This window comes from Helianthus annuus, chromosome 3 (genome assembly GCF_002127325.2).
Source record: "Helianthus annuus cultivar XRQ/B chromosome 3, HanXRQr2.0-SUNRISE, whole genome shotgun sequence".
Classification (NCBI taxonomy): Eukaryota; Viridiplantae; Streptophyta; class Magnoliopsida; order Asterales; family Asteraceae; genus Helianthus; species Helianthus annuus.
Genome location: NC_035435.2, coordinates 157972314 through 158044402, shown reverse-complemented (window position 1 = coordinate 158044402; position 72089 = coordinate 157972314). Strand labels below are relative to the sequence as shown.

General features: G+C 36.2%; 2 protein-coding genes and 1 pseudogene across 3 annotated transcripts; 1 reads left to right on the top strand and 2 right to left on the bottom strand.

The window, feature by feature from the left end:
• Nucleotides 1-23936: 23936 nt before the first annotated feature.
• Nucleotides 23937-58981, bottom strand: LOC110932307 (annotated as a pseudogene).
• A 1658-nt stretch (nt 58982-60639) lies between these two features.
• LOC110928138 (soluble inorganic pyrophosphatase 1) lies at nt 60640-61986 on the top strand. The gene is made up of 7 exons (XM_022171319.2): nt 60640-60854; nt 60938-60966; nt 61056-61121; nt 61217-61390; nt 61464-61584; nt 61664-61745; nt 61810-61986. The coding sequence occupies exons 1-7, from the start codon at nt 60758-60760 to the stop codon at nt 61850-61852; spliced, it is 612 nt and encodes a 203-aa protein (XP_022027011.1). The 5' UTR covers nt 60640-60757; the 3' UTR covers nt 61853-61986.
• A 1559-nt stretch (nt 61987-63545) lies between these two features.
• On the bottom strand, nt 63546-66365 carry LOC110930220 (protein NTM1-like 9). 2 transcript variants are annotated; one of them, XM_035987646.1, is made up of 5 exons: nt 66124-66365; nt 65556-65842; nt 65212-65475; nt 64113-64505; nt 63546-64029 (listed from the first exon to the last, which is right to left on the bottom strand). In XM_035987646.1, the coding sequence occupies exons 1-5, from the start codon at nt 66272-66274 to the stop codon at nt 63766-63768; spliced, it is 1359 nt and encodes a 452-aa protein (XP_035843539.1). In that variant the 5' UTR covers nt 66275-66365; the 3' UTR covers nt 63546-63765. The 2 variants fall into 2 exon arrangements, with proteins under 2 accessions (XP_035843539.1, XP_022029162.1); XM_022173470.2 differs by having other exon boundaries at nt 64113-64583; nt 66124-66364.
• Between the last annotated feature and the right edge of the window lie 5724 nt (nt 66366-72089).

Below are 72089 nucleotides of genomic sequence, written 5' to 3'. Positions count from 1 at the left end.
CACTTCCAGTGGTTATGATACTATTTGGGTCATAGTTGATCGCTTGACGAAGTCCGCTCATTTTATTCCCATTCGAGAAGATTATAGGAACGAGAAATTAGCTCGGATTTATATTGATGAAATAGTGAGTCGTCATGGTATACCTTTGAGTATTATATCAGATCGTGATGGACGTTTCACTTCACGTACATGGCAAGCTGTACAGATCGCTCTGGGCACTCAACTCGATCTCAGTACTGCTTATCATCCGCAGACTGATGGTCAGTCTGAGCGCACTATTCAGACGCTTGAAGACATGCTCCGTTCTTGCGTTATTGACTTCAAAGGGAACTGGGATGTTCACCTGCCATTAATCGAGTTCTCTTATAATAACAGTTATCATTCTAGTATCAACATGGCCCCGTTTGAGGCATTATACGGACGGAAGTGTCGATCTCCTGTGTGTTGGCACGAAGTCGGTGAAGCTCAGATTACAGGGCCTGAGTTGATTCAAGAAACCACTGATAAAATTCTTCAAATTCGCAATAATCTGTTAGCAGCTCGAAGTCGTCAGAAGAGTTATGCTGACAAGCGATGTAAACCACTCGAGTTTAGTGTGGGTGATCAAGTACTTCTAAAGGTTTCTCCCTGGAAGGGCGTTGTTAGATTTGGGAAGAAAGGGAAACTAGCACCTCGCTACGTTGATCCTTTTAAGGTTCTCAAGAGGATCGGAACGGTAGCTTACAAGCTTGAGCTACCTGAAGAACTCAGTAGAATCCATCCTGTCTTTCATGTGTCTAACCTGAAGAAATGCCTCGCTGACGAAAACCTGCACGTTCCACTTGAAGACATTCAAATCGACGAGTCTATGCATTTTGTTGAAAGACCCGTCGAGATCATGGATTGTGAAGAGAAAAGATTAAAGCGAAGTCGTATTCCGATAGTCAAAGTTCGTTGGGAATCTAAACGTGGACCAGAATTTACCTGGGAGCGTGAAGATCGAATGAAAGATAAATACCCGCACTTGTTTTCAAGTGATCCTTCTTCTAAGTAATTTCGGGACGAAATTTTCTAAAATAGGGGAGACTGTAACATCCGTCGAAAACGGATGCCCGAAACCCAATTTGTATCGGATTTCTTGCATATTAAATAAAAGTGGAAATTTCACTATTGTTTATTTCCAATTAGTAATTTGGTTACAACAGATTAAATCATAATTTTTTTTATGATAGGAATTTGATTATATAATTTATAATTAAAGTGGGTTATAATAATAATAATAATAATAATAATAATAATAATAATAATAATAATAATAATAATATACATAAGTTTGTTCCATTCTAAAGAACAACCACCTCCACGCCCAACTTCTCTTTTTATGTTGTGGTTGATGCCAGCTATCCTTATAACCCCTTTCTTTTTTTATTTATTTTATTTCAAATTCCAATCTTACCCAATATGCAAACCGTCAAGATTAAAAGGAAACGAAATAATATAATTAATGAGCAAAATAATGGCCTCGTGATTATCGTAATTATGCGGAATGAGTTTCATATCATCTTATTCAATATTATTATTATCTAATCAATCCATTTAAGGCAGATAAAAATCATAATATACCACCATAAATAGCATACATTTCACCACTATACAAAAGAAAGCTTTTGGCATCCTCTACCATTTCACACTCCTATCAAATGTTAATCATTGTGCTAATCCGTGATCAAGCAAGCATATCTCATTAGAGCCTTGGAACATCTTTTCTTGTTATCTCATTCATTTCTTTATCAAATCAGGTATTTCAAGAGTGCTTTCTCGTTAATTTTTCGTGCTCTACATAACCCTGGCATCCATTTTTTTTTGCCTAGGGAGATTTATGAAATCCGAATTTGATTCATGACGATTTCAGAATTCTTAGAATATAGATTTTGGGGCTTTTAATCTTAGGATGTGTTTTGATGAAAATAAAAGTAGATTATAATTAGTACCATGCTAGAATAGGTTGTGTAATTTTTTGAAAATTGTGGATTTATTGATATGATATATTTTCTTAGAAACTTATATAAAATAAGAGAATTTTTAAAACTCTTAAATATGTTTCTGAATGTTTCTAGAGAACATATACACATATCATGGGATTTTTTTTATTGATCGAATTAGTGTCTTTGACAAGTTAACTTATAATAAAAGATATATTAAGAAATAAAATGTCTTCTAACGAATTCAAAGATTTCAATGAAATAATAAATTACTATTAGATGAATTTCATCAACTTATCTAATAACATGACATACAAAAGGGGTAATAGTCATGTTCATAATTAACTGTTTTACTATCGTATTTATTGGCGGTTTCTACATTAAAGACACCGCCCCTCCAAAATCCCAGAAAATTCTGGCGAATGCCTTATATGGCGAAATTGTCAAGAGGTTTGAAGAGAAGTTTGTTTTATCCCCTCGACAAAGAGCTGTGTTTGAATGTCTACGTGCCCCACATGCTCAGGATTTTCTGTCTGTCGTACCTATTGAAGGCTTGGGGCAACACATGTCGGCTGTGGAATACCGTGCAATCCTTAGATACCGACTGATGATTCCTTTGTTCCCAGTTGACGAGCCATGTCCGGTATGCCGCAAAGCGTGTTTGGATTCTTTCGGCGAGCACGCGATCCACTGTAAAGAGCTACCGGGTTTTAAATATCGGCATGATTGGGTGAGAGATGTGTTATGTGATGTTCTTAAGCGGGCCGGGATCTCTGCCAAAAAGGAGGCTCCAGTTAATTTCCTGACTGACCCCTTAGAGGGGAGGTCAACTTTACGCCCGGCGGACATCCTTGTGTTCGGATGGGAAGGGGGGAAACACGCTTGTGTAGATTTAACTGGAGTCTCCCCCCTTGTCGGGCTCAAGGACAAGGGCTTTGTCGTAGGGCAAGCGGTACTCAAGGCAGAGACGAGCAAAGTGGCAAAACATGAGAAAGCCTGCCTGGAGAATCAACATGTGTTTGTCCCGTTTGCGTTTGATACGTTTGGTGGTCTCGCTCCTAACGCTGTGCGACTTTTGAATCGGGTTCAAAAAGTCGTTAATAGTAATTCTTCGTCGCCAAAGGTTTCAAACTTTGTATTTAGTAGAATTGGTTTTTCTATTCAAAAGGGGGTGGCGGCGCAACTTGTTGCCCGACTACCTGCCATTGCTTTGTAATTGCCCTTTTTCGTGTGGAATGATATTGTCTTTTTATGAGTAAAAAAAAAAAAAAAATTTATTTATTTATTTACTTTTATACTATCTTATTTATTCATTTACCTATTTATTATTATTTTTTTATTATTATTTTTATTTTAGAATTTTTAGTAGAGTTAACAGTGAAAATCTATACAAACATAGACAATAATGATCTAAACACTTTCTTCGTAATTATACAAAATTAAATATTTATATATACTTTCGCTATACACTACTTAACTAGTTTTAGATAAAAGCCCCCCCCCCCCCCCCAAAAAAAAAAAAGAGGGTTTGTTTCTTTTATAAATGGACGATATTTTAGTATTGCTTATTTAGTGTTTTTTTACGATTAGTCTTTTTATATATTAAATATATATTGCTAGGATAATATCCTTTCGTGGAGTTTTCCTCAAAGTTCATACGGTTAGTACAAGGAAATAAACGGAGCGCAACCCGTGAGTAATTTCTTCCCTTTCCCCATTTTTTTACACTTTTACAAACTTTAGGGTGCATCATGTTATACATTTTTAAATTATTCAGCATGCTAATTCTAGAGTTATTGTGTGGATGCCTATATACGTTTCCAATGTTCTATATGCTACAAGTTGTCAAGTCTATTGCATGCTATTGTGTCATGTGGATCCACGGCTGACTAGGTTCCTCACGGCCATGGGTTGTAGCCTAGTATCGCCAACGGTATTAGTCTCGCTCCTCGGGACTTGAGACTAATACACGCTATTGTCATGAGTCTATTATTCTATCTAGTTACATGTTGTTGAATGTTTGTGTGTGCTGGTTTGGTGTTATGTGATTTTTGCCTAAGTTGCATTATGAGACAATCCCTATTTTAAACCTTGAATTGTATGTTAAAAAAATTATATATTTTAAAAATTTAATTTATAAAAATGTTTTTGAAATAAAATGAGGAAATTACCCACCAACATGTTTGTTGACCCAAAATATATTTTCCTAACGTGATGCAGGTAATCAAGGTTGATGATCGAGTGGAGATGTCACGTAGCATGGGCCTTAGGAAAAATAAATGGGAAAACCTATGTTATCTTTTGATTTGAACTTTGTATAAACATTTATGATTTTTATATGTTATGTGACATTTTAATTTGGTTGTGCTTTAAATATTGTAACTTCAATTAGTGTCATGAGCTATGGGCAATCGGTCCGCTTCGTACCTATCCGCTGCGGGTCGGGGTGTGACAGAGAGTATAGCTATGGATTTCATTACCAAACTTCCACCCACGCCATCAGGTCACGACAGCATTTGGGTTATAGTAGATCGTCTGACCAAATCAACGCACTTTTTACCAATACGGGAAGACTACAAGGTAGAACGACTAGCCCGAATCTACACCGACGAGATTATTTGTAATCATGGTACGCCTCGTGACATCATTTCAAACCGTGAAGCTCGGTTTACTTCGCGATTGTGGGAAACGTTTCAAGCGGCCCTTGGTACGTCGCTTAACCTGAGTACTGCATTCCATCCTCAAACCGACGGACAGACTGAAAGGACGATCCGTACACTTGAAGACATGCTCCGTGCGTGTGTCATAGACTTCGGTGGTAGTTGGAACAAATACCTACCGCTAGTCGAATTTTTGTACAACAACAGCTATCATGCCAGCATAAAAATGGCACCATCGAGGCTTTATACGGAAGAAGATGTCGATCGCCTATTGTATGGCACGAGATCGGTCATTCGCAATTAACCGGTCCCGATTTACTACAAGAAACGACTGACAAAATCCTCCAGATTCGCGACAACTTGGCAAAGGCCAGGGATAGACAGAAAAGTTACGCCGATAGAAGATGCAAGCCCCTTGAATTTGACGTTGGCGACTACGTATTCCTAAAGGTATCACCTTGGAAGGGTGTAGTCAGATTCGGCAAGAAAGGGAAACTAGCACCTCGATATGTTGGACCTTTTAAGATTTTGGAAAGGATCGGAAAAGTCGCCTACAAACTCAAACTACCGGAGGAACTCAGTAACGTCCACCCGACTTTCCATGTGTCGAACCTCCGAAAATGCCTAGCTGACCATGATTTGATTGTACCTCTCGACGATCTTCAGGTCAACGAAACGCTACACTTCATGGAAAAGCCTGTCGAAATCATGGATCGCCAAACCAAGCAACTCAGACGCTCACGCATTCCTATCGTGAAAGTCCGATGGGAAGGCAAACGAGGCGCGGAGTTCACTTGGGAACTCGAAAGCGACATGAAGGCCAAGTACCCTCAGTTATTCAAATGAAGATCTGAAGCGTCAAATTGGTAATTCACGGTGCTGTGCAGCTTCGAGCCTAATTTCGGGACGAAATTCCCTAAACAAGGGGAGGCTGTAACACCCCGTGTTATCAAATGTCAAAGTCAAAGTCAAAGTCCAAGTCAACTTTGACTTTCTTTGACTGTAATAGTCTATTTTATATTTTATTTGTATTATGTGGAGTAAGTGTTGTAATCAGAAGGAATCGAAGCAATCGAATGTTTGATCGACGCGAACCGATTTACGACTGTGAATAGTAGGAAGTAACAATGCGATAAAGTTAACTAATCAGTAATCAAACCTATCTAACTATCATCGAACTTGAATCTCGAACTACGCGAACTTTGGTTGTTGTTATACGTGTGTGTGTGCCTTATGTGTTACCTGTGCGTGTTTACTTTACGTTTTGTGTGGTAACCAATCGAAACTCGAAACTCGAATCAAATGCAATCGAAATCGAACCACGACAAATGGTAACGTTAGGATAGGGTAAATTATAGATGATTGTATGTTAGATATAGTAGTTGGGACTGAAAGTAATTTGAATAAGAAACTCTATCGTACTCGTATCGTCTTCAATCGAAATCGAAATATCAAAATCGTCGCACCGAACACTTGAACCAGGTTGTTAATCGATCAGGCTGTCAGCCGATCGAACAGCCCAGCCGATCGAATAGACTGTTCGATCGAGCAGGCTGTCCGATCCGGATGCCAGCCGATCGACCAGCCCTTTCCTCTTTTGGAGCCTATAAATAGGGCTGTCATTGTCACTCTTTACCACTTTTGGAAAGCTCTGACCGACCAGCCCGTGCTCCTCTTCTTTTCTCAGATTTCTTCCGATTCCGGTAAGTTTCCATCCTAATCTTGTACTTTCTTGATCAAAACATGCTCCTACACCTTTCTATCTTTCAATTTTTGATTTCTAACCGTGAAATCACCAAGATCTAGGCATTCTTGGGTGATGTCATCATGGTGTTCTTCAACAACACCATGTTTGGGCTTCAATCCACCATAAATAGCTCGGATCTAACCGATTTCCACATAAACAAGCTAAGATCTACCGAAGATCTAAACATTTACACGATGTGAAGGATTGAAAGAAGGATTTCCAACTTTCTTTCAACTCTTTTACACTCAATGGCTTTAAACCGGTAGAGACGGAGCTTGAGCCAACTCACTAATCATTCCAATGGTTGTGTGATTCAAGATCCGGATTCTATCTACGAGGTTCACCGACTTCAAGTTTAACGTCAAACCGCCAGTTCCGAACCATTCACCGGGCGGACTTGGGTGATTCCTGTCCGAGCAGGAGAAACAAGTAAGAACGAAGGTTCCCTGGTTGAGCTCGTTGTCAAACTACCTTGATATAGCGTCGAATAATCAGAACAGTCAAATGTTAGACGGACAGGCCGACCAGGTCAGGATGCTGGCCGAAAGGTTAGGCTCTTCGAACGAACAGCCCAACCGATCGGACATGCCAGCCGATCGACCGGTCCAGCCGATCGACTAGCATATGGCCCCACAACTTAACAATTTCATGAGGTATGGTATCGAACGAAGTAATGTCCGATCGAACGACTGATTGGTAAACATTACTCTTCGGATCATGAGATACTATGCTTCAACACTTAATCGATTTCCAACTCGTTCGACGTATTGGAGTGCCACCCGATTGAACATGCTATCAGAACGAACAGGCTGTTCAATCGAATATGCTGTCCGATCGAGTGACATCCTGATGAGGACTATTACTGAAGTTCCTAACCGATCGGATATGCCGGCCGATCGAACGGATCGTTCAATCGATCGACCTGAAAGGTAAGAACACTTCAGTGTTCTCAAATACTACAACGAAAACTTCAAAAGTTCAAATCCTCACATACAAACACATCCATCACAAAGGAAGAAACAATCCACTCGAACAGTCCAGCCGATCGAGCCTACCGGCCGATCGAACAGGCTGTCCGAACGAATTGTCCAGCCGAACGAACAACCCACTCGATCGAACCAACTGTTCGATCGACCAGGCTGTTCGAACCACTTACATTGTTTCCATTCTATGTGTTCTTCATCGTTGTGCTATCGAACTGTTCAGGCTAACCCTACTCTCAAGCGCTCCCTTCAATCCATCAATCAATCGCTGTGAGTATACTCGATCCCTTTTTGCTTTCAGCACTTTTGGGTGTTACATACGTTACTTATATCAAAACACAAACGATCACACTACTCAAGCTATTTGAACGCTAACCGAACTGCATGTATTACGTGACTAAATGAATGCTTGTTGATTGTGTTTACACGTGGAATACTGTCTACCTGCCTTAACGACATAGTACTATAGTTTGGACTCAGCACCCGCTCACACGGGGGTTGTTAAGGACAATTACTTGCATGGATTACGGTGGTAATCATGTATTGCGAACTGTCTTGGACAGTCAACCCGCAGTCACTGGTATCGATAGGTCCATGTCGATAATTTAACATGCTTCGTTTTCCCCTGTGTACGTGCTGGTTATGCGTAAACTATTTCGAACTCTATATGCTATTACCAAACTTGTATGCTCACCTTTACATTATATGTATTGACTTTATTTTAACGTATGTGGCAGGCAATTAGGATGCTTACCTGCTAGGAAGGCGAGCTAGGAGTAAGCGTCTAGAGCATAGTTGTCTGTAGATCTTGCAGATCGAGTCTCTAGAAGCATTTTGAACAATATTTCTATTTTATTTAAAAATCTGAGTTGTCGAAACAGAATACTTGACTAGATGCTTGTCTGTACTAACTTGTTTATTGTTTGGGATACGGTATCGAACGTATCATTTAAACTGAATAGTAATGAAGGTTGTTATGGAAACTTCTGGACAATCTGTTTCGCTCAGTGCCATGCCCCGATGATTCAGCCATCGATTGGGGTGTGACACTTTTACACTCAATGTCTTCAAAATCGGTAGAAACAGAGCTTGTGCCAACTTGCTACTCATTCCGGTGGTTGCGTGGCCTAAGATCCGGATTCTATCCACGAGGTTCACCGATTTCGGGTTAAACATGAAACACCATTCCGAAACGTTCGCTAGACGGATTTGGGTGATTCCTATCCGAACAGGAGGACCAAGTAGTGACGAGGTTCAGTTGTTTGGCGCGTTCTCAAAATATCTCGCTAAAACGACAAATCAAAACAACCAAGCGTTAGACGAACAGGCCGACCAGGACAAGGTGCTGTCCGATCGGACTGCTGTCCGAACGGACAGCCAGCCGAACGGACAGACAAGCCGAACGACTGGCCAGCCGATCGGCTAGCACTTGGGTCCCACACTTAATCAACCTCATTGAAGTGAGTATTGAACAAACTGTTGTCCTATCGGACTGCCATCCGATCGGATTACTCTTCGGATCATGAGATACTTGACTTTAAATACTTAATCAATTTTTCAACATGTTCGATGCACGGAAATGCCACCCGATCGAACTACTATTCGATCGAGTGACCTCTTGCTGAGGACATGTTCTTCACTGAAGTACCAGCCGATCGGGTTGCCGACCTATCAAACGATCGTCCGATCGACCGACCTGAAAGGCAAAGATACTTCAAGGTTTTCAAATACTACAACGAAAACTTCAAAAGTCAACCATCATACGCAAACACATCTTACTCAAAGGAAGAAACAATCCACTCGAACAGGCATCCGATCGGACTCCCGTCCGACCGGACAACTGTCCGAACGGACTGCCAACCGAACGGTCAGCCGTCCGATCGGATTACCGTCCGATCGACCAGCTATCTGATCCATCGACACTTGTTTCCATTTTACGCATTACTTATCGTTATACTATCGAACTGTTCAGGCTAACCTTACTCTCAAGCGCTCCCTTCAATCCATCAACCGCTGTGAGTATACTCGATCCCTTTTTGCTTTATGCACTTTTGGGTGTTACATACGTTACATATACGAAATCACATCGAACACACTACGCAATACTTTTAAACGCTAACCGTTACCGCATGTTATACGTGACTTAATGAATGCTTGTTTGTTATGTTTACACATGGAATGTTGTCTACCTGCCTTGACGACGATAGTACTATAGTTTGTACTCAGCACCCGCTCATGCGGGGGTTGTTAAGGACAATTATTTGCATGGATTACAGTGGTGATCATGTATTACGAACTGCCTCGAGCAGTCAACCCGCAGTCATTGGTATTGATAGATCCGTGTCGATAATTAACATGCTTCGTTTTCCGCTGTGTACGTGTTGGTTATGCGTAAACTATTTCGAACTCTATATGCTATTATCAAACTTGTATACTAGCCTTTACACTATGTGTATTGACTTTTACTTTAACGTATGTGACAGGTGTTTAGGATGCTTATCTGCTAGGAAAGCGAGGCTAGAATAAAGCTCTAGAGTCCAACAAATAGTTGTCTGTAGTAATTGAATCAAGGGTCTCTAGAAGCAGATAAACAATTGCTATATTTGAATCTGAGTTGTCGGAACAGAATTATTTGCCTAGATTTTGTCTGTAATAATTTGTTTACTGTTTAAGGCATGGTATGGGACATGTTACTTTAAATTGAATAGTAATAATAATTGTTATGGAAACTTCTGAACAATCTGTTTCGCTCAGTGCCGCGCCCCGATTATTCCGCCATCGGTTGGGGTGTGACATAAAGCATCGTACGTCGCAATATGGTTCAGCTCCAACCTCCACGCAAAAATATTACACTTCAAGGGAACCCATCTACACTACTCGAAAACAAACCTCTCCGGATTGATATTGCCACGGTTCAACATATCTCTCACCGATCTCACAGAGAAAGAACCCGTGGAGTCGCCGAGCCACTTCCACCTATCTCTACCAACCCAATGACGACCGAAGAAACCATACTCGAGAGGGAAACCAGCTCCTGAGCCTCGTCAGCCAAATCCGGATCATGTTTCCACAGCCACGTAATGCCACCTTCCAGCCGATCTCTAACCGAACAATTCTTAATGACCTCCAACCGAAAAAGACAAGGGAAGATCTCTTTTAATGGAGTCTCTGCTATCCAAGGATCCAACCAGAATAGGATTTCTCCACCCCTCTAATAGATTAGGATAAAGATCAGTTATGTATGAATGTTAATGAAGCCACTTTGGTATGCTTAGTTATCATAAATGTAAGCAAAATCATATCTTTGGAACATATACATTTTTATTACCCCCCTCAATCTTTTTAAAATTACAAGCTTTGACTTGCAAATAGTTTAAGAGCATTCATGAAAAAAAAATATATATGAATTCTTAAAATTTTTGACTTTCAAAGTACAAATATTTGTTATTACCCCTTCATCAATAAGATCAATGTATAACTAATTTTTATCTTAACTTATTATAAACATTTGGTTTAAATTTGTCTAATAACGAGTTGACGTCAACCCGCGCGTTGCGGCGGGATTTTGATTATGAATGGGAGTGAGAACATTACGAAATCGAAACTTCAAATGGAAAAACGAAGACATACGTTGCCAAATGAGGGACGAACGAAATTCATATGGTGATCAGAAACAAAGGAAAATCACGGCTAGAGAAGAAATAAGAAAATGTCAGAATGCGGTGGTGAAAATGGCATTGGTAACTGTGTTGTAGTTTATATTGTGTTATGTTAGAATATGGGTGTGTCGTAAATGTAGAAACTTTTAAACTAAAAAATTCTAGATGGTTTAACTATTAACATAATAAGTTATTCTTTTAAAAAGGTTATTCTCTTAAAAGTGGCCCATTAGTTTAAAATGCATGTTTTTTAACATTTTTTAATATCAAAATTTCGTTAATAATATAATCACGGTTCATGTTTATCCGTTAATTTTAGCATGAAATGAAAAGTATGGATGTGTATTTTGTTTAATACTATTGATGTGAATTAAATTTAAAAACTACTTATATATGTAACCTTAAAAATACAAATAAACATGTATATTTGATTTTAGTTTAAAACTGACGTCCAATTATATCTTTAACATAATATAGAATTATATACACCTTAAAACTTATATAAGAAAAGGTATGTGATATGCAATAATAGGTTATTAATTATTAGGGTAAATTACTTTTTGAGTTCTTGTGTTTTAGTAGTTTTAACTAGTTGAGTCCAAAAGCAAAAAATTTAACGACCTGAGTCCCTATAAGCATTTTCTTTAACCATTTGAGTCCTTTTGAGTCCAAATTTTAACATTTTGAGTCCAAAATCGTTATAAAATGAACAAAATTGGACTCAAAACGTTATAAAATAAATGGCTAGGGACTCAGGGCGTTAAACTTTTTTTATTTTGGACTCAAGTGGTTAAAACCACTAAAACACAGTGACTCAAAAAGTAATTTACTCTAATTATTATCATTAATCTATATTTTATATAAATATTTGTATAATTTATGACGTAATTCGGGTCTTAAATCCGGTCGAACCGGTTCGACCTTTGACCCCGTAAGGCGACCGGGTCGACCTACGGGTCCGGCTCTGAAAACATTGGGCAAAATGACCCAAACCATAGAAACTAAAATAAGATTTAACACTTTTAAAAAAGTGTCCGTGGGCTAGACAAGAAAGGAAATAGTTGGTGTGTAGTCGGGATTGATAAAAAAAATGCCACGGCTTATCCGTTTACCTGAAAGATAGTAATAATTCATTCTACTAACAAATGTGCTTGGAAGCTAATGGGGTGATGATCCATTGACGAAGGCAGAAAAGACAGAGAGATTAAAAAAATTTGCCGTTCAAAAAAAAAAAAAAACCAAATGTGCTTGGAAATCCAAACAGATATACTTGATGCCGTCAGTATGGCGATACACGTTCATACTTCACTTCACGAGTAATTACCAAAAGATACCCGGCATGCATTGAGCAGGGTGTTGAATTCGGTTATACAATTGGGTATACGATTAGGATTACCAATACGACAATACTTGCATAAACTTGACTCATTGCAATCCTTAGGCTCTCTTAAAAGAAAAAGAAGTATAGCAAAAGAAACTTACTTTCATATACTTTGAAACTTTAAATTGAGTAAACTGCCATTTTGGTCCCTGTGGTTTGGTCAATTTTGTCACTTTAGTTCAAAACTCAAACTTTTTGCATCTGGGTCCCTGTGGTTTCAGTTTTATTGCCATTTTGGTCCAAAAATGAAATCAGGTCATATTTGTCTTATAAAATCCTGTTATTTTGTCATTTTCCGCAGGGGCAAAATGATCATTTCTTTTTAATAAATAAATACCATATTTTATAAGACAAATATGACCTGAGTTGCCCCTAGGAAAAATGACAAAATTGCAGGATTTTATAAGACAAGTATGACCTGATTTCATTTTTGGACCAAAATGGCAATAAAACTGAAACCACAGGGACCCAGATGCAAAAGGTTTGAGTTTTGGACTAAAATGGCAAAAGTAACCAAACCTCAGGGACCAAAATGGCAGTTTACTCCTTTAAATTATATTTATTCCCATTTTAAATCTAAACTTCTTGGCGCCAATTTAAACTGTTAATCAAAATACATCTTGGAAAAAAAATTTCAAGAGCATGAGTTCAGGTGTCATTTTCAAATGCCATAACTTTTAAAGACGGACCATGACCAAGTGAAGCAAAAGGCTTAAAAAATGACCATAACTTTTGCAAACAGTGGTAAGGCCCTGTGACCAAGTCAACGAAAAGTCTTGAAGAATGCGAATACGAGGCCAAAGTGGCATGTTTTAATTTGAAATTGCACAAATCATATTTGTTTTTTAGGTATATGACATGTTATTTGGAATGGACAATGACATATTAGGTTTTGAACAATACATGAATCCTAACAATCGGTTATTGAAACAAAAACAAGTCGAAGAAGAACACGAATGTGTTGCATAATCTGGCATTCATATTGGAACTTAAAGTGTTTTGCCACATTTACACCAAAACACACACACCAATAACAAGTGAAAATAACTTCAAAAGGCTAATTTGAAGTGAAAAACAACACTAATCTAAAGAAAGAGGAGGAGAGCTCTTCTTTTCAACCCTCTCTTCACTACTTTCACCCTCCATTCTTACACACCTTTAAAAACATTAAACAACCCAAAAATCACAACTAAAAACACCACACCCCAAGAAAAATTTACTTCAGTTGCACTCGTTTGTTGATCGCGTTCTTGATCTTGACTTATGCCAATGTGTAATTTGAGACTGAAACTTCTGCAGGTGAAGCGGTATGGATGTACACAAACGCAATGCTTTTGCCAGCTTCCAATGAACTAACCCATGTTGGGAACCCGTATGAGCCGCTTGGGCTCTTGGTTAGACCCCATAGAGTATCGTAGAGTTTGGAGACTGATAAGTTAAGGTTCTTGATTGTCTTTCCTGAGTTGTTGGTCACTATAGCCGAGTATGGGTAGTATGTTTTCCCGTTTGCTACCCATGAAGTTGTTGTCTTTTGTTCAATTGCAATGGGAGCTAAACAAAGTAGCAATGTTTAAAGATTAGAATTTATCTTATTTCATTATAATCAAAACTAAATAAAATTAGATTCTTGATGGGTTCACATCTACAAGGTTCAGCAGTACCTAATAACTTTTGGAATTAATCAACACAACCACAAAAGAAACCGGTTTGAGTTACCGATGATCGGTTTTTAAGACATGACCGACCGAACCGAATCAAACCAAATCAAACCATTGGAGCTGACAGCAAATTATGGAGGTTAAAACACTATTTTAAAGAATGTTCTAAAACTTATATTATTATTATTATTATTATTATTATTATTATTATTATTATTATTATTATTATTATTATTATTATTATTATTATTATTATTATTTATTTGTTACTAACATAGGTCATGGGTTCAATTCTCATAAGGGGATTTTTCTAATATTTATTTGGTTTTCTTTTGAATTGGTCTAGTAGAGATGTATATAATCGGGTGATTCTGCTAATAATAACACGATGATACTCTGCTGATCCGTTGATCCAAAGTTTACGTTAAAAAAAAGTAACATGTTAGACCGTCTCCAATGCTAAGTGTGTCCTTAGTCGCCTTTAGCTACCACGTCAACTGCCACATAATATCCTTACAAATCCTTAAAAGTCTCACTTTCATCTCCAACCCTACAAATATCTTTACCCTTCTTAATTTTCACCTCATCACCTACCCATTACACACAATATTAAAATAAAACTTTTCTTTTTTTATTTTGGACCCACCATATCGCATGAACCGATGGAATTGACAATGTATTAAAAATGATTACAAATATAAATATCTTGTAAATATTACCTTCAATAGTTGATAAAAGGAAAATAACGTATTAAATAAAATATATAGCACCCCACTTCATTTTTAAATTTAAAGATGACGGTTAATATGTCTTTTTGGGAACAGGGTGGTTACGTATCGGAACTGAAGAATTGTAACACCACTTTTTTCTTTTAATTTAAAGATGGCGGTTAAGATGCATTTTTTGGTATGGGGCGGTTACATATCAGAACGAAGAATTGTAAAGGATTTGAGGACATTCACATCCTTTTGATAAAAGGGTGTAATGGTTCGGATGGGTGTACGGTAACCTATATATACATAGCCCATCATTTCATGAAATGATGTCTTATGAGAAGCGGAGACAAATTAGAGCACTTGCACTCTACACACCAGATAAATCCTACGCGTCTTAAAATGGAGAGTAAATTACATTGTATTCTCACCAATTCTTATAATTCTTATATGTATATGCATAATAGTAAACTCGGTGTCTATTTTCGGAATGAAAATTGATATAATAAAATGATTATTGTAGCTTGGTTCGGAAAGAAGAAATCACATTAGTCTAATGCGTTCATAAATATTCTATATGCGTATTAGTATATGTGTTTGAAAAATAAATAAAAAAGTAAATGTTAAATAGATAAATTGGAAGCATTTGTTAGATTGCATTATTGCAGTATATATCCAATTTATTTTTGTAACATATGTCTATTTATATTATTACTTCTTAATATACATTTCCTGGATGAACGCGGGTAAGAAATTGGATTAATTAAATAATATAATCACACCAATTGATGAAGGGACATGACCAGCAATGTATGGATTAAATAAAATCAAACCACTTCATTTTTTGAAGGCGACACTTATAGATATGCAACAAAGTATGGTAATTGTTTCTAACCGATGCGATTTTCAATCGAATGGGTATAAGCAAGGGGTTGTGAATTTTTGTAAAGAGTGTAATATATTTAAAAATAGTTTAAGGGTTGTAACTTTTTAAAGGAGTGAGATATATTTAAAAGTTATGACTTTCTATAGGGGTGTGACATATTTAAAAATAGTTTGAAGGGTCATGACTTTTTCTATACATAGGAAGGGTTGTGACTTTGGTAAGGGTGTGATATATTTAAAAGTAGTTTGAAGGGTTGCAACATTTTGAAATGATGTGATATATTCAAAAGTTGTGACTTTTTGTAAGGGGTGTTATATATTTAAAAATAGTGTGATAACCATTCATCCAAACCATTGTGTCTCAAATTAATTTTTGTAGGGTTATATAATGGGTTTCGATATACATGTGTTAGAGTATTCACATCCTTTACCAACAAATTTTCTGACCGTGTTATTTATATTATAAAAAGTGATTGTAATTGATTGTGAGTGAAGGAGAGAAAAAATGTTTTGTTTATCTATATATTTGAGAGAACACTATTCACCTTTTATAATTTTTTTAATATATTTTGAAAATTGTTGTGAGTGTAGGAGAGAGAAAATGTAATGATAAAGGTATAAAAAAGTATTGTTTCATTGATAAAATGTAGTAATTTTTAATGTAATTATATAATAGAAATGATGGAAGGAATCTGAATGCTCTTATATGTAGGTATGTTATGACTGGAGCAAGGGTGCTGAAAAGTTTGACTTTGCATATTGAATAACACAAATCTATCTCTATACTAAATAATAAATAAAAACGGCGAGTATTTTGCGTGATACATCAAAGAAAGCTCTGGTATTTATCTTCTTCTAACAATCACTCTATTTTATATTAATTTTGGAATATATGTACAGCAAACTATCATAATATAAAAAATACAAATTTTTATGTCCATAATACTATACGTTGTTAGTTTGAATTTTAGGGTCAAATATGTTATTCATTCATTTTTCATTAATATAAGGTGCTACTTTTTTGGCATTTACTCATGTTACTTTTTATTTATTTCAGTTATTTTCTTATGCATTTGTCAAAAAAATGTTTCTTAAAGGTGGAACAAGGAATTGGTTGTTAATGAAGTCTACTCGAAACAAGTGAAGATGACTAAAGCTGGGAAACATTATGCAGTTACGGTCTTGGAGATGGATGGAAGCAAATAGTAGATTGGATTCCAGTAAATTTTGCCTATCTTATCTGCCTATTGAACATTTTGAATTGTAATATTTTTCGCATTTAATAAAATATGTAAATGTATCTGTCTTTGTATTAACTCATTTATGTTAATTTGGTTTTTAAAGGTTTCCATCTTTGCTTTGCATTTATAAAAAAAAAAAAATTTAACACTTTATTATAAATATATTGATATTGTGGTTATCAACGCCTAAAATAGAATAGGCTTATTCTCCAAGTTTCTTTACCCTATATATATTCCACTAGGCTATCACCCGGGAACATCCCGGGTTAGGAAAAAATAGTTTTCAATAATAAAATGTACATAAACAACATTTTGAAACTCGTTAGTATCTTCTTTCCCTTCCCACAATAATTTATTTGTTCCGTTTCATCAGTATCCTAACTTTGTCTCCATGTGTATTCATAGTTTTCGTGTAAAGCTTATTACCTTTTAATTTTTAATGAGATCTCAGTTAAAAAATGTTTCGTAAACCGATACAAAAAGTTATATTGTTTGTTTTTAAATTATATTATATTATGCTTTTACCTGAATTTTCAACTAATAAAATTCATAAACAGATTATAAACAACGTGATGAAATCCTTACACGACAAATGCTAAGTTGATTAAGTTAAAAAGAAAAAAATATTGGTTAAAAAAGGATAGATTTATTCATATATATAAAAAAGCATATAAAGATCAAACAACCACGTCAAACAAACTGAAATATTAAAAAAAACAATGTTTAAAACTTAAAAATCATAAAAACTGCTTTGAATTCATAGAGATAGGAGCTAAGTCTCTTTCTTGCTAACTTTCTCTGAATCCTTGAGGAGTTGGAAGAGTTGTAGACGTCAATCTAGACTGTGTAAATTTGCTAAAAAGTTTAGTGAATGCCTTCTTCTCCATTATATAAAATGAGAGTAGCAATCACCTAATGCCGAATTTGAAAAAATGGTTTTATGATTACTTGGATGGCTTATAAACTCCGAACCCAAGGAGAAAGATTGGTTGGGGTATAGGAAATTCTAAGGGTTTGATATTAGGTGATGCCCGGCAGATTACTCGAAAATGATCTCATATCTCTTTACCGGTATCAAGAATCAAGATATTAATATACTATATAATCTAAAAGTATATCATAAGTAATATATTAAATTTCTTAGGAACTTTATATTGTTAGAATTGTAATTAAGCATATAACATTTCAAGTCAATTTGGGTTAAATTTAAGATTAGGTTTCAGGCAATAAGAATCCAAACATGTAACTTTTAAACCATAGAAGTTCTTAAACAAATATCCCTTATATCCAAGTTAGTGAAGAAGAGTTTAGTAATCTATAACATCAAACTGTTTCTCAAAACCCATTTCTTCGACAAAATTATCATAATAGGTGCTCAAAAAAAGTTTCCAAACTTTAAAGTTTTTGTTGGTCTTTTTTTTTCAAAAAAAAAAAAAAAAAAAAAACACCAGTTTGACCCGAACTTATTTTGTTCCAAACCCACATTGACCCGAACTTAATTAATAATTATTTAATTGAACTGAACTCATTTTGCTCCGAACCTGTCTTAACCCGAAATCAGTTTAATCCTAACACGTAGTTAAGATATATTTTAAATACAACACAAATATTATATAGAACAATCTAATATTAGTTTATACTTTAAATCTTTTAGCCTAAATAGGGGTATTCCCGCACGCGTTGCGCCTCGCTTCATGGTTTTTGTCAATGAATCTGGTACTTTAATATGATTGCCAACATGATTTAACAATAGAATTTGCTTGTTGCGGACCATGTCTTTGACCTTTGTCAGCGGGAAATTCTCAAATCACAGGATCTCATAGCCAAGGCTAGACGAAGAGCGTAAAGAAACGCATCAAAAGCTAAGAAGGTGCTCAATTGGTCTCCCAACGTTTTACTCTTTTATTTTCATATAAAAAAGGTACTACCAAACTGGCATGCCCAATACATCTAATCATTGATCACCATCATATCATCAAGTATCCATCACAAGTTAAACAAAATTTGAGGTAATAACAGATCTGTGAATCCCTATTAGAATATTGCCAAATCATTTTAAATTATATAAATCTAAAGTGCATAAAAAAATTAAAATACAAAGTCATATTAATGAATGAAATGGGTTGTGCTTTATATCAAACGGGCACACATAAAACCTTAGATGAGTTGAAAGCGGCCCTCCATTCTTGTAGAATACTTCATCGCTACAACATCAACCGGAGGACGGATGCAAACTGCAAAAATATAAATAAATAAATAAATAATAATAAAAATAATAACCCATAATCTAGATAACAAATGCGTAAGAACATTGTAAGTGAACCCGAGATTCATAGAATTGTCTACATTGTAAATTTACTTATGGATAAATTAAGAAATTCAATAAATTAAGGAATAACTTTAATTATGTGAAAATATGTTAAACAAATTAAGTGCTGCACATAATTGTAAACCATATTGTACATTCATCTCATTCATGTATTCACCGCAAGACAAATTTTTTTTGCTCAAAAGCCCAAGTTGCTTAACCTATGTTACACCTAACCCATTTTAACCCACCTTGTTGCTCAAAAGCCCAAGTCGCTTACCTTTTTTAAATGGGGTTCACGGTTCACCATTTTGCAATACTATCTTTTATCCCAAATTATCATAGATATTTGACCCGTTAACTAACTCACCAAAATGAAAAGCTTTAGGAAAGATAATAAAAGAAAAACCTAATGGAATAAGTTAGCTACATCCCTCTCCTTTGCCCAGTCGAATGCAAAATTGTAGATCTCCTTAAATTTATGTGGTATCACCATATTGAACGGATCTTGAGAACGACTGTAGTTAAGTAAGAAATGGTGAAAATATTCAGATGTGATACATACGAACATCTTTTTAGCTAAGAAAGTATAGATGGAATTCGTTCATGGAATTTCTCTATATTAAGCATGAGTCTGTCTTTAGCGAATCTATCACCTTTATTAATAAAAAGAAATTGTGTTCTTCAAAGAAGATTTTTTTTTTCAAATAATTGGTTTTGTCATATATAAAGTGCAAAAGTGATAAGTATTACCTCAAAAGCCAAATGGAAACTTGTTTCACAATTGTAGGGGTAGCATGTAGCATAACTAACCTTTGTGTAGAAGTCTGCTCATGAGAATGTATCAACTTGAGTCTGGCTAATTCTACATGCAACCCATACAAAATGTTATATTGTTTGTTTTTAAATTATATTATAATATGCTTTTACTTGAATTTTCAACTAACAAAATTCATAAACATATTATAAACAACGTATTTTAGGAAATTATATGTATTTTATTTTGTTTTTTCTTTTATTAAGACTCACCGATTAATGTTAAACATACCCTTCAGGGCTATAACTCCAGTAATCAGGCTTATCAGTATCAGTAAGACTTAAATTAAGCAGGGCCTATGTTAAACAAACATGACAATCATCCTACTTGAAGAAAAGAAAAACCCGTTTTTTACCTCAAATTCTGGTACTTGAAGCCGATATGTGTTGTTACATACTTTACAACTTACTAAGCTTAGGCGCGAGGGTTTTTGTTATTGGTCCACCATGAACACCAAATTCGTTAAACCTACATTCGATACACGGTCAAAATAGGGAAGTAATAAACTACCTAGAAGCAAAGAGCATCAGCTCTTGACATCAACTGCTGAATCAAGAATCACTCTTTATTATAAAACATGACACAAAAAACGCACACACTGTACAACACATATTTGTAAAATGTGGGTACGAAAAATACATAAAACTTCATTAACACAAATGATGATGTTCGAGGGTATTTATACTCTTTAGAATTATATTTATCCATCTATGAAACGGCGGGTGCCAAATGCTAAAAGTCGTGTTAACGCGTTTCTTTTCAAGCTATTTCTATAACCTATAACACACTTTTATGGTCCTGTGATTGCTCAAAATGTAAACATTAGTGCAGTGATGAGTTAGCAAAAAAATAATAAATGGTGACTTGGCAAGATACACAATTAGACAGGCCTGGCAACATACCTTAAACCACCAGCACCACAAGGTGTAGCTCCTCGAATTGAGTCCATTCTGAACATGCTACCTCAAATATGTACCTGGTTGAAACAAATAGCATAACATGATGAGCTAACTGTGTGATTGTTGTCCACACCTGGTTGAAAAACACAAAGTTCCAATTTCATTGTAACAATAAAAGTATACACCAATCATGCCTAAGTCTATGAGTTTTTATTTAGTATTAATGGTCTACAATCACATTCCTATGCCAAAAACTTGATTTTCGAAACTAACATATACTATCACCTTTGTGTATTTTCTCACGGACAAAAGCTACCAGCTTAAAAAGTTCCACTTTCCCAGCATCAAATGTTTCCTGAATTAAATAAGAATCTATAAGTTGAAGAATAGATACATGAAACATTCAAACAAAGACACACTACACAAACTTACAATGATATTTCTAAACATCACTCTTCATTTTAAATGAGGTTAATCTAGCCATTACTACACCAGCAGTCTCTTGATCAATACCATGTATCAAGTCATGTCAAAAACAAACTTATAATGATATTTCTAAAAAAATATTCTTAATGAACCAATAAACCGTATTCTTATTCTAATTACTTAAATAGACTATCCAGAATTTTTCCAAAAATAAAAACTCAACCCATGCCCAAATATATGTGTGTTGACCCGTTGAAAAGAAAAGTTAATGAAGGTGTCTAAATGAACCTGATTGGTAACTAATTATAGGACACTCAATTTATATCAATTCATGTGTAGGATATGCTTTCATTCTCATCTTCATTGGCCTCTTTCCTGTGATAAGATGATACCATACAAAGTTAAAGATTCCAACACATTAGTAATAATATACACCAACTGAGAAGCAAAGAACAAACTATTTTACTGATCCAGAAACACTTTCCACAAAAATCAAAGAATAAGCATTAAAGAACATAATAAAGTCATTTAGATAGCTTGGTGAAACATGTCAAGCCGGATGACTATATTGGGAAAAACTATAAACTCCAACAAAATAAACACTCTTCCATACCTCTCTAGCAACATCAGCCTTCAACCATGGCTGCTTTCAAGGCCTTTTCTTGTGCTATGACTTCTGGTTGTGTAGCCTGTTAATAAGCATATCATGGATAACTATAAGTATATCTTTCATTTCGCATATATACAAACTTATGACCATATGAGAAAACATCATATCAAGACCAGTATCACTAACTTCATATATTTAAGATTTGTAAGCAACCACGACAACAAACATAAAGGGAATCCAATCGATTTCTTCCAATAGAATCGCCAACGAATGCTAAGCTGAAGTTTCTTAATCTTTCTAACATGGTTTTTGCATCAAATCTGCATTCCCTCGTCACCATTAATTTACTCCCATCAACTACATAGAATGACTACATAAAATGTAAACTTTTAAGAAAGATTCTTGAATTATACTTTTTAAGTTTTGAATCTTACATAATTTGCTTCAAAAACAGAAAAAACCGAAAAACCGAACCGAACCGTTACTAAAACCGAAATACCCAAAACCGAACGGTTTTTAAAAACCAAAAACCGAACTTTCGGTTACGGTTTTGGTTTTACCAAAAAACCGAACCGAACCTTACACACCCCTAATTTTTAGAACATTTATATAGTAGGGTCAAAAATCTGGGTATGGATCAACACATAGTACTAATGTACTTTTTTAATCATGGGATTTAAGAGGTTGTATGGATTTAAAATATACTTTGGGCTATTTTAGACCCATTTAACTTGTTTAAAATGTTCTATTTTTATAATATGACCCGTTTGAGATGCAATATAAGCCCAAATAGTCACATTTATAAACACTTACTACATAAATCCATGCTATGAACTGCACCAATCCAATTGCCTTCAACTGTATACAAGAAAAACAAAGGAATTAAAAACCGTCCATTTACATAGCCGATAGGGTTTATAAGTTTATAACATTGGTTGCATGAGGAAACTGAGAAAAGGATGACGGTTGAGAAATATGCATGTAATATTGTAATGATTGGAGAAAACAAAAGCCTGCAAGTTACTACCGCGATCAAAGCATTGTCAAGGGGTCAAACAGGTCATTTACTTATGAACGGGTCTATTTATAAAGATTCTGGACAAAAAGTGTTTGGGATCAAACCTAACCCGACCGATTAACAATTCTGCCCGACTTGACCAGCTAATGCTGATAATTGACAGCTCCAACCAACAGATATGAATATATGGTAAGCACTAAATATGGTGAGAGACTCACTCTCAGTAACAAGATGTCCATTAGTTGTTCTCTGAAATTTTATTGTCGTTCCCTGAAGGTTGCTAACATAAATAATCATTCTGATAAAGCCATGAAGAAATATGTAGCAAATAATATACAAAAACAATTTATTACCGCTCATATTGGAATATCCTCTGAGAAAAGAGAACCGAAACTTCTTAAGCAGTCATAACCAGTGTCCAGGTTCATCTGTAGCACAGAGAAAGGCCTGTTGGATATAACCATACATCTAAAAAGCAATCAAACTGAAAATCACGAATTATGTTTCACCTTAATCAATCGGGCTCGAAATGATTTCTCAAAAGCACTGCAAGAAAAAAATTATAAAAAATCAATATGGTAAATTTACAAGTATAAAAAATTATTTTGGGTAACCATGAGAACCCATTAACGAAAAACTCATAAGACCCTAGTAATACCCTGCTAACAAATGTGATCGAGTAATACGCAACTTGCACGGGGCAGGTGGCTTTCAAGGGAATTAATGTGATTCCCTTAAATTAAAACGGGAATTAACGATACTACAACTGAAAAAGTTACAAAATATCTGATGAATAAAAGTATTTTTGTAGCCGATTTAATGTGAAACTGTACCTTCTTAACGACTGAAAAAGTTACAAAATCTCTGATGAATAAAAGTAATTTGTAGCTGTTTTAATGTAAAACTGTACCTTATTTTGCTCGCAAACTAATGGATCTGTAAACCAGGTTTCATCCACCATAACACCAGACTATAGAAGTCTTTTACCCGACACAACTGCAGCCATGGAAGAAGTCAGGACTACTTTCTTGAGAGATTGAACTTTTGCGGCTGATTTGAGAACATTAAGTGTTCCCTTAACTGCAGGATCTATCAGTTGTGCCTAATTGAAAATAATCAAATAACTCATCTTTTTGAAAATAATTCAAGTTTTACCACTTTTGGATAATTAAGAGTAAAAGAATGTAAAGTTGACTTGTGGGTCATCAACTGAAATTATAACAGGAGATGCTGTATGAAAGACACAAACACAACCATTAACTGCATCATTAAAAGATCCTTATGCAGTCAAGTTAGCTTCAAACAAAGAGGCTGCTTCCAGTGAGACCTATAGGAATTATGTCTGAATCAGAACTACCAGAAAGCATCATTCCTGCAAGTTTTCACCCAATTAGTCCAAACCTAGAGTCTGTTGGTGGATTATGGAGAATTACACACGAATGAACAATGATGCTGTAAACTTACAGTATCACCTCTGATAATATGATTAGCTACATTGAGTATACAATAATTACTCGTAGCACAAGCTGTGGAAATGGAATAATTTGGTCCCATCCAACCCTACATATCACCAAAAAAACATCAGCATAAGTCCACAACTTTCATAAAATAATTTGCAACAAAGTAACTAATTACCAAATCCATTGCAAGAATTGAAGAAGTTATCTGTTTGTGGTTGCAAATGGGACACAAAACGGATTCATCTTCTTGTACGAAACCCTCAATGCCTCAATCGCATCTTGAAATATCTGGATAAAAAACTATCTTCAAACACCACTAAAAATTATTCGAAATATTCTTATTGTATTAGAAAGGTAAAACTAACCTTCATGCCATCAAGTGCAGATTCAATTATGACACCACATTTTGTTATGTCTAATTCTTTCATGACCTCATATGTAACACCACCATTTTCTAGTGCCTTCTTGCCAGCAGTTAGCAAGTAAAGCATAAACTTGTCTACCCGTTTTGAAAGCTTCGGTGCTATCCATCCATTAGCTGAGAACGACTTAATTTCCCCTGCAATTTTATGAAAGCAACTCCAATTAGACCAATAATGTTCGAAAATAATCATTAGAACTGCTTATTGTAATTGGATAGCCAACGTATTAAAAAAAACTTATAAATAATCAATTATTAAATCCCAAACAGCATATTCTTGTATCCAACTGGGGATACCACACCCAGCCCAATCACCACTCTTCGTTTAATCGTCACCGCTTTCTTCTTCGTTGTCGGTTCTTTAGCAGGTTGCACAGCAATTGCCATAGCTTTGCCTAAACAATAATCCAATGGGCATATTAAAAATCAAATCTTTTTAAACCCCAAATCGAAAAACATCCAAAATTGAAATAAATTAATAATACCTATTTGTTTAACCCTACGATTTTCATAACGAAAAATAGACAAAGAAGAAGACAAGGGTTTGGATTTATAATATTCCTCACAGGGCTCCAACAGATTCATAATACACGACCCGTATATCGACGACATCAACCTACCGGCATCGGAGAAACGATTGCATTTCGTCATCGCCTGTAGTTATCTTCTGGCGATAAATCAATCTCTGAGCACACTTGGATGATAAATCAAACTGACTTTACCATGAAGAAAATCAAGAGGTAGAAGATCAAAAGCTTGATTGCATACCTTTGTTTCGCAAATCCAAAAAGATAACTGATTTGAAAATAAAAAAACATTAGGGTTTCAATTGCGACCTCGAATCTACAGAATCGATGGTTAAAAGGTAACTTTGGAATCACCATTGCCAATTTGCTGAAGAAGATTCGTGGATTTGTTGAAGAAGATGCATATGCGCCGCTAGGGTTAATGAAATCGAAAGAGATGGTGGTTGATTAGCTTGTCGGCGATGAACAAAATTAGGGTTTTGTAAGCTTGAATGAAAGCCTGAATGAGAAGAATGATGTGTTTGAGAGACTTAGGCTAATTAGATAGTTTTTATACCCGGGTCCAAAAAACGGGTATGGATATATCACACGCGGATCCCGTGTAAAAACATAAGGATTCTCACATTTTTCCCGCCAAAAATCCATTTTAGTTGCACCATCACTTGACACGTGTCCCACATCTTATTCATATATTATATATATAGATTGTATTTATTGGATGAATACACCATCTATAATAAACATCTCTTTCTCTCCCATTATCTTTTCTCATCTTCTTGCTATTAGGCTTGTTCATAACACGTTATCAGCACGAAGTACTCCAACTAAAACCTTAATCCACTTTATGGTTCGTAAGAGGATGCACATCTTATATACCAGAAGTTGCTGGATCATCTCAATATATGTGGCTATTTTGTAAGTACCAATAAAAGGTAATTATTATGCATCATCTTAAATGTTTTTTTTTTTTTTTTTTTTTTTTTTTTGTAAATTGATGTTTTGCGTTAGAAATCATAACAATAAATAAATAAATGATATAAACTAGATATAAGTTGATTTACATTGAACACGATAATATATAAGGGATGACCGAGCATATTAGATTATTTAGTATATATTTTTAGGTTGCTCAGAGTTACACTCTTATCACCTTGTAATTTATTGTTATTGATCTTACAATATTTTGGATTTATTTATTGTTAATAAGATAAAAGAAGACATATTTTGGATTACTTTTATTGAGTTATTTTATTTTAATTTAATTCTCTTTTCTTATCAAAAGAACTAGGTTATGTTGTTATTGGTGGATTCTTTGATTGGATTAGTGGAAATCATATCATTCTTAGTTAATCTTTTGGGTTTATAAAATATGAATTCAAATCATTCTGTTGTTATTAATTGATTATCATCTTTTATCATATTGAGAAAATAGTTTATTTGGAATTGGAGAACATTTGATTGTTGGTTTTTCTTGTCTATATGTGCAAACACATTAGCCATACGTAAATTAAAGTATGTTCAATTGGTGTCATAAAAAAGAATATTTACCTAAAATATATATACCTCATCGATATACATATCTAAATTATAGATGCTTTAAATATCAATATTGGATTTTTTCGTTACAAAATTATAAAAATCGTTTTGATTTACTTGAAGTTTTCTTTAATATAATTAAATTATTAATTTATCATAATCATTTATTTTGAAATCCATCACTAAAACTATTTTGGATTTTGCAAAACTTATGTATCACTAGATGAGATTTTTAAATCTTTACCTGTAAAAGTTATGCATCTTGATTCCCGTGTGGCTCAAATTTAATTATTATTATGGTACCTTTATTTGTGTTGTTTAAGTTTTCACTAGATAAATAGATTGAATTATGTTACTAATGTATGAAAATGGATTATAACATGCTACTTTATGAAATTTGGCCACTGCATGAAAATTGATTCTAATATGCTACTTTATGCAATTTTACTACTACATGAAAATTGTTTTTAATCTGTTTGTACTTCATTACGCTTAAAATGATATGAATTATTAAACTAACAAAACATATTCTATACCAATATGTGTTTTGTTAAACCAAAGTGAATTATTTAAAATTGTTGATTCATGAACCCAACACTATTGTAACATGTGTGTTAAGTGTACTACGTAATATAGCAATGTCTTGTAAGATATGCATGTGATTGGTTATACCATGATAGATCATGAAATATCCATTTTTTTTACTTACAAGCAAATATATATAATGTCATGTATTAGATAATCTGAGTGTATGGTATGTAATGTATTTTATATGCTATCATTCATGTATATATAGCATTCAATGAAATCATTAAACGAGGGTTATGGTTTAACAAAACTATGATGAAAGAGTATAAATATGCTCAGACATGACACATGTCATACTTTCTAAATCTCATTATCAAGTTATAAAAGGTCGTAAGATGTTGACCAATAAAGTTTATACGACTCAGTAATGTAACTTTTTCTCAAATTATATAATGAAAAAAAAGTTATTTTTTAAGGAAAAACTAGATAAAGTTTTCCATTTATCACATTTGAAGATATGCTCCTGAAGTAGTAATATCACATGAAAAGTTCAAAATGTGATTATATAATGATCATTGAAAATGTCATTATCATGGACATAATTGAGAAAATTGTAATGATGGTCATACTATTAATGAGGTCAACCATCAAAAAAATACAATGATTATGTTAATAATGAGACTAACCACCACAAGTGGCAGATAAACAAAGTGATTATATAAGAATAATATGTGGAAAGGATGGATATATATATATATATATATATATATATATATATATATATATATATATATATATGTCTTATGTCTTGTGCATAAGTGTAAGTAATACATTACAATCATAAACTAGAAGTTTATGGATTATGATATTTGATTGGCATGACCGGTTAGACCATACCGAGTCAACGATGATGTGAAATGTGTTGAAGAACTAGAAGATTCTTCATTGATAATTACCATTTAGTGTTTGCTCTCATTGGATGTTGTTAATTGCCAACTAAGGTAGGATGTAAATTCCTATATATTATGGAATTGGAATAAGGATATAAGTATCCTCTCATGATACCATTTAGTTTGTCTTTAAATTGATGCATTGCCTAAATGGTTATTAAATTCACAACTTGAAGTTTGTGTGATTTATGGTTTAGCTAATGATATAACAAGTAGATTATTCCATACTGGCATATTCATTTTGGTTATAACGGTGAATATAATTCACAAGTTATTAATAATCATTGAAGTCGTTTTTGTTGAGACAATAGCTGAATGTCTACAAATGTTTGCAAAGTCAATGATCATGAGAGCAAAATTTTATGTTTATATTTTGATACATGTGATTTTACATATAGTAACACTAGTTCACATCAAGCCAACAAGTTATAATACGTCATCCCCATTATAGTTGGTTTTTGGTCAGGAACCAAAGATGTTCCTTCTAAGATTTTGGTTGTGCGGTATATGTATTGATCCACCACTGCGCACAAAGATGGGACTTTAAAAGGTTGTTGGGAATATATGATAACGAATAGAGTCATCCATGAGATATTTATTTACGGCTCAATTAATTGATCTCCATCTTAATGGATTAACATTCCCAACATCAGGGGGAGATAAAAAGCAGTTGGAAATAGAAATGAGTTAGAATGAATTATCATTGATCCTCATACTAAACAATGTGAACCAGAAGTTCCAAGGACAACTCATTCACAAAGATTAGGAAAAATAATTACCAGACGCATTCACTGACCTGAAAAAATGACTATTAAGTAATATATGCCAACTGCTAATGCTCCAATTAAGATAATTGTCTCAGAAGGACAATATATTGGTAATGAGTCTATGGCACACCTGAAGCATGGTAGACTAATCGATTCCCATAATAAAATTCCTCGAAAATTGGAGCAAGTAATTAAGATAGTCAAGTCGAGGTTATAGAAATAAGATCTCCTGAAGAGACAGTAGACATGATGGTTCAAGATGAACCTCAGGTACCTTAAGCTAAAGAGATCTCGATAAGTTGTATCATGTCTAAGATATGTATGGAATCGAAATAAAATCGACGTCGTTATACTTTTGTATATAATATAGCGCTTGTAATGATGAAATGATGAGGATCAAGATTTAAGATCTGCCTATGAACAAATACACAGAAATAATTGGCCAAAACGAAAAGACGCAAATGAGGCAGAGTTGAATTCTCTATTGAAATGGAAAGTTTTTGGACCAGTAGTCCATACAACAAATGTTGTAAAACATATTAGAAACAAACAGGTCTTTTATGCGAATCAATAAATGAAAAGTAAATGGTATTGGCAAAATTGGTGGCACAAGGATTTCGCAAAGACCTAATATTGATTATGAGGAATCGTATTCTCCAGCGGTGGATACAATAGCTTTCCAATATTTAACTAGTCTGGTAATAATATTGAAGAGAGAATTGGCATGCGTCTTATGAATAATATTTATCACTTGATACTAAAAGTTTACATGAAAGTCTCTGGAGGATTTAAATTATCAAAATCATGTAAATAAAGTTCTCGAGAACAATATGATCGTTGTATACATATTCATATTTGAATACGACTGAACTCCTGATGAGTTACCTAAAGGTGAATTGCAACATCTTAACGATCTAATTCTTGTACACCAATAATGATACATAGAAAACTTGTACATGATGATTATGATATCTCAATAAATAGTGTACACGCATTGTACAATATGGATTTTGGAGATAAAAGCAACTAAGCAAGTATTCATGACATTTTTGCATATAATATAGATATCTATGTGTTAAATGGGCAAATTTATGTAGCAAAACTTCTGAAGAGTGAAAGCACATGCATATTTGGATAAGATGGAATGAATTCTCTCATGGATTGATAATGCCAGAAGCATTGATGTCAAAACCTCAAGAACATACTAGATGAAGTTGACAAAATATGTATGGACTAAAATAGTCGGGTCGAGTGTTGTACAACTTGAGATATTCGCCTGAAGAGGGATATAAGTTTGATTAAATTAGCCATGTTTTATCAACATCTACTTTTAAAAGTTCACTATAATCGTAGTTTACAGTGATGACGTCTAGGCATCATCGAGAGAAACTGTCGAGCTTTTAGATGGAGAATTTTTGAAAGACATTGGCACTATCTAATTATTACTCGAACCGCAGTTCAGTATATATGTAATTATATTTTATCAATTCCTCAAGTACATCTAGAAGATGATGTTGGGATATTTTAGTATGGACATAGTTAAACCTTAAAGTATGTTAAAGGTTCTTAAGTCACTTGTTATAAGAAATGCCTATTATCATCTTCTACCGAAGTAGAGATTCTCATTCTAGAAGTACCATCGTTAAATGCATATGTGCATTAATATGTTTTGCTAGCTATGTATGGTTATAACATCTTTCACTTGAGCTTATTGTCAGGATATAACCTTTGTCAAGCGAAGAGACATTGGAACAAGTTCAAAGAAATATTTCAGAGGAAGCACTAGAAGTCTCACAAGAAGATTTTACAACATTACTCAAGATAAAGGATTGCACTTCAAGGCATCAAACGACAAATCATTCTACAAAAGTTGTGAGCAACTTTCGAGGATGATGGACACACTTTACTTAAAGGATACATATTATAATGAGGGGGGAATTTATTCAAGTTGCACTCTTTTTCCCTTAACTAAGTTTTATCCCAATGGGTTTTCTTAGTAAGGTTTTTAATGAGGCAACGTACCCGATCCAGACGTATCAGGGGGAGACAATACTGTGACAACTCGACCTTTCGACCTTAGATGCTCGTTGACTTTGACCATTGACTTTAACTGTACATGTTGTAATTAGGTGATACGTGTTGTGATTATTACATGCTACTTGTATGGTGTTATAATGTGGAACTTGTTTAGAAAACTTAGATCGTTTAGCACATGAATGAACTCGACGGATCAAGTGATTCGCCAATCCCAATCCTGACGAAACACAAGCTTGATTCGTCAAACTCCAAGCTCAACGAAACAGATGGTGATTCGCTGGCCCATCTGATTCGCCAAGCCCAACATAGGCCCAACCCTTGTACGTGATTATATTAATTTAGAAGGTGCACTTAAAGCGGTTACAAAAGAAAACTCCCAAACCCTAGGGCTTATCATCTAAGCGACGGCAACCTAGTTACTTCGTAATCCTCAATTCCTCACTCTCTGTGGTTAGTGTTAATGATTACCCTACGTTTATTATTTGATCATCATGTATCGCCTGTGTGTTTGTCGTTTTCTAAATGTCCGAATATAGTAGTTAATGTAGTATTGATCATTGTGACGTGTTAGGAGTAATAATCATTGATGTCATAAGATGTCGGCTAGTGTGTATTTTGGTCCAACCACAGTGTGGGAATCTAAACAATTATCGGCACTTATATTATTCTTGCATGAAATTGTCAGTATATATATGTGGGAATCAATTGATATGATTAAGTGTGCATAAAATATGGATATGTTGCTGGTCCAATAATCTCAAGAGAAATTATATAATTGTCGGCTAATTGGTATTGATTAATATTGAATAAGAGTTGCACGTGCTTCATGGTTCAATCACAGTAACATAAAATATGTGTGTGTTATGACATTAATTCTTTTCAAGGTCATGCACTGGTTTGTTTGGGGGATAGGGGCGGCTAACCGAATTCAATTCGCTGTGGGGCTTGGCCCACTAATATTAAAAAAAACCGAAATGATGGTGGTTGTCATCATAAATCCTAGGTAGACTACAAAATAAATGATCAAGTCAGTAACTGCAATTCCTAGGAATATGTGGCGTTCAAGAGTCAATTTTGTCAAAGGAATTGTCAACCTCCGATTAGTGGGGTTGGGCGGTCAACCAAATGCAATTGGTTGTGGGTTTGGCCCAATAGGGCTAGAGAACCAAGACTTGGGTAACAAAATTTCACGTGACCGTCACATCTCATTTGACTAAAATATGGTCGGCCCTATAGCATTTGGCGGTGGTTACTTATGTCGGCCACTTGAGTCTTGTGTCATGGTTATTTAGTAAAACAGTTTTGGCTTTGACGAAATAGAAAATGTGATTCGCCAAGGATGTTAACGAAATAGAAATTTGATTAGTCAAAGGGTAGTTGACGAAACACAATGTGTTTCGTCAACCTGTGTTCGCCAAAAATCCTTGTTTCGCCAACTTGATTATTTTTGCACAGTAACATGATTTAACCTTGTTAAATGTTAACTGAGATATTTAACTGCTGCTAAGTGATGAACATGATTTTTATGATAGTGGACACATGCTAGTACTTCTGTGATTATAGTTATACGCGAACAACTTGGATATAAACTGATTATGTGTACGTGCGTATTTAGGACGTGATTAATTAACTGTGAGCACTTATTTAGCATACCGAGCAAACCAAGGTGAGTTCACACCCTTACTAAGGCATGGGATTCCCGAGGCTTGGGAATGGGTTTTAAAGGAATAAGGTTGAATAGATTCGTACTGACACTAATACTAGACTACCATACCACTGTCCTCGGTTGTGCAGGACACACACTTATGCTACTCACTGTCCTCGGTTGTGCAGGACACATACTTATGCTATTCACTGTCCTCGGTTGTGCAGGACACATACTTACAATCTACGTAGACTTATACTTACTACTATCCTCGGTTGTGAAGGATACTTATACTTACTACTATCCTCGGTTGTGAAGGATACTTATACATACTACTATCCTCGGTTGTGAAGGATACTTATACTAAATTACTATCCTCGGTTGTGAAGGATACTTATACTTATTACTATCCTCGGTTGTGAAGGATACTTATGGTTACGAATAGTCTAGTGGTTATATAACATGGGAAGCCCCCACCAATAGAACGTACTAACGGCCCAGTAGAGCCACCTGTTACATACGAACTTACTATTACGCATTTACTTTCTGTGAACTCGCTCAACTAGTTGTTGATCCTCTGTTACATGCCTTGCAGGTCGTTAGGTACATGCAGCTTGCACATGGAGGAGCTGGTCGTTGTGGGCTTGGATCGTGATTATCTTATTAAACACTTATGACGTTTCGTACTTAATTATGTTGGGTTTTGATTATACGCTTCCGCTAAACAATGTTAACTTACTTACGTTTTGAAAACACCTTTCATATGGAATTGGTTTGGTTTAATTGTTATCACTTTAACTATATACATTGTTCTATATGATTGGTGGCTTGATCCTGGTCAGTCACGCTCCCAAGCGGTGATACTCCGCACGTGGATTTTGGGGGTGTGACAGATTGGTATCAGAGCCATTGGTTATAGAGAACTTGGTTTTAATATGGGAAAACGTTTTTATTAAAACCAGACTATAACCAGAACAGTGCTCTCAACGATCCACAACGACGCTTCGCTCCACGTGCAAGACTCGACATCCTAGGTAATAAGGTTTATGTTTGTTACCTGCTTGCTAGAACTGCATAGAACTTTGCTCGTAGTATGCTTACATTACTTTGCTCACTACTTGTTATTGCTTGAGAACACTTACGTGCTTACACTCTCCTGTCATTGCACTATTCGCGAACCTTTCTCACTTATGTTGCCTTTGATGTGAAGATCAATGGCCGGACATATCAACATGACACAAGCCCAGTTGACGGCTCTCATTAACGAACGAATTGCTGCGGCACTGGCAGCCATACAAGAAGGAGGTCAACACGTTCAGTCACCTGCTTGCACCTTCAAAAATCTCAAGGATTGTCAACCTAGTACCTTCAGTGGAACTGAGGGGGTTGAAGGTCTCCTTCATTGGTTCGAGAGACTCGAAACTGACTTCGAGGTGCATGATTGCCCTGAGTCACGTAGGGTAAAGTTTGCTACTAGAACACTCGAAGGTGCTGCATTAACCTGGTGGAAAGCACAGGTTCAGATGTTAGGGCTAGCAGCTGCTAATGCCACCCCCTGGAACGAGTTCAAGGACTTAATTAAGGAAGAGTTTTGCAGTCGAGAGGACATCCACAAACTTGAGGTAGAGTTCCTCAACCTACAGATGGTGGGGTCTGAAATTGAAGTTTATACGAGGAGATCAAACGAGTTAGCCACATTTTGTCCTACTATGGTAGACCCTCCCACCAAACGCATCGAACTGTATCTCAAGGGTCTGGTGCCCGAAATTCAGAATCATATGACCACAGCTAACCTTGGCACTATCCAGCAAGCCACTCGATTGGCTCATCGTCTCACAGACCAGGCTGTAGAACAGAACAAACTACCGAAACGAGCTAAGACTGATACTGCATGTGCTTCTAGAGATAACAAACGCAAGTGGGATGAAAACCTGAGCACGGGATTAATTTTGGTCCAGCCTCTGACGCAGCAGCAAGAGATAGATGACTACCAGAGCCCCAAACAGCAGTTTTCTAGTAGTCATGGGCAGAAAAGATATCGAGGAATTCACCCATGGTGCAACAAATGTAACAGACACCACGGTGGCCAGTGCAACAGGGGTCGTTGCCAGCGGTGTCTCAAGATTGGTCATGAAGCTAAGGATTGTCGAAACTCACGTCCTGTAACTCAAGAACAACAACGACCGCCTCAATCTTCACAGAATCAACAGCAACAACAAAGTTTTAAAGGATGTTTTCAGTGTGATGCTAAAGATCACTACAAGAGGCATTGTCCGCATATGAACCAGGACCAGACTCAGAACCACGACCATGGAAACAGGGACGACAATGGTGATAGCGTTGCGGAAAACAGAGGAAACAATGACGCCGGAACCGCGCGTACGTGATTGGTCAGGGTGACGCAAGGAACGATCTTATCATAATAATGGGTAAGTTTCTTCTTGTCGACTTCTATGTTACTATATTGTCTGATTCGGGTGTGAATACCAATTATATGTCTTTGAAAGTTAGTCGAATGTTAAAACGTACACCAACTCCCTTGAACACCAAACCTGTCGTAGTGTTAGCTTATGGTACAAGCCTAGAGGCCACACATAGTTCAGGGTTGTAATATTATCCTCGCTGGGTAGACGTTCCCTATCGACTTCATTCCTATAGTTCTGGACAGCACCTACACCTCGCGCACCGTATCGCTTAGCTCCATCCGAATTGGAAGAACTATCGACGCAGCTACAAGAACTCTTGGATAAGGGATTTATCCGACCTATCTTTCGCCTTGGGGAGCTCCAGTACTATTCGTGAAAAAGAAGGATGGCGCTTTCAGAATGTGCATTGATTATCGCGAACTGAACAAGGTCACGGTGAAGAACCGCTATCCTCTTCCTCGCATTGACGACTTATTCGACCAGTTGCAAGGGTTGAGTTACTACTCTAAGATTGATCTAAGGTCAGGTTACCATCAGCTGAGAGTCCGGGATGAGGACGTCTCCAAGACAGCATTCAGAACTCGCTACGGCCATTACGAGTTTCTGGTCATGCCATTCGGGCTTACGAACGCGCCTGCAGTCTTCATGGATCTTATGAACAGGGTGTGCAAACCTTATCTTGACAAGTTTGTCATTGTCTTCATCGACGACATTCTGATCTACTCCAAGAGTCAGGAGGAACACGAGCAGCACTTACGTCTTATCTTGGAACTTCTTCGAAAGGAGCAACTGTACGCAAAGTTTTCAAAATGCGACTTCTGGCTTCGTGAAGTCCACTCCTTAGGCCATGTGGTGAACAGGGATGGGATTCATGTCGATCCATCCAAGGTAGATTCGATCAGGAACTGGCCTGCACCGCGTACACCAACAGAAATACGCCAATTCTTGGGTTTGGCGGGGTATTACAGGCGATTCATCAAAGACTTCTCCAAGATCGCACAGTCGCTTACTATGTTGACACAGAAAGGTGTTACCTATCGTTGGGGTAATACACAAGAAACGGCTTTTCAGTACCTGAAGGACAGACTATGCAGCGCACCTATCCTCTCATTGCCAGAGGGCACGGATGATTTTGTGGTCTATTGCGACGCATCGATACAGGGGTTTGGTTGTGTATTGATGCAACGGGATAAAGTTATCGCCTACGCTTCGCGGCAACTCAAGATACATGAACGAAATTACACGACGCACGATTTAGAGCTGGGAGCTGTTGTTTTCGCGTTTAAGATATGGCGACACTACCTGTACGGTCCCAGGTGCACAATTTACACCGATCACAGGAGTCTCGAGCATATTCTTAAGCAAAAGGATTTGAATATGCGTCAACGGAGATGGGTTGAACTACTGAACGACTACGAATGCGCCATCAAGTATCATCCAGGCAAGGTCAATGTTGTGGCCGATGCCCTCAGTCGAAAGGACACCCTACCTAAGCGCGTGCGAGCGCTACAGCTTACTATTCAGTCCAGTCTTCCTGCACAGATACGAGCTGCTCAGATAGAAGCATTGAAACCCGAAAACGTCAAGGCTGAAGCTTTACGCGGCTCAAGGCAACGTATGGAACAAAAGGAAGACGGCGCCTACTATGTAACGGGGCGTATTTGGGTCCCACTCCATGGCGGTTTACGAGAACTTGTGATGGATGAAGCACACAAGTCTCGCTACTCGGTACATCCAGGGTCGGATAAAATGTACCACGATCTCAAAACTACATATTGGTGGCCTGGTATGAAGGCCCACATCGCCACCTATGTTGGCAAGTGCTTGACCTGTGCGAGAGTCAAGGTTGAATATCAGAAACCCGCAGGTCTACTGCAACAACCCAGGATACCACAGTGGAAATGGGAAGAAATTTCCATGGATTTCGTTACGGGCTTACCTAGATCCCAGCGTGGGAATGATACCATATAGGTAATCGTGGATCGACTCACCAAGTCTGCACACTTCCTGGCTATAAAGGAAACGGATAAGTTCTCCACTCTTGCAGACATCTACCTTAAAGAAGTTGTTTCGAGGCACGGGGTACCCACCTCCATTATTTCGGATCGAGATGCACGATTCACGTCAGAGCTATGGCAAGCGATGCATAAATCTTTCGGCTCACGGTTAGACATGAGCACAGCGTATCACCCTCAGACGGATGGGCAGTCTGAGCGAACGATCCAAACTCTAGAAGACGTGCTTCGAGCATGTGTTATTGATTTCGGCAACGGCTGGGAAAAGCACCTCCCTTTGGTGGAGTTCTCATACAATAACAGTTATCACACCAGCATACAAGCCGCTCCATTCGAGGCATTGTACGGGCGTAAATGTCGGTCACCTCTCTGTTGGGCAGAGGTGGGGGATAGTCAGATTACGGGTCCAGAGATTGTAGTGGACGCCACAGAAAAGATTGCACAGATACGACAAAGCATGGCGGCAGCACGAGACCGTCAGAAAGCCTACGCGGATAAGCGTAAAAAGCCATTGGAATTTCAGGTCGGGGACCGGGTATTACTTAAAGTCTCACCCTGGAAGGGTGTGGTACGTTTTGGCAAACGGGGCAAACTAAATCCGCGATATGTCGGACCATTCGAAATTATAGAAAGAATAGGCCCAGTAGCCTACCGATTGAACCTACCAGCCGAACTCGGTGCAGTTCACAATGTATTCCACGTGTCGAATCTGAAGAAGTGCCTATCAGATGAGACCCTTATCATTCCTTTCAAGGAACTTACTATCGACGAGCGGTTGCAGTTCGTCGAGGAACCTGTTGAAATTACGGACCGGGATGTGAAGGTCCTCAAACACAAGAGAATCCCTCTTGTACGAGTTCGTTGGAACTCCCGACGTGGCCCAGAGTACACCTGGGAACGCGAAGACCAAATGAAAGAAAAGTATCCCCAGTTATTCGGAACCAATACAACCACTGCTGAGGCTGAAGCTACTACCACGGAATTTCGGGACGAAATTCCAGATCAACGGGGGGAGGATGTGACACCCCAGGAAAACCAGTGAGCGATGCAACCTAATCTAGCTTCCTCAGTAGGTACGTACCAAATTTCGGGACGAAATTTCTTTCAAGTTGGGGATAATGTGACAACTCGACCTTTCGACCTTAGATGCTCGTTGACTTTGACCATTGACTTTAACTGTACATGTTGTAATTAGGTGATACGTGTTGTGATTATTACATGCTACTTGTATGGTGTTATAATGTGGAACTTGTTTAGAAAACTTAGATCGTTTAGCACATGAATGAACTCGACGGATCAAGTGATTCGCCAATCCCAATCCCGACGAAACACAAGCTTGATTCGTCAAACTCCAAGCTCAACGAAACAGATGGTGATTCGCTGGCCCATCTGATTCGCCAAGCCCAACATAGGCCCAACCCTTGTACGTGATTATATTAATTTAGAAGGTGCACTTAAAGCGGTTACAAAAGAAAACTCCCAAACCCTAGGGCTTATCATCTAAGCGACGGCAACCTAGTTACTTCGTAATCCTCAATTCCTCACTCTCTGTGGTTAGTGTTAATGATTACCCTACGTTTATTATTTGATCATCATGTATCGCCTGTGTGTTTGTCGTTTTCTAAATGTCCGAATATAGTAGTTAATGTAGTATTGATCATTGTGACGTGTTAGGAGTAATAATCATTGATGTCATAAGATGTCGGCTAGTGTGTATTTTGGTCCAACCACAGTGTGGGAATCTAAACAATTATCGGCACTTATATTATTCTTGCATGAAATTGTCAGTATATATATGTGGGAATCAATTGATATGATTAAGTGTGCATAAAATATGGATATGTTGTTGGTCCAATAATCTCAAGAGAAATTATATAATTGTCGGCTAATTGGTATTGATTAATATTGAATAAGAGTTGCACGTGCTTCATGGTTCAATCACAGTAACATAAAATATGTGTGTGTTATGACATTAATTCTTTTCAAGGTCATGCACTGGTTTGTTTGGGGGATAGGGGCGGCTAACCGAATTTAATTCGCTGTGGGGCTTGGCCCACTAATATTAAAAAAAAAAACCGAAATGATGGTGGTTGTCATCATAAATCCTAGGTAAACTACAAAATAAATGATCAAGTCAGTAACTGCAATTCCTAGGAATATGTGGCGTTCAAGAGTCAATTTTGTCAAAGGAATTGTCAACCTCCGATTAGTGGGGTTGGGCGGTCAACCAAATGCAATTGGTTGTGGGTTTGGCCCAATAGGGCTAGAGAACCAAGACTTGGGTAACAAAATTTCACGTGACCGTCACATCTCATTTGACTAAAATATGGTCAGCCCTATAGCATTTGGTGGTGGTTACTTATGTCGGCCACTTGAGTCTTGTGTCATGGTTATTTAGTAAAACAGTTTTGGCTTTGACGAAATAGAAAATGTGATTCGCCAAGGATGTTAACGAAATAGAAATTTGATTAGTCAAAGGGTAGTTGACGAAACACAATGTGTTTCGTCAACCTGTGTTCGCCAAAAATCCTTGTTTCGCCAACTTGATTATTTTTGCACAGTAACATGATTTAACCTTGTTAAATGTTAACTGAGATATTTAACTGCTGCTAAGTGATGAACATGATTTTTATGATAGTGGACACATGCTAGTACTTCTGTGATTATAGTTATACGCGAACAACTTGGATATAAACTGATTATGTGTACGTGCGTATTTAGGACGTGATTAATTAACTGTGAGCACTTATTTAGCATACCGAGCAAACCAAGGTGAGTTCACACCCTTACTAAGGCATGGGATTCCCGGGGCTTGGGAATGGGTTTTAAAGGAATAAGGTTGAATAGATTCGTACTGACACTAATACTAGACTACCATACCACTGTCCTCGGTTGTGCAGGACACACACTTATGCTACTCACTGTCCTCGGTTGTGCAGGACACATACTTATGCTATTCACTGTCCTCGGTTGTGCAGGACACATACTTACAATCTACGTAGACTTATACTTACTACTATCCTCGGTTGTGAAGGATACTTATACTTACTACTATCCTCGGTTGTGAAGGATACTTATACATACTACTATCCTCGGTTGTGAAGGATACTTATACTAAATTACTATCCTCGGATGTGAAGGATACTTATACTTATTACTATCCTCGGTTGTGAAGGATACTTATGGTTACGAATAGTCTAGTGGTTATATAACATGGGAAGCCCCCACCAATAGAACGTACTAACGGCCCAGTAGAGCCACCTGTTACATACGAACTTACTATTACGCATTTACTTTCTGTGAACTCGCTCAACTAGTTGTTGATCCTCTGTTACATGCCTTGCAGGTCGTTAGGTACATGCAGCTTGCACATGGAGGAGCTGGTCGTTGTGGGCTTGGATCGTGATTATCTTATTAAACACTTATGACGTTTCGTACTTAATTATGTTGGGTTTTGATTATACGCTTCCGCTAAACAATGTTAACTTACTTACGTTTTGAAAACACCTTTCATATGGAATTGGTTTGGTTTAATTGTTATCACTTTAACTATATACATTGTTCTATATGATTGGTGGCTTGATCCTGGTCAGTCACGCTCCCAAGCGGTGATACTCCGCACGTGGATTTTGGGGGTGTGACAAATACGCACTGCACTCTTTTTCCCTTAGCTGAGGTTTTATCCCACTGGGTTTTCCTAGCAAGGTTTTTTAACGAGGCAGCATCTCCAAGCATATAAAGTTGATAACCAAGGGGGAGTATTATAAATATATTGATATTGTGGTTATCAACGCCTAAAATAGAATAGGCTTATTCTCCAAGTTTCTTTACCCTATATATATTCCATTGTATTTATTGGATGAATACACCATCTATAATAAACATCTCTTTCTCTCCCATTATCTTTTCTCATTTTCTTGCTAGTAGGCTTGTTCATAACACACTTATCAATTGTATAGTTTACATTATTTAATCCGTGTATCACATGGGCCCTTAACCCAATTGTATAGTTTACATTATTTAATCCGTGTCACATGGGCCCTTAACCCAGTATGATAGTACATTAGAAACCTAATACGTAAAATATAACCCTAAAATGAGAGTAACTTAATTTTTCAAACACTAATTACACTTTAATCACATCATCTTAATTATACTTTAATCTATCGTCTGTAACCAAATTCTAGTTAATTATTAGATGGGTTACTCTTTATCCCCCTTATATAAAACCAACTATTCCCACGATTTATAAACAACCTTAACCTTTTCATATGATAATATTTAAAAAAAAAAATCTTACATCATAAAACCGAGCATTTTATTCTCTTCATATGAGTATAGTATGGTTATAGTTTTTAATATAAAAAATTGATATGTTATGTGATTAACAGTATCTAGGGGTGAGCAATAACCGAATCTTTAACCGAAAACCGAATTAACCAAAAATTTGTTATCGTTTTTTTTTTACCCTCATTTAACCAAAATTAACCAAATCAAATCGTTCATATTTTCATATATTTCTATCTTTTATACCTCCAGTTTATGTATTTCATATCTTATGCCTCTAGTTCATTTATTCATACTCCATTTCATATATTTACACATCCATTTCATGTAGCCTTAGTTTTATGTGTTTCTAAGTAAAAGTTTTAGCAAAGGTTTGGTTTTGGCTATTAACCAAAATTAAATGAACACAATCAAAAACCATTAATCTAAACGAATAAACCGAACTGATTAACAAAAAACGAAGCAAGCTCCGCTTCGGTTAAGGATGATAACCGAACTGACCGAGCGCTGCGCACCCTGGTAATGTATTTGTTTCCCGTCGCAACGCGCTGTCACCCTTCTAATGTATATATACACATATGCGTTACAGTGAGCTCATTAGAGAACCACAAAAAAGTGGGGAGCGAGGAACCATTGTTAAAACATGCAAGAAACTTGTAAAAAACTCATGTTTATCTAATCTTGTTTGTATATAATACATGTAGAAGCCGTTTAAATAAAAAATAGTAAAAAAGTAGAAAACATAATTACAAAAATTAATTTTATTTATTTGAACGGCTTATACATGTGTTTTGTAACAACCCGACTTTTTGAAGTCAAAGTCAAAGTCAAAGGAAGAAAAGATTGCTAATTCGATTTGTCATTCCTTGCTTAATTATTACTTGTACTCCCTGACCCGATAAACGATGTATGTTAGTTACGCTATATTTGTTTACGTTTTGTGATTTATGAAGTAACAATATGATAAACGCTATTAAACGCTAATTTACTTAACGCTATCTCATCGCTAACGCATTGATCGGAGTGTCGCGCTCCGGTCAAAGATAATATGTAGATGCCCAAATTACCCTTAACAAATAGTTAGTGGTAGCAAGGGGTCGAACCACGAAGAGTATGTGGTTTGCGAATAGATTCGATTGAATTATCAAAAAGTGTCACAAATTATGAAGCTTGCTATGATATTCTTGTATTTTTGTTTTGTTGAAAGATGTGAATTTAAACTTAGTGAATTGGTTTAATTAAATAAAGCCTAATGATTAATAATTGCAAGAAAACTTGATTACTAAACAATAATAATAAAAAGGGTTCACACCCGGTTTCGGTAATTGCCAACCTAGGGTTTCTACAAGTTTTTAGATACAACTCAATTGCATACGATTAACGGATTTAGTGTACCGTGACTTAGGTGCCAATAACTATCAACGTTTCGAAAAACGGACAAGAATGCACTTTGTAATCAACACAAGTAAAACCTAACCACGACAATGCATAACTACACAACCATTTCGTAAAGTCATAACTTTTAACATCGTTCGACAATTTACGAATACGAAACAAATGTAAACTATTGTCAAAGGTTTCAAAAATCAAACACAATTTGTCACAAAGTTGAAGCAAGAAACAATTCAAAACCCTAAGTTAAACAACTACCTATACCGGGGTGAAACCAAGGTGATTAGCCGCTCATGGTTGAAGAAGCTTGAACACCGGATGATTGGAACTTGTCTTGAATCATCTTGAAGCTTAAATGATGGGGAAGTGATGGATGTTGAAGGTTTTGGTGAAGGATGATGGTGGAAATAATGATGGTGGAAGGATTAGGGTTTTGGTGAATGATGATGATTGTGAATGATGGTGATGATCTCCAATTCTTGATGTTAGATATCAATTAGTAGTCAAGATGATATTCAATTATGGCTCCAAGAATTATCTTCAACTCAAAATAATGTATAACTGTCGAATTTTTGGCTCAAGAACCGTTTAAACTCGTTAAAAGATCAAGAAAACACAAGTTTCGCGATTGAACAAACGGGAGCCCGTCGCCGACGACCCAGACCCCGTTGGCGGCGCCCTCTAGATTTGCTGATTTCTGCGACGGCTTGTTTGAATGGTTACGGGCAAAGTTGGCTGACGGGAGTTTCTAGAGCCCGTCCCGGACGGCCTAGAGCCCGTTGGCGATGGCCTCTCCAGCTTCAAATCTCCAATTTTCCATTTTGCACTCCCATTTGATCCGTAACGCGTCCCGGTTGTCCGTTTTTCATCCCGATGGCTCGTAAAGCTCCCGAAAAGCACCTTAAACTTCGTTAAACCTGCAAAACACAAATCTAATTAAAAGTAGGTTTTTCAAGATTAAAAGTCGAGTAAAAACCCAAACTTAAACATATACAAGCACCGTTATTCGACCACGTATCACGCATCGCAACTTGAATCGCAGTTCTGGATATTGTTTTACGTGTGTGTGAAATTATGTGTTACTTGTGCGTGTTTAATTATGTTAAAGGTGTTAATCGCAAATGCAATCGCAACTCTATCGCAACGCAATCTCATCGCGAACTGGAAACGCGAGATTACTTAGGTTGTTGTATGTTAGTTATGTTATTTGTGTAACTATTATTCAAAACTATCGCATCGCTTATTCGACACTCGCTTAAATGCATCGCAACGCTCAACGCACGAAAATTAAGTCGGAAAACCAACTCATTCAAGCCATCCGATCGAAAGGCCCTCCGATCGAATCACTCCCACCGCATTCCTCCTCCTTCCCCTATAAATACTCACCTGTCACGTCACTGTTTACGTGATGTGACAGCTCTCCTCCGACCCACGCACTCTCGGGCTACTTTTCTTTCGATTCCTCGCGATTCTTGTGAGTTTTCATTTCAAATTTTGTACTTCCTTGATCTACACACACTTTCTCATCATCCTCACCAACAAATCTCAACTTTTAACCATGAAATCACCTGATTTCGGGCTGTTCAATGATGACGTCATCACGGGTTTGTATGAACTTCAGAGAATGACTTCATTCCAGGAAGAACGGTCCAAATCTAACAGATTTCTACAATGTTTAAACACTGATTTCACCTAAATCTAAACATAGTTCAAGTGTTTCAAACTTTTCTTCAATATTCTTAACTTTTTACTCAAAACCGATAGAATCTGAGCTCGTCGGGCCTTCTACTCATTCTCTAGTGAAGTGCTGGTTTGAGAACTGATTACTATCGGAGAGACAACCGATTCACGGGTTGAACATGAAACACCGTCATGAACAGCTGGTTTGGATCGAACAGGGTGATTCCCGTCTGACCGGATGAGTTGGACCTGACGGGGTTTCCGTTGTTTGACACGTTGTCATACCGTCACGGTTCAATCGCAAAACTTTCTAAACTTAACTGATTTTACAAGTTCTCAAATGAACAGGTTACCGAACGAATCGTTGTCTGATCGGATCACCATCTGATCGAACGACGATCCGATCAGGTGACTTGTGGATTTCAACTCTTAAACATTTTACAAACTTCGAAGAAAATCAGTGCCAAACGAATAGTCATCCGATCGGACGACCATCCGATCGAATGACTATCCTACCAGGAAACTTAAATCTTTGAAAGCTCCATTTAAACGAACCACTATCCGATCGAATGGCCATCTGTACGGATGACCATCCGACTGGATGGCTGGACAAATAGAGATACTTCTCATTTTTTAAAATGCTACAACGAAAACTTCAAAGTTAAATCAATACAGAAACACATCCATCCCAAACGGACGACCCTCCGACCGAATGGTCATCCGTCCGACCATCCTCCGGACGGTCATCCGATCGGATCACTATCCGTCCATCATCTCACTGACACGTCGTTTAACGCGTTGTTCATCGCTTATACTATCGTTCTGTAATCAGGCTAATCTCCCCAGCGCTCCCTTCAATCCAAGCTTGTGTTATTTATTTAACACGAACTGTGAGTATACTCGAACCCTGTTTGCTTTACGCACTTTTGGGTGTTACATACGTTACCTATTTCAAATCACATTCGACACACAACGCAAACACTTTTATACGCTAACCAACTCTGCATGTTATACGTGTTATTCGATGAATGCTTGTATGTTATGTTTACACAGTGATTGTTGCCTGACACCTTAGCAACGATAGTACTATAGTTTGGACTCAGCACCTGTCGTGGACAGGGGTTGTTAAGGGTATTACTTCACGTGTCACGGTGGTGATATGTGTTACGCATTCTACAACTCGCAGTCATGTCTGTGCATATTTCATTGTCGATAATCTGCTAGCTTCAATTTTCAACATGTTACATGCTGGTTATGCGTAAATCGCTTTCGCTACTATTATGCTATTAAACTTGTATACTCACCTTTACACTATGTGTATTGACTTTTATTTTAACGTATTTGACAGGTGTTTAGGATGCTTATGCTATGCTTGCCGTTCTGGAATCAAGTTAGGAGGTCTAGAAACGTCACATTAAATTCTGAGTTGTCGAAACAATTTAATTGTCTTTGAGATACTATGTCAGTATTAACTATTTTGCTGAGTATGTTATGGTATGGGACGTAACTTTAAATATTTGGTAATATTAGTTGTTATGGATTTCTCCTGGACAATCTGTTTTGCTCAGTGCCGCGCCCCGATGTTTCCGCCATCGGTTGGGGTGTGACATGTTTATATGTAAAAGCTCTGAAAAAATCAAAATTTTTCCATATAAAATGAATATTTTATGAGTTTTTTTTATGTAAAACTATTGGTCCCCGTTTCCCATTTTTATGGTTCCCTAATTAAGGATCCTGTACATTAATCCAGAAGTGTGAGAAGTGTATTATAACACTATATATAACACTATATAACTCCATATAAACACCGTATAACACTATGTAACACCATATAACACCATATAACACCATATAACACTATGTAACACTATATAACAAATATAACACTATACATCTATCATAGACATGCTATTTGACAAAATATAGTGTTATATTTGTTATATAGTGTTATATAGTGTTACATAGTGTTATATGGTGTTATATGGTGTTACATAGTGTTATACGGTGTTTATATGGTGTTATATAGTGTTATATATAATGTTATAATATACTTCTCACACTTCTAGATTAATGTACCGGATCCTAAATCCCCTAATTATCATATATAATAAAGCTCATTTGCTTATTAGAAATGGCTTTGTTTACATTTAAAATGAATTGAAAGTGTATAATGTTAATCAAGAATATAGTAGAATCCGATTGGTTATAATAATGTCCGATGTACTACCTAATAAATGATTACAAATTTTGATACATGTTACCATCATATTTCACAGGGCTGGCATATCGTGTATACACGTACACGATAAGACACGATACACAAAATACCATACACGAACACAACACGATAACATATCGTGTCCTTTTTTTCAAACACGAACACGAACACGACACGATATACACGAAAATTACCTGTTAATACATGTTAACACGACTGTTTGACTGTTATACACTAAAATTACCTGTTAATGCATGTTAACGCGAACAAAAACACGAACACGACATGCTATCTGAGAGTTACAGAGGAAGTTTAGGGTTTTATTTTTCTTTTGAATTGAATGAGGATTGAAAATAGAAAGGAATTAAGGAACCCGCACGCATATGGCTGATGAGTTTTATTTAATTTAATTTCTTATCGTGTACTAACGGGTATTAACAGGTAAACGGGTATTTTACCTGTTTATACACGAAAATTAACAGGTAATCTCGTGTCTACCTGTTTGATACACGATACCTGTTAAGGTCATACACGATACCTGTTAACTTCGTGTAGGTTCGTATCATGTATTCGTATATTCGTGTAAAATTGTGAGTCCTAATATTTCACCTCACAAACTTTTTCCCTCCCAAATTCATATTTAGGAAATATATACTTTTATACCTTATAATATCCTTCCTAGTTATGGATACGATAATTTAAGTCTATTATTCTAAAGTTGTTTTTGTTTAACCAAATGTAATAATTTTATATTACTATTCAATTTAGATTAACACTAAATATCGTTGAACTATTAACTTTTTTTTTTTGAAGGGATATGGTAATTTAATTCTATTTTCTGAAAGTTGTTTTTTATGTAATCAAAGATAATGCTTTTATATTTTATTTTTTTTGAACGGTCAACAAACTCAATCCCGAGCACTCTCGGGGCACCCACTGGACAAACGAAGTACTCCGAGAGTAACCCGAGTCCACCACCAATTCCGGGGAAAACCCGGTAACCCACCCGCCCGTAGGCACGACGGTGAAATTACCGGTAAAACCCGTTTGGCTCAAGGATCCAACCCAGGTTTCCCTGGGTCTCCTATCATTGCCCACCAGTGCCTCACTCTGCACCAAGTGGGAGTCGAACCTGCATCTCTCAAGAGAAATACAAGCCCTCCACCACTTGATCTAGAGATCATTGGCCATAATGCTTTTATATTGCTATTTAATTTATATTAACATTTAATATCTTTCAACTATTAACTATTTTTTGAAAAGTAATAATTATATGGATTTTCTAAACTTAATTTATTAATTTGCATCAAAGGTTTTAATATTTTTTATATAGTTACAACTAAATTTTTTTTATATTAAATATCAAATTCAAATTAAAACCTATGAATATCAATAAGAACTAAATGCCTGATTATTTAAACTAAGGTGATCCTTAACATTAACCTATGTCCAGTGGCGGACCTAGGATTATTTTTTACTGGGGTCCATTTTTTGTCGAAGAATTTTTCACAACCAAATATTAAAATTTTTCGGGTCGGTAATCGTAGTCGGGTCAGGGCTAAAAAATAATATAGAAGCATTTAGTAGACATGAAACCACTACTTTATTAAAAAACTAAAAAACAAGACTTGTAAGACTTGAACCTGGGATCTATGTGTTGGAATACAAGAGGATTTACCACCACACCATCTTTGCTTTTAATACTATGGGGTTCAACTAATTTATTTTATGGGGTCCTTGATAAAATTAACATACCGGTTCTACTATTTTTAAAAAAAACACTGGGGTCCGTGGACCGCGATCCGGACCATGTGGGTCCGCCCCTGCCTATGTCTGATTTCTCAGTTAAGATTATATAAAATATATATATTTTACCTTTAAGGTAAAGAATAAAGGGTGAGAATCAAATACGAAGTTTATTTTGGCTAAAAAGGATAGGAAACAATAGAATTATGACATGTGGCAAAATTTAAAATAAAGAGAAATGGTATTTTAGTCAATCCAATCTTTTCTTCTTTCTTTTTCTCCCCAGTAACTTCAAAACCCACCATCTTCAACCTTTTCTTCACTTACTATCTCAATAATCACCACATTATAGTGCGATATCGTCATCAATCAATAATTCAAACACCCGATCAACGTGTTCTTCAGCTTGTTTTAAAGAAAACCCAGTTTAATTTCATTCAAATCTCGTTTTTTCCCGTGATTTTGAAGATAATCACTTGACCCGTTCGATTCGGTCGCTGTTAAGTATTTCTATCATTCAAATTTCGTCAATCGTTGAAAAAATCAGCTTCGATCCATGTAAGAAATTCTTTAATTTCATGTTTACGATCTGGGTTTTTGATTCAGTCATTGCGTTTTACGATCTTGGCGGGGGTCCGGGGGCAGCGCCCCTGGTAGCAGGGTCTAAGGAGCGGCAGCCCCTGGCGGGGTCCAAGGGGCAGAGCCCCTAGCATCAGAAAATTTAATTTTCTGTAAATTGTCTCTGGAAAGCTGCATACGTAGACAATTTTTGATCTTCTACTTCCAGGTTCAGACAATTCACAGACAAAACTATTGTCCTGGTTCAATGCGTTTTAGAGAGAACACTTTCTTTGGTGTTTTCTGGTCATTGCGTTTTAAAACTAAGACATTTTTATGTGTTTTCTAGTCATTGCGTTTTAGAAAAACACATTTTTGAAGTGTTTTTAGTCATTGCGTTTTAGAGAAAACACATTTTTAGGTGTTTTCAGTCCATTGCGTTTTAGAGAGAACACTTTATTTTGTGTTTTTAGGCCATTGCGTCTTATAAATAAGACATTTTTATGTGTTTTTTTGGCTATTGCGTTTTAGAAAAACACATTTTATGTGTTTTCTGGCCATTGCGTTTTAGGTGTTTTCAGTCCATTGTGTTTTAGAAAAAAGACGTTTTTAAGTGTTTTCTGGCCATTGCATTTTAGAAATAAGACATTTCTTTGTGTTTTTTGTGCATTGCGTTTTAGGTAAAACACATTTTTATGTGTTTTCAGTCCATTGCGTTTTAGAAAGTACACTTTCTTTTGTGTTTTTAGACTATTGCATTTTAGAATTAAACATTTCTTTGTGTTTTCTGGCCATTGCGTTTTACAAAAAAAAAAGACATTTCTTTGTGTTTTTGGTGCATTGCGTTCTAGAAAAATGTCATTTTTTAGGTTTTTTTTTCTATTGCGTTTTACGCAACTGGGTTTTTTCCATTGCGTTTTACGCAACTGGGTTTTCAAAATTTTTTTTCAAAAATATAGCAATAGTATACTCGTTTTAAAGATAAAAAATGCTCGTTTTTTGGTGCAATTTTTATAAAAAAAATAATGTCGTATGACAGAGTTATTAACGTTTAAAAAATGAGGGGGAATTGGAGGAGAGAGAAACTATTGCCTGGATTGACTAGAATGCCCCTAACAAACCCACGCGCCACCAATTTTTCCTTCAATTTCACTTATTTAATCTTAGCCCTTGATTAAATAAATAGATGATCAAGATTACTTCCTAGGCTTCTTACCCAAATAAACTTCCTATTATATCCTAACCCAAAGAATAAAACAATTAAACAAAAATTATTGAATCATCCCTCATCTGCTTCATTCTCTTCCTCCTCCTCTCTCCTTCCCTCCTTCCCTCCCCCTCTCTCTAATACCCTACCATCACACCTACAACTACTGCTATCACCAACACCCATAATCACAACCTAACCAAACCCTAGCTATATAAGTTCCTTATCTTCTTCTTTTTTTCATTTTCACACCACACAACAAAACCTTTTCCCTCTCCCTATCTCTCTCTAAGAACAGGTCGGCCACTACCATGGGCGGCAGAGCCACAACAACGCATGTGGAGGGCAGCAACAACGGCGCAACTTTCAGGTCGCCTAAACAACGATGACAGCGGTAGCTTCGAAACAGAAGGGGTAGGGGGGTTGATGTGGTGGTTTACGGCTGATGTGGTTGTGGCATTGGGCGAATGGAAGAGAGGTTCCAGTGATGGTTATCTATGGGGATGACAGCGGTGATGGTTGGCAGCCTTAACAGTCGTGTCCGGCGGCCTTTTCCAAGCGTGAGCAGCAGATTGGGCCCTTAGGTTGTTTGATAAGCAAGCTTTTATTGGTGGTAATGGGTGTTGGTGATGGTTGGCGGGAGTAGTTGCAGGTATGGTGGTAGGGTTTTTGAGAGGGGGGAGGAGGAAAATTAGGAGTGGTGGTTTGATTATGAGTTTGAGTTAATTATCATTTTAGTCCCTGAGGTTTGTCCAAATTTGTCATTTTAGTCCAAATAGTTTTTTCTCCCCTCTGAGTTCCTGACTTTTCCCCTTTGTTGCCATTTTGATCACACCCTCTAACTTTGTTAAAAAAAATGTCTGTTAACTCAAGGGTATTTTGGTCAGATTACATATATGTTTTGTTTTGTTGTCATTTTCATCCAAAACTAATTTTATATATATAAAAAATAAGAAATATAAATGTCATAAAAATATAAACATATATTTATATTAATATAAATAATATTAAAAATATAAACATATATTAATATAAACATATATTAATATAAACATATCAGTTTCATCTTCAAACCTAATTCTCTCTCTCTGTCTTCTCTCCCATCTCTTTCGTCCACACCACCGCCCCCACTATTCCCCACCACTGCCACCACTGTGCACCACCACAACCACTGCCATTCACCACTACAACCACAACCACTCACCATCATAGCCTCACCCCTTTCACTTTCTTCACATGAAACCCTAAAAGACGATGACCCTGCTGGTGTCTAAATAGCCATCACTCGCCGAAAAATGGATTCCGGATGAGTTCGCAATCGTGGGTTTAAATACCACCCTAATCGGTCGAAATAGGGGTTTAGAACCCACCCAAATCGGTTGCAATAGCGGGTTCAGAACCCCGATATCTGAAAGAAACCTGAGATTGTTGAGATGAGACGATTTTGGGAAAAAAATTTGAACTGAGATCCGTTGTTTCTGACAAGAGCCAAGGCCGGAAAAGACAGTATGGCCGGCAACTGATGTGTGTATACGTGGAAGCTCCGATCGCCGCCCCTTTTTCCACCCCAAGAAAGCTCCGACCGCCGCTCATCTGGTATGATTTGCAACTTGTATACTCTTTTGGGTTTTTTGTTTAAGGTTAAGGGTTTTTGGATTTGGGGTTTTCAGATTTGGGTTTTGATGGTGAACGGTGGAGGATGGTGGTAATGGTGAACGGTGGAGGATGGTGGTGATATTGAACAGTAACCGGTGGTGGTAAATGGTGAATGGTGGATGTTGACAGAAACGGTGGGGATGGTGTCTGATGTTGGTGGTGGCTGCCATGAGAGAGAAGAGGGTTGTGAGACGATGGAAGGTGGTAATGGCTGCCATTGTTGGAGATGGAGGAGTAACCAATGGTGGTGGTTTTAGAGAGACAGAGAGAGTGAGATATTAGAGAGACTGATGTATGTATGTTAGTGATGTATACGTGTATATATGATATATTATATATAATAAAATAATAATCATTATTAATATTATATATGTATTTCTAAATTTTTTTGTCTATTTAAGAATTGGATCAAAATGACAATTGAAAAGATTTAAATTGAAAATACCCAAAATATCCCTAGTTAAAAATGGGGTTTTTGGACGGAGTTAGGGTATGTGATCAAAATGGCAACAAAAGGGAAAAGTCAGGGACCCAAATGGAAGAAAAAAACTATTTGAACTAAAGTGGTAAATTTGAACAAACCTCAAGAATTAAAATGGCAATATAATTATTTTGTGTTTTAGTTAAATAAAATGGTTTTATCTGTTTTATTTGTTTTACTTTTTTTAGTTATTTTATCTTCAACCTCATTGGTAAAATAGATATTTTATATACACTTAACTGGAAAATCTAATATAGTTTAATGATAAGTATTACCCTAGTTTAAAAGTTTTAACCATCTGGACCACTTATTAATTATTAAATTATGGGAATCAACTGTAAAAAAATTGCAAACCATGTACCAACTAAATATTTAACTCTATCAAAAAAATACACCTGTTATTATTATCGTTACTAAATTAGGTTTCACATTTCAACTACTTTTCTAATTCTTTATTATTTTAAATGCTATGATCACACATTAAGTTGTCATTAATTTATTTCCTTGTATATATAGGAAAAGGGTAAAATTAAAACCGCTTTCAGCTGTAAGAACCATAAAAATTAAACCTTTCAAAAGGTTTTTTCAAATTAAAAAAAATCTCACAACCCTTAAAAAAACCATTTGTTCCAGCAAAAAAATAAAAAAAATGTCGAATGCAAAAATTTACACCGGTGCAAACAAAATTTACATCGTTGTAACAAATTTTACATCAGTGCGTAAACAAAATTTACATCAGGCGTAACTACAGACTCAACAATTTTTTTATTTTTACAGATGTGTTTATAACATTTTCATTTACGTTTGTGCAAAAATGGTGGCTCAACTCATGCAGAAAACGGGAATTCTCATAGTTTTCACAATTCATGATGGTTCTTACTGAATCCTATATAATATATATTAGGGGGGATTCAATGGAGAACACTAAAAAAAGTGAAAACCGGGAACCATGCATTTAACACGTTAGAAATTCAACTTAACATGTTACCTTTAGTTTTTTGATAAAAATTTCGGAGCTTTTTCATATAAATACATGTAGAAGCCTTATTAATAAAAATATTCAAATACTAAAATTTCTTTAAAATAATTCTTAAAATAGTAAAAAAAAAAAAACTAAAAAAAGGTTTTTTACAAAAATAATATTTTATTAGAATAGTTTCTACACATCTTTAAAAACAAAATCTCTGAAAAAATTTTGAAAAAAAATATTTTTTAACATTTTAAATTTGATTTTTAAGATATATTTAACATGTAAACATATTGTTTAATGGTTCCCCATTGAACCTCGCACTATATATATATATATATATATATATATATATATAGAGAGAGAGAGAGAGAGAGAGAGAAAGAGAGATATATATATATATATAGGTTTAGGATCCTGTAAAAAAATTAAATTTGTGAGAAGGATAAGAAAGAACATGATGAGGACACGTGTCATTATTTAATTTATTAGGATAATGACGTTAAGTTTTAGTAATTTAATAAAAAACCAAATTAAAGATAAAATCAAATACCACATAAAATGCACGTGCAAGTTCTCCCGTCTTTTTTAAAAGTCAATAACTTTTTATACGTAACTTTTTAAACAAAAATATATTACATCATTATAACGAGTGTTTTATTATCTTTAATATGAGTACCATATTGCTATACTTATATAGAGAAAAAAATTACTTTTCGATCAGATGTTTTAGTCCATGTGTTTTGTCTATGTTGTTTTAATTGTATGGTGATTTAAGGCGTTGTGTTTTATAGTAAAACACCATGAACGTATAGACACCATAGCATTGCAAATACTATTTACATTCAATCTTTCAATGTTTCAATCTTATTTTCGATGGTATTTTATTTTAGGAATTAAAAAACAGATATGGTGTCTTGTAAAAGGAAAAAGTTAGCTGGTTGAATTTAATGATATTTTTTATTGCTAATGGAATGGTGTCTTTGTATACATGTATATTGTCTTGGTTTTTATGGTGTTTTATTTTAGCTTCATGGTGTTTCTGTATAAGAAAATGGTAGTTTGCTTAATTCAATGGTATTTGCAATGTTATGGTGTCTTATATACGTTTATGAAGTTTTACTGTAAGTAGTTTGCTGAATTCAATGGTATCATGGTGTTTCTGTATAAGAAAATGGTAGTTTGCTGAATTCAATGGTTTTATCGTGTTTTATTTTGGCTTCATGGTGTTTATGTATAAGAAAATGGTAGTTTGCTGAATTCAATGGTATTTGCAATGTTATGGTGTCTTATATACGTTTATGGAGTTTTTCTGTAAGTAGTTTGTTGAATTTAATGTTATTTGCACTGTTATGGTGTCATATATACATTCATGGTGTTTTAATGTAAAACACAACGTTTTGAATCAATATACAATTAAAACAACAAAGACAAAACACCATGGAGTAAAACATCTGATCGAAATGTAAATATTTTTTCTCTATACAAGTATATATCAATATGGTACTGATATTAAAGATAAAAAAACATTCGTTATCATGGTGTATTTTTTTTTAAAAAGTAACATATAAAAACTTATTGACGTTTAAAAAAGAAGAGGGGAAATTGCATGTGCATTGCATGTGGGTTTTTGAATTTAAAAATGTTAAATTACCTTTATAACCTTAATATTAATATAGAAAAGAGTTAATTGCCCGGATGGTCCATGTGGTTTCACGTTTAATCCCCACCTTTTGAAAATAGCAGGTGTGCTCCCTATAGTTTGTTATTTTGTTACTCGAATAGTCCCAATATATATTATTCAATTAATTATCAAAAAACATCACAAACAACGGTTTTTGTGACTGCTGAAATTCATAAGAAAATTGATCATGCAATTGTATGATCTTGTGACTTCTAAACTTACAAGATGATGCAAATTCTCTGATGTATGGATCAAATGCTTTCATATTTATAAACATGTTAAACATCACACGTTTTGATTGTACACGACATAAACTTTATTCGGACATTTGAAAAGCGTCTCAATAATGTCATCTTATAAATCTTAAACTTTCATTACTAACTATTTGATATTTTTTATTCACTTCGTGTAAGACACATGGTACGTTATAATTTTATTATATAATTAAAAATAATAATAATTATAAGAGAACATTTTTTAATGCGATAGAACCTGGGTTTTTATTACTACAAAACCATGTACTAATACATTATTTTTAATGTTCTATTTGTTTTCTCAGTGTTGAATTTGATATATGGATAGAGTTCGGCTATAAAGTCTAAATTTCTTAAAAAGTGTAAAAAGACATAAAACATTATAATTTCAGTCATAAAACACACTTAAAACTCATAAATAACAGAGTGAATATTACTAAAACACCATATTCAAAATCTAATAGTCCATAAAAACTTCAAATAAAACATCACAGAACTATGAATATAAAAAATAACATGCTAATCAACATAAAACACCATAATATTTGTTATTCCATAATTAGAGCTTTATCATCTAAAAAACAACACAAAACCCACAGATATGATGTTTTAGTAATTTTCATTATATTATTTATGGGTTTTTTGTGTATTTTATAGTTGTCATTATTATTTTTATGTCTTTTTACACTCTTTAGATAATTTGGACTTTGTAGGCAACTCTTAATTATAACTCGTTTTCTATTAAAACGTGTTATATTTTCGTAAAGGAGGTGTTTTCCTTTATCTGGACGTTCTATCATCTTGCGATTATAGATAGTTGTGCTAGACACAGAAATAGACGAGAAGACTGGCAATGTTGTTCAAAGTGGTCCTTTAATTATAAAGAGAAGTCGGTCATTTGTTTTTTCTTTCTTTTTTTTTTTTTTTCTAGAAACCGATTTTAGTGGTGCAATGTCGACTGGTAATCATAATATTGGGCCTTCATTCAATTCACGGAGCTATCTTTAATGATTTCTCACTCACACCAAGTCACCATCACTTGTTCCTTTGTGTTGTTTTGCCAAACTCTTTGTTTATGTTTGATTGCACCGTCATTTTTTAATATTTTGGTTTACTTTTTGTCTGTTTTTGCGGCCGCCTACCTTTTAAAGATTTTTTATATAAAGAGTTACGATTGAAATTGATGACCCATATTTTTCTATTGTGTGTTTTTTTTGTTACTGTTTGAACGTGATCTTTTGGCTTTTAAGATGTGGAGTCTGCGAATCACATCTGTAAAAGAAGAGGTAGACAAAACCTCTACAGTCTGCAAGAAGGAAGTTGTTTGTTTTTTAACGTATGTACATTTCTAAATTAAATTGGTGGTGGTGTACGAACGGTGGTGGTGGACGGTGGATGTGGACGTGGACGGTGGGTGGTGGTGGACGGTGGTGGTGGTAATGGACGGTGGTGGGTGGTGGTAGGTGGTGGTGTTTAACCCTCTGCAGACCTTAGAAGATCTTAGAAGTGACTGGGCCAAATCTGCACTAAGAAGAGCTCGTACAGACGTCTTTTAATGAAACGTCTTCAGAAAAATAAATAGTATGTAGATGACAATGTCTGCACGTGGTCTGCGCGACGCAGACATAAGAGAATGCGCAGATATTTTTTAGAAAAACAAACACCCCCTATATTTCTTCCGACCTTTGTCATCGTTTTTAAACTGAGAACACATTAGCAACCGTGTTTTCTTGAAAATCTTATAATATTTTGTCAATGTTTTAGCGATTTTTCATTTAACATTTTTTTTGGAATTACTTTTGCATTAGCGATCGTGTCTAGAACTTTTTATGATTGCTTATTTTATATTTTCTGATCATTTTAGCAGCCTTCTGTTTGTTATTTTTCTTTGTAATTGTGACCTTGTCTACGACTATATTTATTTAATTATTATTTTTTTATATTTAGCGACCGGATTTTTTGTAAAGAAAACTTCTTGAATAAAGTTTGGCGACCAATTTTGTTTTCGATTCCTTTTTTTCCAAATTGTGAAAAGTAAGCTAGCGAAATGAAAGGATAGCTAAATTAGTGACTATTAGGCGACGCGCAATGATCGGTTTGGCTCAAAACTAACCAACCAACCAATCAGTTTCGGTTTGGTTATGAGTCCGTTTTCCGTTTTACATTTGAGCTTGAAATGTTTTGGGCCAAAAAGGGACCCAATATAATAAAATTGGGCCTAGAACTTGTGGGCTACAATTTCTCTAAACCACCTACAATGAACTTGAGGATGGAACTTTTGGCTAACAATATTAGATTTAAGAGTAAATTACAAGTTTTGTCCTTTATGTTTACATCAAATTTCAGGCGCTGTCCTTTTGGCCAAAAGTTGACAGGCGCTGTCCTTTACCTTTCAAAATCTTGCACATTTTGTCCTTTAGAACAAACTCAGTTAGAATTTTTGGTTAAATCTGATCATATGCCTTGCACATGAGGGCATTGTTGTCATTTCATCTCTTCAGAGACTATTATGTAAAAAACTTATGTTTAGGGACTAGTTTGTAAAGAATTCTTATTTACGGATAATTTGTAAAAAACAAAAACTTAAAGAAATATAAACTCTCTCTCTCTATAATCTGAACAACCCATCTCTCTCTCTCACTCATCTCTCTCTCCTCTCTCTGTGAAACTCCATCTCCCTCTCTCTCTCTCTTCTCTCTCCAACACAATTCAAACCCTAGCTTATTTATCCAAGTATTATACGCGAATTTGATTTTGATATAACAAATTCATATAGGGCTTTTGATCTATAAAATAAGGCGAAAGATTGCATATGAAAACGGTTGTGGATGGTGATGGTGGAGACGGTGGGTGGCGGTTGCAGGTGGGTGTAGGGTGTAGGTGGTGGGTGGCGGTTGCAGGTGGGTGTCTGTTTTATAGATCGAATTTGTGTAAGTCGTTTGTGTGAATTTGAGACCAAAAACGCAATCAAATTATACTCATTCTTCATCAAAACATCAAAACATGCTGAATTCGAAACCTTAAATCACGAATCGAACCCTCATAAATAGTACTCTGATCAAACTGGAGTATACAGCAGCAAACACCCACCAGTCGTCTCCGATCTCGGAACTGTTTCGTCGTCTCCTATCCAAGCGCTGTTCCGCCGTCTCCGATCACAGACCTGTGTCGCCGTCTCGATCTCACCGTCGTCGGAAACCGTATTCATCGATAAACCTCCACCGCCTCCGGTAATTTTTGAGGGTAATGATTTGGGGGTTTTTGAAGTTGATTTTAAAGAACTTTCACATTGAGTGTGAATGAGAGACATTGAGTTATGTGCTGAAAGAAGAAAAGTAGAAAAAAACAAGACTTAATTAGCCCTTAATTTGTCCTCCCATAAAAAGAAAAAGAAAAAACAATTTACGTTACAAGACAAAAATACTAAAAAAAGTAAAAAAGGTTGTCGACTGACTGACTGACATTGGAATTAGATAATAGTGAGGTGGTTGTGGTGACTGACACCGGCGACGATGAGTTTTTGTTGGTGGCGGAATTATCGGGAGTTAATGTAACTGCACCGAAGCATAGCATTTTGGGTGTTTTTTTATTGGCAGAAAATGTGAAGGTATTCGGGGGGTGGTGGTGATCGGTGTCTTCGGGTTCAAGGCCGGAAAACAGAAGCCGGGAAAAGCTTCCACCGGCGATGGGGTCTATGTCAGCATTTTTTTACAAATTATCCCTAAATAAGAATTCTTTACAAACTAGTCCCTAAACATAAGTTTTATACATAATAATCTCTGAAGAGATGAAATGACAACAATGTATGTGCAAGGCACATAACCAGATTTAACCAAAAATTCTAACTAAGTTTGGCCTAAAGGACAAAATGTGCAAGATTTTGAAAGGTAAAGGACAGCGCCTGTCAACTTTTGGCCAAAAGGACAGCGCCTGAAATTTGATGTAAACATAAAGGACAAAACTTGTAATTTACTCTAGATTTAGGTTATAAATTCATTCATTCAATATCTACAAAATAGTGCTTGCCTTCGATTTGCTTAAATGGGCGGCTGCCCTTTTTTTAGTTTTAATTTAATTAATGTTAGTATAATATAATATAATTATAATTGACCCTTTCAAAAATTACGATTTCGCCCTCAGTTCAAAATTACGTTTTTTCCATCAGTTCAAAATAAATTTATTCTTTTGTCCCCAGCTAAAAATTACGATTTCGCCCTTAGTTCAAAACTATAATTTTTCCACCGTTCAAAACAATGGTTTTCCCCCAAGCTAAAAATTACGAATTTGCCCTCGTTTTAAAATTATGAGTTTGTCCTCTTTTAAAAACTTATGATTTTGCCCTTAGTTAAAATTTGGAGTCTTGCCATCGTTTTAATTTTTTTTTCAAAACTATAGTAGTTTTTATTTTACTTCGTTTACTCAATCTAACTTTTTTGTCAAGCAGGTGCCTGACACTCGCTCATTGTTTATGACAATTTACTATTTTGCCCCCAGCTCAGGTTTGCCATCTTTTTTTTTTAGCAAAACTATGGCAGTGTTTTGGTTTAATTGGTTGAGTCGATATAATTTTTTTGAGATCGTGTTATGAGTAGTATGCACAAGTAACTAAAATACATGCGTACATGTTATTAAACTAAGAAATATTCGGCTTAATGCCCCGCAACGCGGGCGAGGCATCCAACTAGTTTAATAACAAACATTTAAACAAGTTCGGTATTGTTCGATTTTATCGTTTATTTCGGTCCGGTTTGGTTTTGGAGCAAGACATAACCAATACCGACCCTTAATTTTCGGTTTAGTAAAGCCAAAACCGGTTCTTTCAGTACAGCTCGTTTAATCGATTTTTTCCTCACCCTTAGCGACAGTTTTTATAGTTTAAATTAATCTCCTATTGAATTATTATTATTATTATTATTATTATTATTATTATTATTGTTATTATTATTATTATTATTATTATTATTATTATTATTATTATTATTATTATTATTATTATTATTATTATTATTATTATTATTATTATTATTATTATTTAATGACACCCTATAGATCACATTATCAATATGATTGTCTCCACGTAGAAATCGAGTTTGACTCTCTCCCTTTGTGTATATGCACATATTCCTCATATTTTCCCTTTTAAACAGCATGACCACTAATGTCTATGCATATAAATTCATCCTATTTTCCATTGAATTAACGATATTCCATTCTCATCGCCAATCTTAAAGGTATGCATGTCAATTTTAATCAATAACTTTGAAACTACATTAATCCGAAACCGCTTTTACAGATCCATTTCTTGAATTTCTAGTAAACTAGACCGCTAGATCGATATTACCCGCAAGCATGGCTGCAAAAAGCGCCCCCCGCTTGAACGAGAGGATCCTATCTACCTTATCCAAGAGATCTGCTGCAGCTCATTCATGGCATGATATTGACATCGGTAGGTACATGTGCGCACATGTTTTATTCGACTTGTGTTTGTATGTTTCTTTGTTAATGAATGGATGTATGTGCGTTATGCAGGTCCTGAAGCTCCTCAGATCTTCAATGTGGTACGCGAAAAGGCTTGTCTAATAAGTTTCCTTGTTATTTTTTCCTTTGGATTTGTGGCTTATCACGTTTGCATGCATGCGTACGACAGGTTGTTGAGATCCCAAAAGGAAGCAAAGTGAAATATGAACTCGACAAGAAAACCGGTCTCATCAAGGTGAGATCGTTAATCGGTTAATCGTTACGACATATGAATGAGCCGTTGTTGTCATTGACTTGAACATATGACTAACTTTACGATCAACTCATTAGGTTGACCGTGTGTTATATTCATCAGTGGTTTACCCTCACAACTACGGCTTCATCCCTCGAACACTATGCGAAGATAACGACCCAATGGACGTGTTAGTCATCATGCAGGAACCAGTGGTGCCGGGATGCTTTGTTCGAGCCAAGGCCCTTGGGCTCATGCCTATGATTGATCAGGTATCAAACAAATCAATCTCGTACACAACCGAATGAGAGTTTAACAAATGGTGAATTGGTTTGATGCATTTAGGGAGAGAGAGATGACAAAATCATTGCGGTTTGTGCGGACGATCCTGAATACCGTCACTTTAACGATATACAACAGTTACCCCCTCATCGTCTGGCTGAAATCCGCCGGTTCTTTGAAGATTGTATCCTTGTGTACTTTTTATCATTATAGATGGTTAACTAAATGATATGATTCGATAAATTTTCTTGACACGTTGATAGACAAGAAGAACGAGAACAAAGAAGTTGCGGTTGACGAATTTATGCCTTCAGCTACTGCTTTTGAAGCCATTCAACACTCAATGTAAGCTCATGTTTATACACCAAAATGCATAGAGATTCTTGTTAACTATTGAATGGTTGTGTAGGGATCTTTATGGGGAGTACATCATGCAAACCTTGAAGAAATAAATAGGCATGGTTTTCAAATCACCACAAGATCATCATCATTATCCTAATTACCGAGGGTTGTCTTATCAATTAAAATGTTTTTATTCTTTGTTTCACAATATATGGTTAATAAATTGATGATACGCTTTCATGTCTATGTCAATTTATAATAATTGTAAGTGACCTCGTTGAACTAGTGAGGGACTTTTGAATAGGTGCAATGTTTTATCTTACTAAAAAAAGTTGCAATATTTCTTTAAATAGGTGTTTGATCAAAATTCAAATTTATGAACTAAAGACCTTAGCTTAGGATTTATGAAATGTCATGATTAGAAAGGGAAATCTTGAAATTAAGGAAAACTAAATTGATAAATCACAAATGATGGATGTTTTCAGAACATTTCTTTGAATAGGTGTTTATAAAATCTGTTTTGTTAGGGTGGTCGGGGTGGTCTTGTGATAGCCACTCGTGATGAGTGATAGCACACCGTCACAAGTGTGCTATCACTTGTGGATGAGGGGAACTTGTGATGTATGTCACGTATGGATAGGAAAATGTGTGTGTGTGACTTTTTTGTTGAGGTGTGATTGGAGAATGTGTGTGTGTTTGCCTTTGGTGTTGAGGTATTAAGTTGTGATTGGGTGTGATAAGTATGAGTGATGACCATCCCTTAATTGTGATGGAATGTGATGAAGTGATGTTTTAATGGTGATTGGGTGTGGTATGTGATGTATTGTGATGGGTGATGACCACCCCTTCCTAGTGGCGGACATACCTTGTATCAAGGGAAAGCCTCTGTTACCCCTTGATGATCCAACGGTAGTGTAAATTTTGAAAAAAAATTGACCTTTTTTCGATCTCGTTACTCGTTTTTTAAGCGTTATCCCTATAAAGATTTTCTAGATCCGCCGATACCACTTCCACTCTTAAACGATACCCAATTTTATACTGCTATTATAATTTGTAAATCTTAATATTATTTTTAAAACTAAATTGAACATTTAAATAAATAAGTATACCAAAGGGCCTTTGGCCTAGTGGTATCAAAGTGTTGGATATGACTGTCTTATCAGGGTTCAATTCCAATTGACGGAAAAAAAAATAAGCCATTAAAAACGAGTAAATTCATATTTAATGATTCAAAATTAACAGCTGAAATCAAATAAAAAAGATACATAGTTTATACGAGTCTATAACCTTTTAACGGTCAAAAGTTATGTCTATTGGCATCTAATTGCTTTTAACCATTTTCCCCTTGTCCAACTGTCCAAGTAATACATATAAAAATCAAAACAAACATACTTTTAAACAAACAAACATACTCACTAAAATCCTAGTCATAGCAAATATGTGTTTTTGTTCTTGGCATCGTTAGATAAAGGTTACGAAATTTTAGAGGAGCGCATAGATTTATCTTAGCTTTGTCGTGGGGCCTTGGTTTTTACTACGTTTTTTTTTTTTGTTAAGTTAGCCTTAGCTTTGCTTTACCGCTTTGGCGTCGGCGTACTTCCGCGGAGTTTGCGCTACTAATGTCCCTTGTCAAGATGTTTTCATAGGACGATTAAAAAATTCATAACTCCTCTAAAATAAAATTCGGGCAATTGATTATTATAATTTTCAATCATATATATTTTAGATAATCCGATATCTGAACCTTCAAATAACTGAAGCTTTAGATATCGGGTTTTGAGGAGCCTCGCCCCACCAAATCTATTTATTGAAGAAAGAAAGATTCATAAAATAAAATACACTATCACATACATGAACTTCAACCCTAATACATCATCACATACATGAATTTCAACCCTAATACACTATCACATACATGAATTCCAACCCTAATACACCAGTAACCAAATAACAAGGCACGTAGGGGATCGATGATAAGACCTAAAGACGGTATATAGACAAATTTCTACAACCTCCGATCAAATCAAAGAAAAAAAATTGGGCATTCCGTAACCCCTAAAGATATTATCATCACAAATATAACTAGAAATATGCTCATTACCTGAATCCACGGGGACCTCAAGAAACGACCACCACGATACGCCTTCACCAAAACCAACGGTTGCATTTGAATACGGCCACTAAAACCATCTTGCTTCATCTGCGATCTGGACCGTTGATCGTCTCCTTCATCGGTCTCCTTGGACCAATCAGAACTTATCTCAGTGTCGTCAATGCTGTCACAAACCTGAAACAAAAACATTCGACCACTTATGTACATTAACGTTTTACTTTGACCAATGGCACAGTTTGTAATTTACTAGAACTTACCTCAGACTCAGTTGAACTGGTTTCATCACCATGAGATGGAGAATTGACAAGCAGGCGGAGTCTTCTAGAAGCAGTGCCTTGCCCCATAACATCTTCTGAGCTTGGGTCAGTTCGGTCAGTTCGAGGTGAACGGGAGTCACGGGACCGAAACTTGAATTCGGGTTGACCCATTGTAGAACTGCCAGTAGCATGAATATTTGTCTGGCTTGTTGACTGTTCCAGATCATTACCCGCGCTATAATGTGAACCGATATTGGGTCCTGCAGATACGGGTGCTTCACTTCCCATTGTTGTCGTTAATTTACTAGCCGACTTGTTAATCGAGCACTCTTTGCCGTTTTGTAAAAGTGTCAACAATTCGGAGAGACAAACATCCGGTTCACATGTTCCGTCCTGAAAGTTTAACCCAGTATCACTACCAAAATCATTCGCAAATCTTGAATCCAGATACGCTCCAAGTTCTGGATAACTCTGCAACATTGTTTTTTAACAATAATTAACTATTTACACAAAAATAAGAATCGAAAGTACAAAAATGTGTAAACAGATTGACCCACAACTAGGGCTGCAAACGAACCGAACGAACACGGCGTTCGTGTTCGTTTGTTAAGGAAATACATGTGTTCACGAACAGATCATGAACACTTATCGAACGAGATTTTCTATTCATGTTCATTTGTTAAGGAAATGAACTTGTTCGTGTTCGTTCATTAACTTTAGGCACCGAACACAAACAAACGTTAATGAACATAAACAAATGCCTGGGGTTTGTAGATTCATTTGTTTACTTGTTTGGGACCTTGGGTAATATATAAAAATAAAAGAATATCAAATATTTATATATATAAAATAAATAAAAACCCCAAACACAAATGAACCCGAATAAATGCAAACGAACACGAACATAAATGAACGAATGAGGCCTCTGTTCATGTTCGTTCATTTAACTAAATGAACAAAAGTTATTGTTCATGTCCTTTCACTTGTTAAACGAACGGACACAAACAAACTTCCCACCGAACGGTTCATGAACTATTCGCTGAAAGTTCGGTTTGTTTACAGCCCTAGCTCATACTATATTTATTAAAACAAATCTCACCTTTTCAACCGGTTCCTTTTCAGAGGATTTCAGTGGATCAGAAACCCGATTTTCAAAAGAAACAGCAGCGCTATGAGCCAAATTATGAGCCGTGTCGGTCAACCACATCTCCGTTCCATCCGTTGGCACATTATGCAGCGATACATCATCGGGTGATGATTTCTGTGCGGTAGGAGATAAACTCGCTGGTTCTGCATCATCATATTTTAAGGCATCGATGCTGTCTTCCGATTTTTTAAACAAACGACAAAGAACATACGCTGCCTGCATCACACAAACCAACATAAATTATGTTTTTATAAAACACTATATGTTAATTCGCCTAAAGAGTAACGAACAACTACCTGACCAGGGTTGGTACCATCAAGATCCTTCTCAGTAGCCCGATACTCATGCATAATCCAATGAGTCCGCTCCCCCTTCGGAGCCCGACCCCTATAAAAAACCAAAGTCTTCTTCATCCCAATTATCTGAGCAGACCGCCCGCGGGCCTTTATAGTCCGATCCTTCCCCGTAGCCTTCCAGTAACCCGCACCAGTAGCTCTATTCGACCGGTGCCCATTCGGGTACTTCCTATCCCTCGGACAAAAGAAAAACCACTCCGGATCCTCCGTCTTTATAACCGATTGATCTAAAATCCCCAATAAACCACAACATGTCACAATTTAGTAATATTCTGATTCCTCCAGTATAACATACATATATATATATATTTATTTTTTTAGCCAAATCTGAAGTCTATTTAATGATTGACGGGCACAAATTCGGGAATCTATATCGCATTTAATAGAATTAATAAATAGCAAAAACAAGTATGGTGATGCTGAATAATAATAAACACATAGGAAAACATACTATAAAACAGATCTTTAAGGGTATATATATATATAGAGAGAGAGAGAGAGTAATAACCGGGTAAATCCCAGGGTTCCATCTTGCAAACATCGACTTCAGGGATGATGTGAACTTCGGAATGGTGGCCGTTGATTTTCTGGCGGAGGTAGAAGTTGATGAGCTCCTCGTCGGTGGGTCGGAACCGGAAACCTAACGGGAGTTGTTCCATCGGCGATCAGCAGAGTAGGGTGGGTTGTGGAGATAGTGAAAATGAAAAAGATGAACGAAAAGGAGATTGCTTTTGAGACCATTCGGCTTCTTTATGAAGTAACCATGGTTGAAATAAATAAATAAATAATTAATGGGTTTATCTTTTTTGTTTAAAACATGTTTTGTTTGTTGATTAAGTAGTTTGTGTTAATGATGTAGTCTTGTGGTTGGATAAAGATTTGATGGTTTTTTGACCCAGGTTTGATTCTTACTTTTTTCATTATTTTCTGTGGCATTCAGGTAAAGGGCGAATAATGGTGGTGGTGGCGGTCGAGTAGTCGACCTTGGCCACAGTGTCCGGTGTTATAGTGGTTGACACATCATTCCTTGCCGTTAAAAAAAGTAGTTTGTGTTAAGCTGCGATGTGGAAGACATGCTTAGGCGAAATGGTTTTTTTAATTTAATGGTTGATGTTTCTGAGGTGGGATTGGTAGGGGGAATAATGGTTTTTTAATGGACTCGTATCGTCGTTCTAATCAAAAGCCTTAAAAAATCTGTTTGTAATTTGGAAAAAAGCTTAACTCCGTTAAGTTTTTTTAACGGGGGACCATTGTAGGAAAAATAGGTGAAAGGTGGGACTGGTGGGGGGAATATTCTGAGGTGAGATTATTAATGGCCAATAAGGTTTAGGTGGGATTATTACAGGCCAATTTCCAATCAAATCATGCCATGTCATCACCCAATATTCTATCACTAGTGATAGAAATGTAGGGGGTGGTATCACTAGTGATGGAATTCTATCACTCCCAAATTTTTTAAATTTCCATTCTCTCTCTTATGTATCTAAAGATCTGCAACATTTTCAACGCGTAATACACATAACGCGTTATGATTTACACGCGTTATAAACAAGGCGGCGGCGGTGTCCGTTTTCATTCCACGCGTGATGGGGTGGCCATCACAGACCACCCCGCCTCCCCTAACCAATTGGTCTCGACATGATATCACTCACGGGTTAGTTTTAAACTGTTTTAAGTAAAATAAGTTACGCACTCTTAAGTTAAACAAAGCGAGCTCGAACTCTCTTAGGTTAAACAAAACAAGTATGAATACAGACGGGCACTCATATACCATACAAGATAATAAAAAATGACTCGTTCTAGGGGTTGGGCGAGTTGCAACCCCAATTTTTTAAGGGGCTAAATTTTTTAAAACTTTTTTTTCTGTATATATTTTTAAAAATGTGAAACTGAAAAATTTATTAGACTCTCTCTATAAAAATTTAATCTTACTACTTATTGGGTTCAAATAATCTTATTTTTATCGATATCTAAAAGAAAATCTTATACCATATTAGGCTTGTTAGTCTTATTTTGATCCATACCCATTATCTAAACATCTATCTAATATAATATATTGGACCCTCTCTAAAAACATAATCTTACAATTTACTGGGATCAAATGATTTTATTTTTCTCTATATCTAAGATTTTATAACATATTGGGTTCATTAGTGTTATTCTAATTCATGTCCATTATCCAAATTTCTATCTAATGTAGTTAAAAAAAAACTAAAGATCGGATATCGATGGTTACACATTAGAAACCTTGTATTTTTGTTATGTTTATTGCTATAACGTTAACTCTCGTTGAAAAAAATAGTTTATATAATTTGTTAGATAAAATAGTCTTTTCTTTCAGTTTGTCCAAGTCACTTGAATTATTACGTATTAGGGATGAATTTAAATGTCAACCATTGTTTACAATTACTTATTCACCAACCAACAGACTCTCTTGGATACATATTTAGTCTCAATAATTTATTGAATACCTAATTGAAAAACAAGCATAGTTAGGTTGTACATATATGTTCGATGCCTTACAAAGTTTGGTTGCTATGAAAAGAAACATACACTTATTTTCAAGTTCCCCCTAATTTATTCTTTTGAATTTTGCCCACCACATGAAACCAACTACCGGCTATCGCAAATGTTCATATGAGTTGTTACGTTTTACTAAGCATTTACAAGTGTGTAATTGGTTGATTGCAATTAAAATGTCAAGTAGTTTTCTTTTGAGATAGTGATAGAATAAACTAGTTGATTCATTTTGTTAAAGAATAGAGAAGAGAAATACGAAAGTCCCAAAATACATTGTTCCGACAAAATTAGAAAGTAGTACTCTCATGATTTTCCACTCTACGCATGGTATTTCTTTTCCACAAACGATAAAACACATAAAAACTCAGTGTTGCCTTGGGCTTGTGAGTCCACATTCGACTATACAACTATTGTGCAGACTCTTATACCCTACGCCGTTTTGTGAACGGGAAGTTTCCGGTTTGTTTGATAATGATGATATTAACTTGATTAATAAGTAGTTATGATTTATTATAATCTGTTTCATAAACAATATTAGGTGGGCTTCTAATCACGATTTGTTATTTGTAGGCATGGTTGTAAAACAAGGTTTCCAAGGCCGAGTACTCTCCGAGTAGTCGCTACAAGGTAGGTCGCCGATGCGACTTTCTCTAACTCCGCCTAATTACTCGGAATCGGTCAAATGCGGTCAACCTCGGCCAAAATCGTATCTAGTAGGTTAACCCGGGCCGAGTTTGACTTGAAAAATAACAAAACATAATTTCTATGCCTATCATATTAAAGAATGAATACCATTTTCACGTATTTTTTATAGATATAAGTAAATGTATGTTATTTGACGTATATTTAATTTCCAAAAACTAATTTCTTTATAAATTAACATGTCCGAGTACTCCCCGAGTACTCTCCGCCTAGGCTGAGTACTCTCAACTCCCCGGGCGACCGACTAGGGAGCGCCTATCGACTTTTGCAACCATGTTTGTAGGTAAAACAACTGGACTCTTTAGTGGCTAAATTTGGTATTTTTGCAACTCGTATTGGTGACAAATAAAGTGTGCTCTTTTTTGGGATGGTCAAATTACCCAAAATTTCTTTAAACTTTCTTGTCTGAGCGAGGGCATGGGTCACATGACTTAATCTCCTGGCCCAATTAAATGACCATGCTAAAATCGCTAGGTAAGGTTCCAAATAATTTTTTTTCCCAATTTTAGAGTCTTTTTTTTTTTTTTATTATTTTATGTTTCCTATTTAAGTAATTTACTATAAATAACATGACGCCGGGCACTGTTTTTACTGACTATAAACTATAATTAGGAAGTGAACTATAGAAATTAAATTTGTTTATATTCTTGTTTGTCAGTGAATTTGTTGAATGACAAATGTAAATAATCTTATGCATCTTTAGAAATAATCTTTTCAGTTAACCATTTTATACTTAGTTATATTTAAAAGATCTTTTATGTGAAAGTTGCATTGTTAGGGTGTAAGGGGTGCTCACCTAATAGGTGAGTCCCCCCCTCTTACACGTAACCAACCAGAATAAGCCACGTCAACTCCCCTCTAACACTCCCCTAATACCCCTTTTTGATGGCGGCACTCCCCTATTAGGGGAGTTGGTTTCGAAAGTTGTGCCATCTCCGAAAGATGGTTTCCACAGTTGTGCCATCTTCGAAAGATGGTTTCGAAAGATGGTCTCCTCGAAAGTTGTGCCATCTTCAGCGGTGAACCCACACCCAAAACCCACCCCGATTCGGGACCCCGCGGGGATGGCGGCGGTGTTCCCGATCGGGGAAAGGGGTCACCGAAACCCCTTACCGAGTACGCCCCGGACACCCTTAGACTGCGGGGTATGGGGCGGGAGTTTGGGCATGGGTAGGGGGGAAACGCCCAAGCCACCACCCCGGGTGGGCATGGGTTTCGGCGTGGCCCTTGGGGCATGGGTTTCAAGCCGGGCGTAGGGCGGTCTGGCCAAGCTGACATGGCGGGCTCTAATTGGACAAACCAAAGAAGCCGTTGGGCTAGCCGTTGGCCAACGGCTATCTTAAAAAAAAAAACTAATAAAATTTTATTTTTCCACTATAAAACCTCACAATTTCTTCCATTTTTTTACCACATTCATCTTCAATTCTCCATCTACAAAACGAAAAAATGCATCCTCATAACCGTCCTTTTGACCCGAACAACCCGTATGCATTCCAAGAAAATAATCCTAGCCCACCACCCACTCGTCCAATGGCTCGTCCATTTTTCATACACTCTTCTATGCCCATTGAAGCGAGTTATGCATCGTATATCGGGAATCGTGTGTTTACTAACTTCCCACACACCGACGATTCGATACCTACCCCGTTTACACAATCGCCCATCGACCTTTCACCAACCTCCATCGACCTTTCACAAAACGAAACCGTCCCCGAAACTCAACCACCCAACGATGGTCCTTCCGCACCCCAACCCATAAAAAAGAGAAGCCATAAGAAAAAAACCGAGGCGGATAAAGCACTTGAAACCATCAAGCGAAAACAACTAAAATGGACCGTTCCTGAAGAACTTGCATTGGCGAGGGGTTGGTTTCAACAATCTCAACATTCAACTTTAGGTATTCTTAAACTTTGTTTTTATTGATGTTTTTTTATATAACTTTGTAATATATTAAAATTTGTTTTTATAAAAACAGGAAATTCTCAACATCGAACCTATTTGTGGCAATGGGTTAGTAGAATATTCCATGAAGAATTGGGAAAAGAGGTTTATCGTGAAAACGATAGCTTATCCTCGAAGTGGACCGAGATAAGCGGCCAACTTACAAAATATAGTGGTTTTTTAAATAAAGCAAAACAAAACCCAAAAAGTGGTGAAACCGAAGCCGACATTGTGACGAATGCATTGCTTCAATTCAAGACAAATGTGGGGACCGACTTCCGTTTCATGCATTGTTGGGAGATTTGTAAGTTTCATCCAAAGTGGGCGAGTATCCCCAGTGGTAGCGAAAGCAACACGTCTTCCAAAAGGTCGAGGGCCTCGTCCCAATCTAATGCACGAGATCAAGAGATTGAGGACCTTTTTGATGATTCGCCAAGCCCAAACCGGCCTGAGTATGGAAGAGATGCCACAAAAAGGCGTGCTCAAAAATCAAGATCTGCTACGGCATCACCTTCAGCTGGGAGTTCGCTCTTGCATAGAGGAATATACAGCGACCAGTTGGATGCCATTTCATCCAAGATGGATACATTCAACGTCTTCCAACAACAAAGGGTCGAAATTCGGAAGAGCAAAGAAGCTATAGATGCCGCTAGAGAAGCCGAGAGACAAAGACGGGAGGATTTGAAAATTCTATCCCAGCCGATTGATCACCTAAAGGGTGACGAGTTGGAAATAGTCTTGGAGATGAGAGAAGAGATAAAAAACAAATATAAACGTTAGGAAATTTTTTTATGTAATTTTTTTTATGTAATTTTCTTTAATTTTTATGTAATTTTCTTTAATTACAAAGAGCCCAGCCGGGTCAGCCCAGCGAAGCCCACCAAACTCACGCCCCCAACCCCCGCCCCACCATACCCTGTTTTAATGTGGGTCGCCCCATGTCTGCCACCCAAGCCACGTGTCAACAAATGCCCCAACCCAAGCCCAATCCCCGCCCCACCATACCCGCAGTCTTAGGCCCTTGAGGAATTCTTTTGATTTTAGACATGTAATTATATAATTTAAAACTTATCTTGTTTTAAAAGCATTGTGATTAACGTATACACTTTCTACTGGAACGTTTTTACATTTCCTTCAACATACCTATGATATTTTGAACTAATGAAAATTGAAAAATGTCTATAATTTTAATTATTTATCTAAAAATTAATAAAAGACTACAATTAATACCACGTGGTAATTTCTCCTTTAACTTTATAGTTATATTTTTATTTTTATTTAAAAATATTATGTTACTCTTATTATTATTAT

Coding starts and splice junctions, on each gene's coding strand:
- LOC110928138 (XM_022171319.2), top strand. CDS start 60,758: ATGGCTGCAAAAAGCGCCCCCCGCTTGAACGAGAGGATCCTATCTACC. Junction 60,967..61,055: donor CTCCTCAGATCTTCAATGTG/GTACGCGAAAAG, acceptor TGCGTACGACAG/GTTGTTGAGATCCCAAAAGG. Junction 61,391..61,463: donor TCATGCCTATGATTGATCAG/GTATCAAACAAA, acceptor TGATGCATTTAG/GGAGAGAGAGATGACAAAAT.
- LOC110930220 (XM_022173470.2), bottom strand. CDS start 66,274: ATGGAACAACTCCCGTTAGGTTTCCGGTTCCGACCCACCGACGAGGAG. Junction 64,584..65,211: donor AAAAGGAACCGGTTGAAAAG/GTGAGATTTGTT, acceptor ACAATGTTGCAG/AGTTATCCAGAACTTGGAGC. Junction 64,030..64,112: donor CCAGTTCAACTGAGTCTGAG/GTAAGTTCTAGT, acceptor TTTTTGTTTCAG/GTTTGTGACAGCATTGACGA.